The sequence below is a fragment of the Lynx rufus genome, unplaced genomic scaffold (genome assembly GCF_022079265.1).
Source record: "Lynx rufus isolate CCGP_SWC_20201006 ecotype Redwood Valley unplaced genomic scaffold, mLynRuf1.p SCAF_10, whole genome shotgun sequence".
NCBI classification, from domain to species: Eukaryota; Metazoa; Chordata; class Mammalia; order Carnivora; family Felidae; genus Lynx; species Lynx rufus.
In genome coordinates this window covers 64,570,679-64,642,767 of record NW_025814824.1, presented here as the reverse complement: position 1 = coordinate 64,642,767, position 72,089 = coordinate 64,570,679, and the positions used below count along the sequence as shown (strand labels likewise).

General features: G+C 35.0%; 1 protein-coding gene across 1 annotated transcript; it reads right to left on the bottom strand.

Annotated features, from left to right (window-relative positions):
* Positions 1-14,919: 14,919 nt before the first annotated feature.
* On the bottom strand, positions 14,920-65,065 carry CYLC2 (cylicin 2). Its single transcript, XM_047096720.1, has 5 exons — positions 64,884-65,065; positions 19,163-19,203; positions 17,671-17,792; positions 15,708-16,263; positions 14,920-15,626 (listed from the first exon to the last, which is right to left on the bottom strand). Exons 1-5 carry the CDS (start codon positions 65,063-65,065, stop codon positions 14,920-14,922), a joined length of 1,608 nt encoding a protein of 535 aa, XP_046952676.1.
* Positions 65,066-72,089: the final 7,024 nt, after the last annotated feature.

Here is a 72,089-nt window from a genome sequence, read left to right as displayed (position 1 = left end):
ATATTGAATATATACAGAAGAAATAGTTTATTTTATTCTCAAATGTAGTCTTTTGATAATTTAATACTTACATTAGTATATGATATATAATAGTATAATAATGTGAGAAATAGAAATATTAAAATATAGAATAATAATTAGAGTCTAAATAAATAATTTCTTTTTCTTTATGTGACTTATGTCTAACCAAAAAGCACAAATAAAGTTTAATACTTGGATGGATGGAAGTCATGCACTTTTTTTTTTTTTTTTTTAGGAAATGTAGTTATATATACAATTCAAGAATGGCTCAAAGTTGAGTCAATCCCCTTTCATTAGTGGAACAAAATTCTTACAATTGCCTCGTAATAAAATCTAGATTTACTAATATCTTTGCTACCTCTAGTTTCTCTAGAGTATACAGCAAGATATTTATGGGGAAAATGATGTGACCATCTCCTACTCTACGTAGTTATATGAATTAATTGCAAACAAAATGGAAAATCTATTAATTCCATGCAAATAATTTACTATTTTAAGTTATTTTCTATGATACCAATAATAAGAAATGTTTCCAAATCTAGAAAACTGAAGTGATAATAATTTAAAGACATTTTAACTCATTGCAAAAACTAATGCATTGTACACAGAGGTTGGACAGAGAATATTTTGATGAATTTGGATGACGAGCAGACAAGGTTTATGTATGACCTAAATGATGGTTTCTTGTATACCATCCTGCGCTTAAACATTATGTAAATCAGCAAAATTAAAACTGAGTATATATCATAGACCTTAAATAATAAAACCATGAAAAATCTTCACCAAGTTTCCCTTATACTTCCAGAAAGACCTTTATAAGTGTTCTTTTTCTACATATCTTTCCTTAGTTCTTCCATGCTCATGTTTGCAGTTATCGCTATGCTGTTTAGCATCTTCTTGTCTTATAATATTCTCTAAATGATAGAACATTACAAAGAATTAATGATTGCCTCTGGGGATGAGTTTAATGGAATAAAAATTTACACCACTCAAACAACTACACCAATATTTCTAAATTTAGAACTTGATGTACCTCTCGGGTGCTATTACTTCACTCTTCTTATACAATGTCTACTGCAAATGTTTTCTTTCATAGCAGTGTCTATGCAATACAAAAATCATATGAATTATGTGAAAAGAAAATAAGTTATTGACTATAGAACTTAGGAATTCAAGTGTTTTATTCCATTCTATATGGTGATAGTATGTATATGTATATATATAGAAAATTCCTAGATGTACATGGACCAATAGCCATGCTTTTTATTTTTTTTTAATTAAGGGCTTTGTCATAGGATATCCATGAATGGTGAATATTTTATAGATATTGTAAAAATTCACAAAAATGGTGAAGAAAGAGGTAATTTGATTACTCACACACATACATATACATGAACACTAGATATATCTGTTAGGTGTGTGTGTGTGTGTGTGTGCGCGCGCGCGCGCGTGCGAGAGAGAGAGAGAGAGAGAGAGAGAGAGAGAGAGAGAAAGGGATAGTACTTAATTTCGTCAAGATTTTTTTCAGATACAAAGAATATAATGTTTTAATAGTGATTATGCCTAAGTCAGAGCATTTTACTTTTCAGTAGTTTGTTTTTAACTTTTTATTTTGTCATAATTTCAGTCTTCAGAAAAGTTGCAGTAATAGAGCTTAATTTTTCTTCTTTGGTAGCAGATAATCATTATCAAACCTAATGTAAAACATTTTATCTTAAAATTAAAAATTTTTATAGCAAGTAACAAGACAGTGTATCATTCATCCAAATTTGTTGCAAGAATGTCTGTTTCTCTTGAAATTTGGAGATTAATCTATAATTAAAATTGTTTAAATGATTTGAGTTTATACATTTTGTTTACAAAGTACTTGAAAAAATCCCAACTCTATCTCTAAGTACATTTCCCAGAATTTATATATTTAGGACTAAAAATTAGTTCTATATGAAGCAAAAAAAAATAGTAAGGTCAGTTTTCTTGGACATTTAATCCATATTACTGATGAAATAAAAAAAAAACATTGTTACTAGGAAATGCTGTATTTTACCTGTCAAATATATTTTCCTGAGGATTAAAATATGTATATTTCTATGGTTTTGATTAGAACGTTAATTTATTTTCTATTCTTCAATAAAGCCTGAAAATATCAATTCCTTTTTCTTTTTGAATAGAGCTACCAAAGAAAACTTAGATTAGAGATGATGTGAGAACGGAGAATAAAGACACATTTAATAATCAAACGTTTTCCTTAGTAGGCATAAACAGAACCAGTGGAATGGGAATTTGAATATCAGCATCCTCATCCAAATTATGTCACTGAGAGACTATAAAAACTGGTATATTACTGAATCTCATTTGACCTCAGTCTCTTCAATAGGTAGCATTAGAAAAATTCTCTCAGATTTCACCTGTTAAAATATCTACATAGTTTAGAAAATCCAAGGCTAGAAAATGTGATATATCTAAAAGGGGTATTATCAGATTGGAAAACCAAGAAAAGTACTTTTCCGTGAAAAAGGTACAATTAGAGATTCGCTAGTAGATTAGGTAGCACTTTCAAGGTTAGCTATCTAATCCTAGATACTCATTTTTTTTTCATTATGGTAAAAACACTTAACATGAAATCTATCTTAATTTTTTTATAGGTGTGTGGTACAGTATTGTTAATACATGATGTACAGCAGATCTCTATAATGTATACATGTTGTATAACTGAAACTTAATACCTGTTGAGGAACAGCTCCCCTTATCTCCCTCCTTCCATCCCCTCGAAATTACTATTCTACTCCGTTTCTATGAGCTTGACTATTTTGGATGTCTCATGTAAGTGGAATCATGCAGTATTTGTCCTGTAACATATTTATTTCACTTAGCATGATGTTCTCCGGATTCAGTCATGTAATTGCATATAACAGCATTTCCTTCTGTTTTAAAGTCAAATATTGTATGCATATGTCACATTTTCTTCATTCATTCACTGATGGACATTTAGGTTGTTTTCATATTTTGGCTTTTTGAATACCATAGTGAGGATGAGAGTGCAGCCATCTCTTTGAGATCCGGTTATCAATTATTTTGGATATATACCCAGGAGTGGGATTGCTAGATCATTTGGTAGTTTTATTTTTAATTTTTTGAGGAACCTCTGTACTGATTTCCATAGTGACAGCATTATCTTATATTTGTATCAACAATGTACATGGGTTCTAATTTCCCCATGTTCTCACCCACACTTGTTATCTTTGTTTTTCTGGGAGGAAATTAGGGATGCCAAGCATATTTTCCTGTGTCTGTTGGCGATTTTATGTTCTCTTTGGAGAAATTCCTCTTCAAGTCCTTGCACCATTTCTTAAGTTCGTTACTTGATTTTTTGTTGCTGAGTTGTAGGATTTTTGTAGTCTATTTTTTGCTTTTGTTGACTGCATGTTGATGATAAATCTAAGAAATTACTGTCAAGACCAATGTCATGAAGTTTTCCTATGTTTTCTTTTGGGAGTTTCACACTTTCAGATCCTATATCCATTTTGAGCTCATTTTTGTATATGATATATTTATCATATATTTTGTATATGATATAAGCTATAACATTCTTTTGAATGTGGATATTCAGTTTCTTAAACATCATTTTTGGGAATCTATCATTTCTCCATGTGTACTCTTGGTACCTTTGTTAAAAAATCAATTAACTGTATATGTATGGGTTTATTCACAAATGTGTGGAAATATAACAACACACTCTTGAACAATGAGTGGGTCAAAGAAGAAATCAAAAGGGAAATAAGAAAATAACTCAAGATAAACAAAAACACAGGGTACCAAGAGCACCTGGATGGCTCAGTCATTTGAGTGTCTGACTCCAGCTTAGGTCATGATCTCATGGTTTGTGAGTTCAAGCCCCACATCAGGCTTGCTGCTGTCAGTGCAGAGCCTGCTTTGGATCCTCTGTGCCCCATTAATAAACATTAAATGGGGCACCTGGGTGGCTCAGTCGGTTGAGCATCCAACTTCGGCTCAGGTCATGATCTCACAGTTTGTGAGTTTGAGCCCCGCATTGGGCTCTGTGCTGACAGCTCAGAGCCTGGAGCCTGCTTAGGATTCTGTGTCTCCCTCTCTCTCTGCTCCTCCCCCACTCATGCTCTGTCTCTCTCTATCAAAAATAAATAAACATTAAAAAAATTTTTTAAATACATATTAAAAAAAATACAAAATACCAAAACATATGGGATGGAGCCAAATCAGTAGGAAGAAGAAAGCTGGTAACAGTAACATATACATTAAAAAAGAAGAGATATCTTAACCTGACTTTACAACTCAAGTAACTAAGAAAAGAACAACCTAAGCCCAAAGCCAGTGGAAGAAAGAAATAATAAAGCAGAAATAAATGAAATATAGTACAAAAATACAATAGAAAAAAATTAAAACTGACTTGGCTTTTGAAAAAATAAACAGACTTGAAAAACCTTTTACTACACTAAGAAAGCAAGCAAGGTAAAACACAAAACAATAGAAGAGACATTTACAAGGGATGCTTCAAAAATAAAGAGAATCATAAGGGACTGCTATGAACAGTTATACACCAACATATTAGATAACCCCAAAGAATGGATAAATTCCTGGAAACATACAGCCTACCAATATTGAATCATGAAGAAATAAAAAATCTGAACAGATCAATAATGAGTAAAGAGATTGACTGAATAAACAACAACAACAACAACAACAACAACAACAACAAAACTCCCAGGAAAAAAAAGTCCAGGACCACATGGCTTGTCTGGTGAATTAAAACAAACATTTAAAGAAGAATTAATAACAATTCTTCTCAAACTCTTCCAGAAAAAATAGAAAAGCAGAGAATACTTGCAAACTCATTTTGTGAGGCCATTACTCTGATACTAAAACTGGATAAAAACATTATAAGAAAAAATTACATGCCAATATCCCTGATTAATATAGATGAAAACTTCCTCAGCAAAATGCTAATAAACTGAATTCAACAACACATTATTAGAAGGCTCATACACCATGATCAAGTGGTTTTATCCCTGGGAATGCAAGGATAGTTTAAAATACACAAGTAATGTGATACACAACACCAATGAATGACAAAAATCAATGATCATCTCAATAGCTGCAGGAAAATCATCTCCCAACATTCAACGTGTTTTCATGATAAAAAAATCTTTAAAAAAACGAAATATAGAATTTACCTCAACATAATAAAAGCCATATATGAAAAGCCAATGACTAACATCTTACTCATCCTTGCCACCCAAAGCTTTTCCGCTAAGATCTGTAACAAGACCAGGATGCCCACTCCAGCAACTTATATTCAACATTTTAATAGAAGTCTTAGAGAAGTCAGGCATGAAAAATAAATAAAAGGCATTTAATACAGAAAGAAAGAGTTATCTTTGTAGATGACATGAACATATAAGTAGAAAATTCAAAAGACTCCACAAAAAATTAGTGGAACTAATGAACAAAGTAGTTAACTCACTGACTTACAGATATTAAAAGTAAACTGTAAAAAGAGTCCTAACCTTAGATCCATGCTGGTGTAGAAAGAGTGACTTAACCAAAGATCACACAGTCTGTAGTATTAGAACCCAAAAAAGATGTCAGTGAGTTGACTTCTTTGTGGGGCAGCAGCAATTGTAGTAGTAATAGCAATGGTAATGATAATGGCAAGCCTTCTGTTGTGTGCCAGGCACTGTTTATGTTTTACACACATTGACTATCACAACAACCCTGTGCCATAGATTCTATTATCATGTTAATTTCACAGATGGGGAAACTTAAGTACAGAGAGGTTATTTAAGCAGATAACAGAGTTGGTAGTTTGCAGGTTTAAAATGTAGGTACTCTGGTTCTCAGAGTGCATACTGGTTTCTTAAAAAGTAAAAAAAAAATTTTTTTAAGTTTTTCTAATATCACAAACATAAATCTTTTTCAAACTCATAAAATAATTTCAGAGACACAACTAATACATTTTGGGTCAGCTTGATTATTAGCAAAGATAATGCAGTGTGTACATATAGTTGACCCTTGAACCATGCAGGAATTTGGGGTGCTGACCCATCCCTTGCATAGTCAAAAATCTGCGTATAACTTTTGACACCCCCGCCCCTGCAAAATTTAGTAGTAAGCTACTGTTGACTGGAAACCTTGCCCATAACATAAGTGGTCAATTATCATATATTTTTCTATGTTATTTGTGTTACATACTGTATTGTTATAATAAAGTAAGCTAGAGAAAAAAATATTATGAAAAACATAAGGAAGAGAAAGTATATTTACTGAACTGTGCTGTAAAAAATTTGCGTATAAGTGGACCACACAGTTCAAACTGTGTTTCACGGGTCAACTACATTCATCCTTAAAAGCCACTTTTAATTATAAAGAAAATAGGTAATTGCTGCCTTCTTTTCCTTGTAGTAGCCCTTAAGCCAAGCTCTTTTGACACTGTAGAAAACAACAAAGGGCCAATAGGCAGAAATCTGAAATTGGATATTTCTCAATAAAAAGAGATAATTGTCCTAAGAGTGAAAACAAAACAAATCCCCCTTTCCCTATATGAGAGTGAGGCACAGGTGGTGGTTTGTTGATAAATGTTTAACAACTGTCTCTCTCAGAAAAAATGTATGTGTTTTATACATAAGGTTATTATACACTTTATATATAGGGTATATACCACACAATTTACAAATAATAATAAATACACTATACCCTTATTGTGAACTCAAAAAATAAATAAATAAAACTAGTGGACAAATTCAATAATTCCTGAGATGTGAAATCAACATACAAAAATCAGTTGTGTTACTTTGTTTCTTTGCTTCTTAGTTCATTTGTTTTTTTAGATTCCGATGTAGGTGAAATTTATATGAAATAGTTGTATCACATAGACATTGTTGGATACAGAGAACAAACTATGGTTGCCCAAGAGAAGGTTGGTAGGAAGATGAGTAAAATACATAAAGAGAATGATACAACTTGCAGTTATAAAATAAGTGGTTATGAAGATGAAAAGTACAGGATAGAGGGTTTGGTCTATAATATTATAATGTTTGGTGACAGATAGTAACTACACTTATGGTGAGCACTGAGTAGTGTATAGAATTATTGAATCAATATGTTGTACAACTGAAACTTACATAACATTGTATGTCCATTATACTTTAATTAAAAAAATTAGTTGTGTTTCTGTAATAAACTATCTGAAAAAGGAAATTAAGAAAATGATTCTATTTACAATAGCATCAAAAATAAAATACTTAAAAATAAACTTAACCAAGGAGGTAAAAGATTGTGTGTACTGAAACTATAAAACATTGATGAAAGAAATTAGAAACAAATAGAAATCATTCTATGTTTATGGATTGGAAGACTTAATATTGTTAAAATGTCTATACTGCACAGTGCATTTTCTAGATTCAGTGCAATCCCTATCAAAATCTCAATAGCATTGTTTACTATAACAGAAAAAACAATTATATATATGCAACCATAAAATACCCCAAATAGCCAAAACCATTTTGATAAAGAAAAACAAAGCTGAAGGAATCAACATTCTGATGTCAAAATTTATTACAAAGCTACAGTAATTAAAATAGTATGGTACTTACATAAAAACAGACATATAGACAAGAATAGAGAGCCCAGAAATAAATCCACACAAAATGGTCAACTGAGCTTTGACAAGGATGCCAAGAGTACAATGGGGAAAGATGGTCCCTTCAACAAAGGGTGTTAGGAAAACAACATTTACATGCAAAAGAATGAAAGTGGGCAATTACCTTATCTTACACTGTATGGAAGTATCAACTTAAAATGAATTAAAATCTAAAAAATGCAGAATCTAAAACCTAGAAGAAAATCCAGGGGAAAATCTTTATGGCTTTGGTGTAGACAATGATTGTATGACAACAAAGGCACAGGCAATAAAAGCAAAAAATAGACAAGTGGCACTACTTCAAAGGATATCTTCACAGCAAGGAAAACAATCAACAGAGTGAAAGGCAATTTGTGGAATGGGAGAAAATGTTTTTAATTCAATTAGTTTTACAGCAACATTTCTTAAGGAGATAATATATATACTGCAGTGCAGATATCATTGAGGACATGGAAGGATAAAGTGTGACCCTTTGAAAGAAGCTCATGAATACTAGCAACTGAAAGGAGATAATGAATGGCATGGAGAAGTCATGTTAATCTCCAGATGTCTACTTCGTGCTGGAGTGTGGATTGTAATACAGGTATAACTAGGTTGTTTTTCATTTGGAGTAGCATCTTAGAAGTCTAGGACAAGGCTTGAACTATTTCCATCTATAAAACAGATAAGTGGTGCTTTGAGTTATGTGAAACACAGGCAGAAAATACTGTTTTGAGTGCAAAATCAATTGTTATTGATGTTAGTACTTATTTCCTATTTATATGTTTAAAATTATTGTTGATAGTTTTATTAGAATTAAAGAAAATTGATAATATCTAAATTTTCCTACAGTTTTAGAAAATTGGACATAATGTGATATTTGTTCCCCCTACATAAAACAGAGTTCTCAAATCCATCAGTCATTTCATCTTTCATGACATTCACTTTTAACAGATTTTCTTACTTGTTCTGTGTTATTGACAATATTACATAGACACACACAGACATACACATACAGAGGAGAAAAAGAATTCGAAAGCACCTTGCAAATAACCATACCACTGCAGTTGATAAGTCATGATGTGGAATATTTATAGAATTCTATAAAATCAGACATGACTAATTAATGATCTATTATACTACTTTATTTTTTCACATAAGGAGGCCAGAAGATTGACATATTTCTTTCAGGACATACACGTTTCTAAAGATTTGTTTTTGTTTTATGATATTTCTTTTTTTTTTATGATATTCTGTCGTTTTAGTCACATTTGAAATTCTTTAGCCACCACTCCAAGCCTTTGCAGTGAATTAATCATATATTAACAAGCATACAAAGCTAGCAATTCTTTCACATCTGTATTTCACTTTTACAGCTCTCAGTTTTACTCGAGGGAAAATGAATCAGTAAAAGAGGAAAAAATATCTTATACATTCAAACTGTGTGATTAAAAGGCTAAATTGAGAAGTGAAAGATATGGCAGGATTATTGAGTAGGAGGTTGTCCTTTACGTGGATTTTTGCCTTTGAATTGATCTGCTAACTTGTTTCACCTCCACTTTTGGCTTTGGTACTAAGGAGACAAGGTAAAGAGGGTTAGAAAAACACCCTATAATTGACAACTAATTGTCTCTGCTGCTCGTTGTTATGTGTGAAGAAAAGTTAGCAAATAACTAAAAGTTAGAAAACTAGATACTTCTTAGAGACATGTATAATTGTCATCGATAGGATATTTATATTGCTGTATTATATTTTTATTTTAATGGCCAAAACCGTACATTTCATATGAGTGGCAATATAATTTTTTCTTTAATCATTTCCATATATTTCTAACAACTCATAACCTACATTTGGGAAATAGAACACAGCTTTGGAGAAAAGCTAATATCCTCTGCCATAGGTCAAGGTATAAGCTGATGAATAAAGTCATTTAGAGGTTATCCTAGTAGTCCTTATGGAAGAATTAAGTAACTTAGTTCAGAAATCAGAGCTACATATAAAGACTCAAAAAAAAAAAAAAAACAAACCAAAAAACTATGTGTACTTTCCCCCTGGATTGTAGAGGGGATAAAATCTTAATTTCTCTTATGGAGTGGGAATGGGAAATTAAAATAAAAGTCTACTAATACCAGTCTATAAATAGGAAGGAGGGTACTAAGCTAGGTAACACAACTTCCAAGTTGAGCTAACCATTAGAAATGGAGTAAAGTGGGGCACCTGGGTGGCTCAGTCAGTTAAGTGTCTGACTTCCATTCAGATCATAATCTCACAGTTGGTGAGTTAGAGCCCCACATCAGGCTCCACACTGCCAGTGCAGAGCCTGCTTGGGATTCTGTTTCTTTCTGTCTCTCTCTGCCCCTCTCCAACTTGTGTGCTCTCTGTCTCTCTCTCTCTCAAAATAATAATAAATAAACTTAAAAAAAACAATGCCCTTTGAAATGGAGTAGAGTTACATTAGAGGAGCCTTGTCAAATGAGATTGGGCCATATCCATATCCTTTTGAGCTAAATAAATAACAGAATTAGAATTATATATATATATATATATATATATATATATATATATATATATACATATATGAGACACCCAAAAAGCTTTGCAAGTTTAATGTGTACAACTTGATGACTTGATGATTTTGGAGATACGTATACACCTATGAAACCATCACCACACTCTGTATCATAAGCATTATCCATAACCTCCAAAAGTTTCCTCCTACCTTTTTTATATATTATTATCATCATCTATATGATAAGAAAACATAAGATCCCCTCTTAGCAATTTTTTTTTAAATTTTTTTTTCAATGTTTATTTATTTTTGGGACAGAGAGAGACAGAGCATGAACGGGCGAGGGGCAGAGAGAGAGGGAGACACAGAATTGGAAACAGGCTCCAGACTCACGGACCGCAAGATCGTGACCTGGCTGAAGTCGGACGCTTAACCGACTGCGCCACCCAGGCGCCCCCCTTAGCAATTTTTTAAGCATACATTACTTCTGAAAAAACTAAACATATCCTTATCATACAATCCAGCAATTGCACTCCATAGTATTTTCTCAAATAGGATGAAAAGATATGTACATGCAAAAATGCACATGAATGTTTATAGCATCTTTGTTCAGTATTGCTAAAACTTAGAGTCAAACAAGATGTCTTTTGGTAGGTGAATAGATAAATAATCTGTGGTACATCTAGACAATGTAATATTACTCAATGCTAAAAAGAAATGAGCTTTCAAGCCATGAAAAGACATGGGAGAATATTAAATGCATGTAGATAAATAAGAGAAGCCAGCCTGAAAAAGTTACCTATTCTATAATTTCAGCTATATGACTATGGAGATGGTGAAAAGATCGGCAGTTGCCAGATGTAAAAGGGAAAGATGAGATGAAACAGTAGAGTGCGTAGATTTTTAGGGGCAGTGAAATTACTCTGTATGATACTGTTGGTTGATATATGTCACTATGCATTAAAAACCCATAGAATGTACACCACCTAGAGTGAACCCTAATGGAAATTATGTGTTTTGAGTGATAATGATATGTCAATGTAGGCTTATCAGTTGTAATAAATATACTACCTGGGTGGTGGATGTTGATAAATGGAGGAAGCTATGCATGTATATGTGGATATATAGGAAAAATCTGCCCCTTATCATCAATATTTCTGTGAACCTAAAAATACAATATATTTTAAATGTTTGGAAAGGTAAAATTTAAGCTAAGTATAAATAATTAGGAGTCAGCAGTGTAAAGTTCTAGAAGAATTGTGTTATAGGCAGAGGAAACAGTGTGAAGCCTTGAAAGTGTAATGATCTATATAGTTAAATACAGAAAGAAATCCAGTGTGACAAGAGCATGGTAGACAATTTTGCTACCACATGAAGGCAGATAAGTAGTCAGAAGCCAGATAATTAAAGGCTATATAAGCTAGAGCGAAAAAAAAGAAAAAGAAAGCAAGCAAGCTTATGCTAAATGTGACATCAATACACTAGAAGACTTAGAGTAATGGAGGAACATGATTTCTGTGTTGAGAAGGGGTGTTGGGTGGTTACGAGAGTTGAAGTAGGCCGTTTTACCTGCATTTAGGGGGCTTTGGGATTTCCAAGTGAAATATAATGGCTGATTGGACTTCTAATGTAAAAGTGGTATAAATGGAGTGAACAATTTAAATATTGGTGGTAGCCAGGCAGGACTTAATAATAGATAAGCATGGAGAAACAAAATAATTGTGAATGACCCACCAATTTTTGATTGAGTCAGCAGTCATCATTTACTGAGTTGGTGAATATCTGGGGAAAACAGGTTTGGGTGGAGAGGTATTGAGTTCTCTTTGAGACTTGTTAATTTTGAGATGTCTAGAAGACAGTCAAGTATATGCTTTAACTTAATATTTAGACACATGATTTTGGATCTAAATGGAAAGGTCAGTACTAGATTTAAAATACAGGATTCAGGGCACCTGGGTGGTTCAGTGGGTTTAAGCATCTGACTCTTAGTTTCGTCTCAGGTCATGATCTCACAGTTCATGCATTCAAGCCCTGCATCAGGTTCTGTGCTGACGGTGCAGAGCATGCTTGGGATTCTCTTTCTCCCTGTCTCTCTGCCCCTCCTCCGTTCACTGTCTCTGTCTCTGTCTCTCTCTCTCAAAAATAAACTTAAAAAAAAAATAAAACGAAGGATTCAGCAGAATAAGAATGATGTATAAAGCCATGGGAATAGATGGAATAAATATAGAGAAATACATAGATAGAAAAGAGGGGCTACGATAAAAAGACATTGCAACTGGAACTCCAAGAGGTTCTCGGGGGACCTTCATGCATTTCAGTAGAATGGTAAAGACAGGAGCTCAGTTATTATTGTACTATACATTAAATTTTAACCTAAAAGTTGACTTTTGAATGCTATGTTAGACAATAATCTAAGGGCTTTTTTTTAAAGGAATAGGGGATTTTAAAAATGTTTTAGTGTTTATTTTTGAGAGAGAGAGAGAGAGAGAGAGAAAGGAAGAGAGACAAGCATGAGTGGGGGAGGGTTGGCAGACAGAGAGGGAGACACAGAATCCGAAGCAGGCTCCAGGCTCTAGGCTCTGAGCTGTCAGCACAGAGCCCGATGTGGAGCTCTAACTCTCGAACCATGAGATCATGACCTGAGCCAAAGCTGGAAACTTAACTGAGCTACCCAGGCTCCCCTAGGGGATTTTAAATGATTCCCTAAATCCTCGGAGAGATGCTAACATTTTCAGAAAATTTTGAAAATCTGAATATAGTATTTTACTCTAAAGCAAAGGGAGAAAAAGAATGATTTTCCTGGAAGAGGGAGAGAATAGTGGGACAGGATTTGACTCTATGTCATCACAGCTGAGTCAGATCTGCAAGGTAGGGCAGACTGGAAGACCATAAATTACAATAGCCATGAATCCTTGAGTAGTTGATGTAGGGGAACAGGGCCAATGTTTAAAGACCAGGCAACATAATTATACTTCTGTTCACAGAAAGCTAGCTCTTGAAAGTATGTGGAATAGGAGTATCAAGGAGAAGCTTTATTTTGTATTCAGAATTTATATTGGGATGCCTAAAAGTGAGAGAAAGTCACTTAGCAAGTTCTGCAACAATATTGAGTTTATCTGAGAGAGAATGTTAAAGAAATTTAATTTCCACTAATTGGGCATTCAGAGAGTTTTGCGTTGTGCTTTATATTGCTTTTTTTTTTTATTTTTTGTCACATTAATAGGACTTATGGATCATGAGAGAGTTTAACATAGTTATAAAAATACAAAGTTAATTGTTTTCATATATAAAAAATATGTAAATGCTTTCACTCTGTTAGACCCTGTTGAATTCTGGATAATTTGGTTTTGTATATGTATTAGCAATTTATCAGGTGTCTCTTTAATATGACTTGTTTAAATTTACTTACGGTGCGGGGCACCTGGGGTGGGTCAGTCGGTTGAGCATCTGACTCTTTATTTCAGCTCAGGTCATTACCTCACGGTTGTGGGGTTGAGCCCCATGTTGGTCTCTGTGCTGAGCATGGGGCCTGCTTGGGATTCTTTCTCTCTCTCTCTCTCTCTCTCTCTCTCTCTCTCTCTCTCTCTCCCCCCCTCCCCCTCCCCCTCCCCCTTCCCCTCCCCCTCCCCCTCCCCATCTCCCTCTCCCTCCCTTTTCTCCTTCCCCGCACACCCCCAAAAATAAAATAAATAAAATAAAAAATAAATTTACTTACCTTGATAATTTGGAAAAGTTTGATTTTCCTGTCTTAAATGGAGAGAAGTTGGCTACTATATTCTGTTTAAAGAAAAAAACAACAACAAACTCTTGATAAATTGTTAGTTTCCATGTATCAAAACTCAGTCTCCTCTCTCATGGTAAGTAATTCTAATTAACCTTTTTGTTGATACTTTTAAAGTCTTCATTCTTGTGTTATTGTTACCAAATTCATCAGTAATTTCTATAATGAGAAAGCCGTAAGTAAATTCTACTCAATTCTACCAAATTCCAGCAAAACATACTCGGCAGATGACACAGATTTTTATAAGAATTGTATATTTCAATTCAAACCTTAAATTGACTCAATTATTGTTTAATCCAGTTTCGCTTAAAAAACAAAACTAACTTACCAAGTGTGTTTGTCTTGGCTTGGATGTGGAATTTAATTTCCATCAACCTGGTGTGGCTGTTTACGCTTCAGGGATGACGGTATAGGTTCACAAGGAAGCAATTATTTTCTTCCTTCCTTCCTTCTGTATTTTTTTTGAAGAATGCTACTTTTAATTTGTATTTATTTGAAAGACTTTCTGAAATTTTTTTGACTTCCTCTGATACACCTATAGTTCTTTATTTAAATCTGTGGATGCAGCTTCACAGTTTGATTATATAGATTAAATGTCTACCTCCTTGGATTTTTTTGATGTCTTGATATATTTTTTTTTTTGCTATCCACAGATCCAGTGTCATTAACTTCTACATCCTGATTTGAATATTCTTCTTTGAACATTTCTAGGGATTGTTCATTGAATCCTTCATATCCCCAAAGTTAGCATATGTATCCTCCAAGTCCTTCATTGAATCATCTCTTAATTTTTCTTTTCTTCTTTATATTTTTATGATTTTATGAGTCTTTCTTTGTATTCTTCTTTGCTCCATTTTAAAAATTATTTGATTCTTTGAGGCCCCCTGTCACTCATAGATTTGGTATCAGATTGCTAAAATTGTTTTATCGAACATGCTTTTGAATTTTATCCAAGGCCTACTTGTCTTTCTTTGCCTTTGCATCCTTCTTTGCATCCTTCTTTGCATCCTTTGTATCCTTCTTTGCATCCTTCTTTGCATCCTTTGTATCCTTCTTTGCATCCTTCTTTGCATCAGGAGATTCTGTGTCAGTATCTTTCTTGGCATCTTTCTTGGCATCTTTCTTGGCATTCTTCTTGGCATCTTTCTTGGCATCATCTTTTGATTCAATATCTGTCCCACTGGGCTTTTCATCTTTCTTCTCTTTTTTACTCACCTTTCTCTTTGCATCTTTCTTGGATTCTTTCTTGTCTTTTGACTCATCATCTTTTTCTCCCAGTTTCTTTGAATCTTTTTTCCCATCCTTATCCTTCTTGGCACCCTTCTTTTCATCTTCAGATTCTATACTTGATTCTTTGCTCTTCTTTGAATCTTTCTTATCTTTCTTGGCATCTTTCTTTGAATTCTTTTTTTCACCTTCAGATTCTGTACCTGACTCCTTGCCCTTTTTTGAATCTTTCTTTTCTTTCTTGGCATCTTTCTTTTCACCTTCAGATTCTGTACCTGACTCTTTGTCCTTTGAGTCTTTCTTATCTTTCTTGGCACCTTTTGTGGCCCCTTTCTTTTCACCTTCAGATTCTATACCTATCTCCTTGTCCTTTGAATCTTTCTTATCTTTCTTGGCACCTTTCATGGCCCCTTTCTTTTCGCCTTCAGATTCTGTACCTGACTCCTTGTCCTTTGAATCTTTCTTTTCATTATTGACATCTTTCTTGGCATCTTTCTTCTCACCTTCAGATTCTATACCTGACTCCTTGTCCTTTGAATCTTTCTTTTCTTTCTTGGCACCTTTCTTGGCATCTTTCTTTTCACCTTCAGATTCTGTACCTGACTCCTTACCCTTCTTTGAATCTTTTCTTTCTTTTTTGGTATCTTTTTTTGCACCTTTTTGTTCCTCTTCAGATTCTGTAGCTGACTCCTTACCCTTCTTTGTATGTTTCTTCTCTTTTTTGACATCTGTTTTTGCAACATCTTTTTCACCTTTAGTTCCTGTTTCTATATCTTTCTTTGACTCCTTCCTAGTTATTAGTGGCCCCTTTGAAACTGTGGATTCTGATTCTGATTCTGATTTGTCTTTCTTGTCTGCTTTCTTGTGTTCTTTATCTTTCTTACCTCTTGCTGGAGATACAGGTTTGTGTACATCTGCTACTTTAGCAACCTCCTTGGGGTGATGGGTTGGTTTATGTTGGGGCCATATCCTGGCAGCTAAATAATCAGATGGTCTTTCAGAAATTCTCATTAAAGAACTGTGCATCCATAACGGTCGTTTAGGACCTTCTCTTAATTTCTCTTCATCATATTTCTGAAATATTGGTTAGAATAATGATGAACAACTTGTGTGCAAGTTACACAGCCTTTATTACCAGATATCAAATACATTTTAACTTCAACCATTAAAAGATTTTAGATTTTGATAAGTGGATACATTGTAGATCTCATAGTTTATTTTGCTTTTCCAATTTCATTCTTTTTGTGACTAATTGATATTCATGTATTATTGTGGGCCTTATTTCAATTTAGAGGATCTTCATAATTCCCTCAAGATATTATGTTAAAATTGGTAGAGACCTCCACTGACTAATGACATATCAGAATTTCTGATTTCACAATCAGGGAGGCTTTTTTTTCCTCAGTGTTCGGGAGAATTCTTAAAATATTCTGCCCACTCTCCATTACTAGGCTAACTCAGAAACTATTCTCTAATAGTTTCATGTTCAGGCATATCCTGTTCTCTATTATCACATTCAAGGTCTCTGGAATTTGGATTGCTACATGTGGTTAAAAGTACAAGCCTAAAACTGCTACTGTTTGGCAAGGTATAAATTGATATCTTTCAATAGGAAACTACAATGATAAAATCTGTAACATTCAGTGCAAGTAAATTTGTGCAGAATGGTACATTTTATTTTCAACTCCTAACCAAGTATTTGTAAAATCTTAATTGCAAAAAAAGCAAACTTTGCAAGTAATGATAACAAATAATGGAAAAATAAATTGAATAAAGAAAGAAAGGAAAAGCAAAGAGTGTGAGATTACAGAATAAGCTAGGATCACTACTGATTAGAAACACTCCCTAAAACAAACAAGAGTTGATACATTTATCTTGTGAAAGTTTTTTTTTTAACATTTCATATCCCATGATGACTCCACACACATTAAGAAATATTTATCTTCAAGTATTCAGAATACTGAATTCTACATTGAAGAAGTATTAAAACTTCATCAGGGTATAATATAACCCCACAGCTTTAATGAGGGAGTTTCTCTAGCTGGAGAACATTTTCTGAAAGTTCTTATTAACTGCAGTATTAGGATCCTCAGATTTTTGTGCTTCTTGAACACACATTTTTATAGTGTGGTGTTACTAAAGAAATAATATGAAATAAGAGGCCAATTTTTATACAGTGAAATGAAAATAAAATATATCTACTTTTGTCAAGTAGTAGAGTTTGAATTACCTTTAACTGTGCTGTCCAATATGGTATATAAGCCTCAAGAGAAATGAATTGAATTGAGATGTAAAATTCAATTCCTCAGTTGGACTAGCCTCTCAAAATGAATGTTCAATAGCTAAATTGGAATGCAAAGACATAAATATTTCCATCATCACAGAAATCCCATTGGTCAGCACTGATCTGTAAAACACACAACTATACATGATTTCACAAGTTTATCACTAGTAAGATTATATGATCTTTTCAATACTCACAGGAGCTGTATTGTCTCGTAGTTGAGATGGTTTTGATCTCCTTTTTTTTCCTGGCCGTGGTGGTTTGGGAAATACCAGGGCAAAGTGTTGCTGATTCCATGATTTTTTGCTTAATTCACTGACTAAAATAAGAAAATATTTAACAAACATTTTAGAGTAAGTAGAATTTCATCAGAACTAAAACGGCAGTAAGATAATAGACTTCATGAATAAACAAATGATACGAATTATGGCTTCATTTATTTTATTAATGTTTGGAATTCTCTGCTGTCAGTACATGAAAATAAAGATTTATTTTTCTATTTTGATCAGTTTTACAGATAACTAGTCATTGTAAAACTAATATAGTCTGTGATATAAATGCAAAGAAACATCTTTACTGCTTTCTTATAATCTTTCTGTCTCTCCAGGTCTGGATTCTTGCTATAGATTCTTTAGGTTAGAATAAATTCTATTGAGATCAGAAAATATGGTAACTACTTCTGTAGCCTCCAAAGTACTTAGCACAGTACTTGTTATAAAATATTTCGTAAATATATGATTGAATCTAAATGCTACTGCTTAAGATTCCTTTAGTTAGTAATTTTCCAAGTTACAAGAGTAAATGTTGTGCGCTTAATAACAGCATTGTTGTTATTGGGTGATGGGTATTAAGGAGGGCATTTGTTTTGACGAGCACGGGGTATTATAAATAAGTGATGAACCACTTAATTCTACTCCTGAAACCAATATTACACTATATGGTAACCAACTAGAATTTAAATAAAAATTTGAAAAAAATGTAAGTGGCATATTAATGAAAAATCTAACAAATTAAGAGTACCTATAGAATTGTGACTGTGAGGGTAAAGTTACCTGGAAACTATAAAAGAATGGTTTAGAGACATTTAGGGTACAAATGAAACTAGTGAGAGATTTTCACTGCATTTAAACACGTGCAGTAGTAGTACTTTGTGTAAGAGAAAATATACTTTTCCCATGAGTCTCCTGAAAACAGGATCGATGAGAAAATATACAGAATGAAAGAGATATTTAAGCTCACACTATGAGGGAAAATCATTTGATATATGAAGGCCTTCAACATCAGATTGTTGGGGTTTTGGCCTATTATCAGGGGGATATAGTCTAGCAGGAATGTAGTACAAGTCATTGTGGATATTGGTGAGTTGTTTATCCAGTTTCTAGACTACTTTTCAACTGTAAGATTATCTGATTTTTTATTTCTAACATGTATGATTTCTAACATAACACCTTTATGTTGCTGAACCTATTTGCTTAAACTTTGTTTGATTTAAAATCAAAATATCTTAGAAAGTGTTTGCTGAGTCCATGAGTAAGGTGCCTTATAAGTAAAAGGGTTTATTTTTAATAATATTCTGTAAGAGCTCTTGCTTTATCCCTTTGAACAGAGGATAATAATCACTTATCCTTAAAATAATCATAATCCTAAAATTAATCATGTTTCAAAAGTAAATATTAAATTCTTTCTTACCTGGAATGTAATTATCATATGTTCCAAAGTTTATTTTTTGGCTATTAAAATAAGAGGGAAAGTTTTTAATTAATTTATATATAATCACTCTAATGATCACTATTATGTGTAAGCACTTGCCATCACCAATTAGAGAAATATTTTGCATTCTCAGATCTCTACTATTATGTAAGATTACTTCACTCTAGAAGAAACAGAAATGAGTACATGTGTGTCTTTTGCACAAACTTTAACATAACTAAAACAAAGTAGATAAAAAACAGTTTAGAAAGTTACCAAATTGCCATATCTGAAATATAAACTTTAAAAAAGAATTGTGACATCATAGTTGAATTATTTTTCTCTGTCTCATGCTCCAGATTCACTTGCAATTGAATTTTAGCAAATATGTCACTTTAAAAGCATTACTTAAGCAAAATCAGATCCTCAAAATATTCTCAGAACTTAAGCAAATCTGAACCATTCAATGACATATGTGTGTGAATGTGTATGTGTGTCAGTGTGCACCATAAGTATCGATACGGATTTTTATTTGTTTTAATTTTTGTTCTTCAGGAATATCTGAGAAATAAAAACTGTTTTGCAAAGTATTTTTCATTTAAAAGTTTCCATTTGTTTCAGTACTATATGAGCATGTTTGCTCCCACAAAGGGGAATTTTATTATCTAATATTTGCATTGGAGGCATACATTAATATTTCATATAAAAAGATTATTTTAGACATTTTTTAAATGTTTGTTTAGTTTTGAGAGTGAGAGAGACAGAATTGGAGTAGGGGAGAAGAGAGAGAGAGAGAGAGATACAGACTCCAAAGCAGTCTTCAGGGTCTGAGCTGTCACCATAAAGCCTGATGTGGGGCTCGAAGTCACAAACAGTGAGATCATGACCTGAGCCCAAGTCAGATGCCCAACCCACTGAGCCACCCAGGTACCCCTAAAAAATGTTATTTTACAGCATCTCATTGCATTACAAAAATAAAGCCATTGTTGATCGTGTGTGAGTTGGGGGCTTACAGACATGCATAAACACACACACACACACACACACACACACACACAAACACACATACACAGGATCTTACTTATTTTGACATTATATAAATATTAAGAATTAAGTACATAGTAAAATTAAAAAAAAATGGTGAGTAAACAAAAAGCAGAACCAGATCCATAAACAGAAATAACTAATGGTTTGTGGGGGAAAGCAAAATGGGTGAAGGGGAGTGGGAATACAGGCTTCCAGTTGTGGAATGACTAAGTCACTAGAATAAAAGAGAATAAAAGGCACAGTATAGGGAATATAGGCAATGATACTGTAATAATGTTTTATGGTGACAAATGGTAGCTACACTTGGGATGAACACAGCATAATGAATAGAGAAGTCTAATGTACACCTTAAATTAGTGTAACATTGCATGTCAACTGTACTCAAAAAAATTGAAAAATAAAGTACATTAAAGTAAGTATCTTGATATTTTTATTTAGGCTCTATTTCCTAGCACAAAACTTGGCACATTTTTGTCACTCTATAAAAATTTAAATGATTTTAATTGAATAAAATTTAGGATGTATTAACCAATAAGTTATCTGGTTTAGTTTTTTTTTTAAGCTTTTACTTAAATTCCAGTTAACATACAGTGTAATATTAGTTTCATGGTTACAATATAGTGCTATCACACTTCCATACATCACTCAGTGCTCATCACAACAACTGCACTCCTTAATTCCGATCACCTATTTAACCTACTTCACCACCCATCTCCCCCTGGTAACCATCAGTTTGTTCTCTGTAGTTAAGAGTCTGTTTCTTGGTTTACCTCTCTTTTTCTTTAACCTTTGCTCATTTGTTTCTTAATTTCACATATGAGTGAAATCATATGGTATTCGTTTTTCTCCGACTCATTTCACTTAACATAATACTCTGTAGCTCCATCCACACAGTTGGGTTTTGTTGCTGGTGATGGTTTTTCTTTTTAACTGAGGACATGCATTAAAATCACTTGTCCTGTTGTATCTGAATCTCTAAGTCTGGATCTGGCCAATCTGAATCTCTAAGATTGGATCTAGCCAATGTATGTTAATATATTGCTGAAGAAATTTTGATGTTCAGCTATGGTTATGAACATCTCTGTTTTAAATAATCTGAAAGAGGAAATATTTCAGATTCATGAAACAATATTAAATTTGTGATTTAAAATGTACATAGGCATGATCCATTTATTCCTTGTATAATTTCTATAGTTGTTCTTTAATCAACAAGTAATTGAATTAGAAATCAAAGTCACTATATAGAAAATATACAATTTTTTAAAAAAATCGTTCTTCTAAATAACCTATCATCAAATCACAGTGCACATTTACGAAAAGAAACAACAATAACATAGTATCAAAAATTGTGGACTACAGTTCACAAAGGAGAATTTATAATTTTAATGACTGGTATTAGAAAAAAGTTTAAAACAGTGTTTTAAATCCCTGCTTTAATATTAGGAAAATATGAAAAATAAATGAATAAAATTAGGAAAATATCAAACTAAGTTCAAAGTTAGAGGGAGTAAATAATAAAGCTATAAGCCAGAAACAAAGTGAACACAAAATTAAAGAAAATTTAAAAATCCAAAATTTTTTTTTTTTAATTATTAAAATTGATTAACTCTTAGACTGATAAAGAGAAAATACAAATTACCAATATCAGGATTGATGCAAGTTTTTTAACTACGTAGATTTTAAAGGATAATGGGAAATATTATTTATAATTTTATGGCAAAAAGTTCAGCTTAAATGATATAGATGAGCTCCTTGTAAAACTAATTTAGCAAAACACATGATTAAATAATAAATATGTGAATGGGCTCCATAATAAGTAAATTGAATCCATTATCAAAAACCTTCCAAGAAAGGAAAGCACAGACCTAAACTCGGATCTTAAAAAAAATTTAGGAAAAATACTAACTCTACACAAGGTTTTGAGAAACAAGAGGTAGGGGAAAGAAGTTTCAACTCATTTTTGACACGAATATAAATAATTCTGACACTAAAACTTCTCAAAGAAGTTTTGAGAAGTTATGAGAAATGAGTATATAGACTAATATCTTGCACTAACACAGACACAAAACTTCCTTAGCAATTTGTTAACCAGTTACTGAACAATATATAAAATGGCAAATACATCATGGTCATTGAAATTTACTTTCTGGAATATAAGTTTGGTTTAACATGTATAAATCAACCCAGGCAGTCACTCCAAATAACAAATAAGAAAATTCATCTAATAATTTCAAGATATATAGAAGATTTTTTTTTAATATTTACTTTTGAGAGAGAGAGAGTACAAGTGGGGTAGGGGCAGAGAGAGAGAGCACAGCCGGGTAGGGGCACAGAGAGAGAGAGAGTTCTCTGTAACTCGGATGCTTAACCAATTGAGCCACCCAGGCGTCCCGCAAAAGAATTTTTGAAAAAAATTATATCAATTCATAATTTAAAACTCTGAGAAAAATAGAAATAGAAGACACCTTCCTCAAATGGATAAAATGTCTCCGGACAATACTCATTTCTAAAATCAGTTGTGGATGTTGACTATCCTTCCTCTAGAAACCAGAAATAAGGCAAAGATGCTCACTCTTTCTAATCAACCTTGCAATCCAGACTATTTTGTTCCATAAGACAATGAAACATTAAGATTGGAAAGGAAGAAGTAAAATTGTCTTTGTTCACAGAAGACGTGCTTGAATGGACTATCCAGTAACATCTACAAAAAGAATGATTTAGGGAGGGGCACCTGGGTGACTCAGTCAAACATCCCACTTTTGGTTGATTCTTGGTTTCCACTCAGGTCATGATTTCACAGTTCCTGAGTTCAAGCCCTGTGTTGAGCTCGATGCTGACAAGGCAGAGCTTGCTTGGGATTCTCTGTCTCTCTCTCTCTCTCTCTCTGCCCTTCCCCTGTTTGTGCTCTCTTTCTCTCTCTCAAAATAAATAAATTGGGGCACGTGGGTGGCTCAGTTGGTTAAGCATCTGACTTCGGCCCAGATCATGACCTCATGGTTCTGGAGTTCGAGCCTTGCATCAGGTTTTGTGCTGAAGGCTCAGAGCCTGGAGCCTGCTTCAGATTCTGTGTCTCTCTCTCTGCCCCTCCCCTGCTCACCCTCTGTCTTTCAAAAATGAAGAAACATTTAAAGAAATTTTTTAAATAATATAAATAAATAAAAATAAATAAACTTAAAAAATTATTTATAGCTGTTAAGTGAATGTAATAAGATTGTATGATATAGGCTCTAATTACATAAGTTACGAAATCTTGCCATTTGTAACAACGTGGATGGAGCTAGAATGTATTATGCTAAGCAAAGAAAGTCAGAGAAAGTCAAATACCATATGATTTCACTCATATGGAATTTAAGAAACAAAACAGATGAACATGGGGAAAGGAAGGAAAAATAAGAAGAAAAAAAACAAAGAGGCAAACCATAAGAGACTCTTAAATTCAGAGAACAAACTGAAGGTTGCTGGAGGGGTTGTTGGGTGGGGGGATCGCCAAGATGGATGATGGGCATCAAGGAGGGCACTTGTTGGGATGAGCACTGGGTGTTACATGTAAATGATGAGTCACTAAATTATTCTCCTGAAGCCGTTAATACACTATATGTTAACTAACTTGGATTTAAATAAAAATTTTTTAAAAATTACATATTTTTAAATATAACTGGAAAAATTTAAAAATATAAATTTAAGAACACAGTATAATTTGCAATACCATAAAAAACTACTTAGAGGTAAATTTATTGAAATATGTTCAAGAAAATTAAAGGGCGTTTGGGTAGCTCAGTCAGTTAAGTGTCCGACTTTGGCTCAGGTCATGATCTCATAGTTTACAAGTTCAAGTCTTGGATCAGGCTCTTTGCTGTCAGCATATAGCCCGCTCGAGATCCTCTGTCCCCCTTTCTGTCTGCCCCTCCCCTGCTCATGCTTGCTCTTGGTCGCTTGCTCTTTGTCTCAAAAATAAACATTAAAAGGGGTGCCTCAGTGGCTCAGTTCGTTAAGTGTCTAACTTTGGCTCAGGTCATGATCTCACAGTCTCTGTGTGAGACTGTGTGATCACACAGGCTCTGTGTGAATTTTTGAGGAAAATTGTGTGTGTGTGTGTATATATATATATGTGTGTGTGTGTGTGTGTGTGTATATATATGTACACACACACACACACGCATATGTATAAACCTATATTTTTATTCATATACATAATATATATTTTCTGATTCACAGACATCCTTTGTACTTTATACCTACCAAAACAACTAAAATTAAAGGCTAATGACATAACAGCAAAGGTGTAGAGTATCTGACATGTTCAGCATTGGTGGTAGGTGTAAAATAGTACAGTCACTTTGGAAAACCACTTGATGTTTGTAAAATAAAGTTAAACATATGTGCTGTATGTATGATTCAGCATTTCCACTGTACCTTACCCAGGAGAAGTTCACAAAAAGACTTGGACAAAATGTGTATAGCAGCTTTATTCATAATAACCCAAAACTAAAGTAACTCAAATGTCTATCAGCAGAATGGAAAAACTAAGTGTGGTATATTCATGTAATGGAATACTGCTCTGCAATGTAAAGGAATGTACTGTTGATATATGCAACATGAATGAATCAAAAAGAAATTATACTGAAAGAAAAAATCCAGAAACACAAAAGTATATACTGTATGATCTAATTTGTATGCATTTCAAGCATAGGCAGGGCTCTCTATGGTAATTTAACAGCTTGTTGTGGGGGAGGGGCAGAGTGGTTGATTAGAAAGTGACACAATGTAACTTAATGATGTTGAAAATTCTTAATGTTTCTTAAGGTTGGTTAGGTTAGGGTTAGTGACAAATCAGTTTAATTCTCTTTCATTTTCACTGGGAAGATTTTATAGGACCCCAAAATAGCCATGATCTTAATACTCTAGTTCTCACTTCCTATGTAAATTTACATATGCCATAAGCAATTCAATAAATTTAACCTGTTGGGAATAGATAGCATTTTTCTACTTTTTTGCCTAAATCTGGTCCTGCTGGTAATAGCATCTCTCCCTTTACCTCTCTGGGACATCAAGAAATTTTCTAGACCAGGATGCAGTTAGATTCCATTTTTAAAGTTTTTATTAAACCACACACACACACACACACACACACACACACAGTCAACATTTTTTTTTATATTTTCTATTTTGAAACAATTGGTTAATTCATAAAAAATGCAACAAGTCAAAAAGGTTGTTCTGTCTTGATATACCTAGTTTTTGAATTTAGATCTCTGGCTATATATATATATATATATATATATGGAAACATAATAACTAGTACTTCATCTTAACCATGGTGCAATGGAAAACAGGTGCCACAAAAACCTGCCTTCACTTCAGGTGTAGTGCACACATTTAATCATTTCAAAATCAGTCTCAGTGTCTCTGAGCTTTTTTTTTTCCTTAATCTCAAGATTCCTTTTAATTTTTTTTGAGTATAGTTGGCACACAGTGTTACACTAATTTCAGGTGTGTAGCATAGTGATTGGACGAGTTTATATGTTATGCTTTGCTCACAGCAAGTGTAGCTGCCATCTGTCACCATACAACACTATTACAGTGTCATTGACTGTATTCCATATGCTGTGCCTTTTATTCTATGACTTATTTCTTCCATTACTTGAAACCTGTATGTCCCCTTCTCCTTCATGCATTTTGCCCATCCCCACAATCCTCCTCCCCTCTGACAACCATCACTTTGTTCTCTGTATTTATAGGTCTGATTCTTCATTTTGTGTTAGATCCCACATATGTGTGAGCTTTAAGTAAAGAAGGTGCCCATTGTTAGCATTGTGGAATGTCATGCATTCATGAGTTAGAAAGGGAAACTGGGTTTGGGTTTTCCTAAATAAAAAATTGAGATCCCAAAGTAGGAGACATGGGGATCTTTATTTTTTATGACAAAAATCTATTTTTATATTACCACTGGAAATAAGTTGTTTTTTTCCTTTTAAAGGAGTAAACGTGTAACTGTATTTGTAGGACTTTTTTTTCTTAGTCTTAAAATTTTTAATCTTTGTATACAATAAACCTGCCCTTACTCTTACCTTTAACTGTATCTCTGGTATATCTTTGAAATGTATAATAAATTCGAAGAATAAGGGCTCTCAATAATGTTATACCTACTTTATTTTGATTTGAAATGGCTACAGACAATCATTATATGTGAGTTTCATAACATATCCTGCTGGCTGACTTTGGATTTTTGTATTCTGCATCAGATATATGACAAATAAAGCCATAAAGTACTTGGCAGAAAGTTTTCCAGGGACAGACTGGGTCTGAGTTACTCTTGTATTTGCTCTAGAGGTCTCTTTTTTAAGGCAAAACTCAACTGTCACATGGTTATTGTCTTGGTGAAAGATGACTCTAGGTATAGTATGGTGAAATTCGCTGTCTTTTTTTAACATTTTCTAGAGTAGTGTTTCTCAACCTGGGTTTATTATTAATGCCTTGCCTGCAGTGGACATTTGCAACATCTGAGATATTTTTATCACAATTGTGTGTATCTTTTGGTTTGGGGGGGGGGTGTACACACAGTGCTGATAGTGGCATCTAGTGGGTAGAGACCAGGGATGCTGCTAGCTACTTACACTGCAGAGTACCTCCCTGCCCCCTGCCCAGTCCTCCAATAAGTAGTTATCCTTCCTAATAAGTCAATAGTGTTAAGATTCTTATACCTTGTTCTATATCAAGGTGAATTCCTAGGCAAGATGGTAGGAGAGGACCTTATTAATGCAACTCGAGGGATGAAAAAAAGGTATAGTCAATATAGGATCCAAAAGTTAATACTGGAAGTTTAAGAAGTTCACATTTTAGATAGCCCCATTCTTTGTGAAAACCTCTCTTACTTCCTTCAGTAACCTTAGGTCTATTCAGTATTAGAAATGGAAGGATTGGGTTGACTGATACAACCTCAGTTGGAGGAAAAGGCAGGAAGAGGAGAAACATTTGAATGGTGCTGTTGAGGTTTTGATGAAAAAGGGTATTAAAGAGGAATCAGTGGGGAGGGGGAAAACTGAACTGAAAGGAGAAAATTTCTTCTATCAACTATAAGTTGATAGCCATGACACAGAAATGTAAGTCCAGAATTAAGGTCCTGTCATAGAATTCAGAGGAAAAAGCACAAAATTATTTTCTGCATCTCAAATTCTCTTGTAACTGAATTGAAAGTTGCCATTTGAACCCAAAGAAATACAAGATTTTGTTATTAAGGACTTGTATGTGTGCTTCATTAGCTAACAATGAGGCCATTTGATTATGAATTGAACCACACGTTCCTTCTATGATGCATGAGAGCTTTAGGATTATACCAGAAAACAACATAAAGAAATAGTCATAGAACCAAAAATAAGTTTTTAACTCTTTGTGTGAAGTTCTCTGAAAGTCATGCAGTGCTCATGATAATAGTAATGCCATCAATATTTTATTGTGCTTCAACATTTTAAAGTAATTATTATACAGTGTAATTCTGTCATGTTACATGCCACAGTACAGATTGCTTTGTAATCATCAGCAAGTCCCTCACCCTTTAATTATTACACATACGTTGAACCCTTTTACTGATGGTAGTCCTTTATGATTGCATTATAAGGGAGTAGGCACTAGGGACTTTTAAAGCCCATTTTGTTTATCTTCAAGAGTTGTATTTTATTTTTCTTCAAAAGTACTGTCCAAAATAAAAACCAGTTACATTCTTTCTATTTCATAGTTCATACTTTCACCTTTGTTCCAAGTCTACATAGTTAAAAGGCTTACATAATTGAAGGTCTTCTTTCCCTACCTCATTATAACACAACATAAATTAAGCGTAAGGAAGCTACTATCGTCAAACTTCCCATGTCTGCATAATCTGCTTTTCATTGCAAAGTATTTTTGCCTACTCAGTATTTCTCAAGGGGAATACAGTTAGTATTTAATTGATCTTCTTTCTATTGGGATGCCCCACTTATTACCAAAGGTTTAGCATCCTTGATACACGCCCTCTAAAAGTCAGTAGACTCCTCAGTCACTGTGACATTAAAAAAACAAACAAACAAACAAACAAAAAAAACAAGGGGCGCCTGGGTGGCTCAATCGGTTGAGTGTCTGACTCTTGATTTCTGCTCCAGTCACGATCTCACAGTTCATGAGTTTGAGCCCCACATCGAGCTCTGTGCTGACAGTGAGGAGCCTGCTTGGGAGTCTCTCTCTTCCTCTCTCAGTGCCACTCTCTCTCTCAAAAATAAAGTTTAAAACAAAACAGAAAACAAAAACAAAACAAAAAAAACATTCCCAGAGATTTCCAAATAGGCTCCAAGAGGTGAAAGTTCCCTGAATGAGAACCATGAAACATTTTATTCTGTATGTTATAAAATGCATTATGATAAAAAAAAATGAAGTAAGAATCACATTCAAAAAGATTTATCCAAAACTATGCATATATTTCACTGAAATGAATGAATTAGTTAAGTCTTGGATCAAAACAGCCTATGATGTTGCTTGAGAATGTATGTGCTAAACACATACTCTCGTTTATAATGAATAATAATGGACATCTCTTTATACTAAAGAGAATAAATATAAAGCTAACTAGAGCATTTCAGTTATTTTAAAATATAAAATTTGACAAGAGGACTTACAATCTTGGTACAGACATTTCCACCACCTATGATTTGCCAGGACTTAAGTAAGCACTGTAAGTTCAAATTAATGATGTTGAGAGGTGACATCATAAAGAGGCCAAGAGCACTGGGAGTTAAAGGGGAAAACAAAAGCAATCACTTTAACTTGTATTTTATGTTTTCTAATATTCAGTCTAAGATTTGTGTTTTCTTTCACTCATTATTACTGACAGACTACAACTGATGGTTTAAAAATAACCAATTGGTTTTACATCTTATAAAATTCTTGTTTCAGTTTTTCATGTAATTTTAATTTATTGACTAATAAGACAAAAAGATGAATCTGAGTATCTATTAAAATAAATTGTAATCCTAACTTCCTTGATATTCATGTGTCTTTTGTTAAATTCTTTGTATCACTTTGTGCCTTTTACCTTTTCCCATCTTAAACACACGGGTTGCTCATAGATACAAGATTTTAAAGAAGGCTAGGTGCTTACTAAAATTTGAATTTAGGAGCACGTCAGTAGCTCAGTCGGTTTAGCATCTGGCTCTTGATTTCAACTCATGTCATGATCTCAGTTCATGACCATTGGACTCTGCTCTGGTAGTGCAGAGCCTGCTTGGGATTCTCTCTCTGTCTCTCTACCCCTTCCCTCCTCTTTCTCTCTCTCTCTCTCTCTCTCAAAATAAATAAACTTAATTTTTTTTTAATTATCAAGTTACTGATAGATCTCAGGTCATTTTTACTATACCCACCCTCCACCCCACTAACAGATGAATGCAAATACAAGTAGTATTTGAACATGCTGCCATTATCTTGCTCCTTTTAGGGAAATTCAGCTGATTTTTTTTTCCCCTTAAGGAATAGTTTGATTAAACTTCAGCTACTGTAGGAGATCAGTTACAAAAATCTCAGTGGTTTTAACTCAGTGAAACTTACTATCTTATGTCTCAGACCATGGTAAGCTCTAGGGTGGTTGAGGTAGGAGGTTTCCATAACAAGATTTAAATTTTTTTTAATGTTTATTTTTGAGAGAGAGAGAGTGAGCACACAAGGGAGGGGCAGAGAGAAAGGGAGACACAGAATCCAAAGCAGGCTCCAGGCTCCGAGCTGTCAGCACAAAGCCCGATGCGGGGCTCAAACCCACGAACTGCAAGATCATGACCTGAGCTGAAGTCCGGCGCTTAACTGACTGAGCCACCCGGGTGCTCCTCCAAAACAATGTTTAGTAATTCAGGTTTCTCTGATTTAATGGCTTCATTATCCACTAACTTAACACTATTAATGCTGTTGGTTTTTTTGCAAAGTGATGATTAGCAAAGTATGATTTCTGAATCCACAGTATTTTGTTAAGACTTTACAATAAATACCTGGTTTATGAAAGTAGGTATACCCAGTGCATTTCTTCTGTCAGCATATAGTAAGGTCCAGATCATTACTGGGCAGCCAACAATACTTGCCTTCTGCACCATGACCTCTTGAATTAATCTCTCAGTCATTTTAACTGTATGTAATCTTTTAAGATCTCAGAGAGCTAATGATCTTTTTATTCTAAGTTTGTATTAATTTTCTATTGCTGTATAACAAATTATCACAAACTTAGTGTTATAATAGAAAACATAATCTCATAATTCTGGGGGCATCTGGGTGGCCCATTTGACTAAGCTTCTGACTTCAGCTCAGTTCATGATCTCGTGGTTCGTGAGTTTGAACTGTCAGCTCAGAGCCTGGAGCCTGCTTCAGATTCTGTGTCTCCCTCTCTCTCTCTGCTCCTCCCCTGCTCCTGCTCGCTCTCTCTCACTCTCTCAAAAAATAAACATTAAAAAAATTTTATAATCTCATATTCTGTAGTTCACAAATCTCAGGTTCAGTTGGTTCCTCTGCTCAGTGTCTCATAGGCTGAAGTCAATTTGTTGACTAGTCTCTTATCTGGAGGCTCTGAGAAACAATCTATTTCCAAGCAACATTCCACTTGCAGAATTCAGTTCCTTGTGGCTGGTTCTGATGTCTGTGTTTGCTTGTGTGTTATCACTGTCTGCTACTTTTTGCTCCTAGAAGGTGCCTACATTCCTTCTCAGATAACCCCCTCCCTCTTCAAACCAGCAACGTTTCAAATCCTTCTCCTAGTTCATATCTGTGTTCTTTTTCTCCCTTCGTCCACTGTTACCAGATGAGGAAAATTTTGTTTTCTAAACAGCTCATTGGGTACATTAGGCCCCTGTAGATATCTCTCTGAAGGTCACCTGTCCCTCATAGCAGATCATAACCATGGGGATAATATCTCTTCATAGTCACAAGTCCCACCTATGCTCAAAATGAAAGGTCATTGGGGGTCATTCTTCACATTCTGCCTATGGCTTCACAGAAAGCCAAAATTAGACTAAAGTCTTACTTTATTTGAGGCTTATGAGAAATATATCAGCCTGATATATGTTATTTTTATGTCCTAAGATTTTGCCAATATCTATCCAGCAGCACTATGATTATATACAAGCATTTTGTTGTTTTTTAAAAGGCCATTCAGCTTAGTATGTCTTCAAATATAAATATTGTATTTAAAAACTATGTGTAAAATAAAAATATAAAAGTATAAATAGATAATATATTTTAAGTGTTTTATAGGTTATAAAATAATTTGTGTATATTAACTCATTTTTTCTTATAATAATACAGTATGAAGTGGGTACAGTTGGTCCTTGATATTTACAGCTATTTCCTAACATTTTATAATAGATTACCAATTTAAAAGTATGGTTATATAATTTTTCCCATAAAAGATAGATCATTAGATAGATAGATAGATTGATTATTCAAGCTTGTGCTGGTTTCAAAGTTCACAGAATTATGTATACAATATATATATGTGATTATTAACTTATTTATGTATCCATGTATCATCAACTTATTTATTTCTCTCTGTGTTGCTTAAAAGATTTAAGACACCTAATAAGGGTATTATAAATGTAGAAATAAAATTATTAAATATAATTTAAGCTATTTGTATTGTATAGTAGTTTGTATCATTATTGTAAAGATTAACCACAAAATTATATAAATATCTAAAGTTTTTTTTATTTTTAAATGTAACTAAAATGTTAAGTGATCAGCATGATAAAATATTGTAAAATGAACAAAGTTTTTAACAATGATCTCAGTTACAAATGGATTATTACTGGTAGCCTATGATCTATTCAAATTGTTAACCTTATGCCCTCCCCGAAAGTGACCACAATTATCATAACTATTATACTATTAATTTGTCTGTTTTTGAAATCCTATAATAGTATGTAATATGTATTTTCTTTAATGTGGTTTCTTTCAATATACACTTTTATATTCATCCATCTAGTTGCATATGTTTGCAGTTTGTTCATAATTTTTCTGTATGTGTAATTATTTGTGTATTATAGCATTATATTTATATAACATTGTTTATATATTCTTAAATTGATGAATTTATTTTACATCTAATTTTTAACTATTTTGAATTATTTTATTATGGCCAATTTTTCATATGTATTTTGGCAGACATGATCATATGTGTATGTTGATATATAACATTTATAAAAGTATTTGATGGTGGGGTTTAATGATGCTCAACTTTAGACAATGCCAAATAATTTTCCAAAGTATCTGTATCACTGGTGGTGTATGAGAGAGATCTCTTGTTCATCCCTGTCCTCTCAACAGTGGTTTTTATGAATTATTTTAATTTTAGCTAGTTTGAAGTTATGTGATTGTGTATCACTGTTATTTTAAATTACATTTTCCTGATTATTAATGATTAGGAACACTGGTGAAAGAGCAGGTATAGGGAAAACAACAACAACAACACATAACCTACCAAAGGAGAAAAAGAAGAATTATAGCAAACTTTTCATAAAAAAATTACATAAGCCATAGATGTATTAAAAGCAAAAGAGAAATTCACATAACATATTGAAATAATAATTAGAATGTTTGCCTGGGTGGTTCAGTCGATTAAGCCTCTTGATTTTGGTTCAGGTCATGACCTCACCGTTTGCAGGATCAAACCCCACATCAGCACAGAACCTGCTTGGGATTCTCTCTCTCAACATCTCTTTCTGCCCCTCCCCTGCTGCTGCTCACCCTCTCTCTAAAAAAAAAATAAACATTAAAAAAATTAAGAAGAAGAAATAACAACTAGAAGCTGGAATGACTGTATTAACTTTGTACAAAGTAGGTATCAGACCAAGAAATATAACCAAGGATTATATTTCCTAGAATATTGCATAGGGGCACCTGAGTGGCACAGTCAGTTAAGCATCTTTTTTATGGCTAAGTAATATTCCTCTCTCTCTGTGTGTGTGTGTGTGTGTGTGTGTGTGTGTGTGTGTGTGTGTCCCCTAAATCTTTTTTTTTTTTTTTCTTTGCTTTACACCTTCTTTTTTTTTTTTTTTTTTTTTTTTTATGAAGTTTATTGACAAATTGGTTTCCATACAACACCCAGTGCTCATCCCAAAAGGTGCCCTCCTCAATACCCATCACCCACCCGCCCCTCCCTCCCACCCCCCATCAACCCTCAGTTTGTTCTCAGTTTTTAACAGTCTCTTATGCTTTGGCTCTCTCCCACTCTAACTTTTTTTTTTCTCCCTTCCCCTCCCCCATGGGTTCCTGTTGAGTTTCTCAGGATCCACATAAGAGTGAAACCATATGGTATCTGTCTTTCTCTGTATGGCTTATTTCACTTAGCATCACACTCTCCAGTTCCATCCACGTTGCTACAAAAGGCCATATTTCATTTTTTCTCATTGCCACGTAGTATTCCATTGTGTATATAAACCACAATTTCTTTATCCATTCATCAGTTGATGGACATTTAGGCTCTTTCCATAATTTGGCTATTGTTGAGAGTGCTGCTATGAACATTGGGGTACAAGTGCCCCTATGCATCAGTACTCCTGTATCCCTTGGGTGGATTCCTAGCAGTGCTATTGCTGGGTCATAGGGTAGGTCTATTTTTAATTTTCTGAGGAACCTCCACACTGCTTTCCAGAGCGGCTGCACCAATTTGCATTCCCACCAACAGTGCAAGAGGGTTCCCGTTTCTCCACATCCTCTCCAGCATCTATAGTCTCCTGATTTGTTCATTTTGGCCACTCTGACTGGCGTGAGGTGATACCTGAGTGTGGTTTTGATTTGTATTTCCCTGATAAGGAGCGACGCTGAACATCTTTTCATGTGCCTGTTGGCCATCTGGATGTCTTCTTTAGAGAAGTGTCTATTCATGTTTTCTGCCCATTTCTTCACTGGGTTATTTGTTTTTCGGGTGTGGAGTTTGGTGAGCTCTTTATATATTTTAGATACTAGCCCTTTGTCCGATATGTCATTTGCAAATATCTTTTCCCATTCCGTTGGTTGTCTTTTAGTTTTGTTGGTTGTTTCCTTTGCTGTGCAGAAGCTTTTTATCTTCATAAGGTCCCAGTAATTCACTTTTGCTTTTAATTCCCTTGCCTTTGGGGATGTGTCGAGTAAGAGATTGCTACGGCTGAGGTCAGAGAGGTCTTTTCCTGCTTTCTCCTCTAAGGTTCTGATGGTTTCCTGTCTCACATTTAGGTCCTTTATCCATTTTGAGTTTATTTTTGTAAATGGTGTGAGAAAGTGGTCTAGTTTCAACCTTCTGCATGTTGCTGTCCAGTTCTCCCAGCACCATTTGTTAAAGAGGCTGTCTTTTTTCCATTGGATGTTCTTTCCTGCTTTGTCAAAGATGAGTTGGCCATATGTTTGTGGGTCTAGTTCTGGGGTTTCTATTCTATTCCATTGGTCTGTGTGTCTGTTTTTGTGCCAATACCATGCTGTCTTGATGATGACAGCTTTGTAGTAGAGGCTGAAGTCTGGGATTGTGATGCCTCCTGCTTTGGTCTTCTTCTTCAAAATTCCTTTGGCTATTCGGGGCCTTTTGTGGTTCCATATGAATTTTAGGATTGCTTGTTCTAGTTTCGAGAAGAATGCTGGTGCAATTTTGATTGGGATTGCATTGAATGTGTAGATAGCTTTGGGTAGTATTGACATTTTGACAATATTTATTTTTCCAATCCATGAGCAGGGAATGTCTTTCCATTTCTTTAAATCTTCTTCAATTACCTTCATACGCTTTCTATAGTTTTCAGCATACAGATCCTTTACATCTTTGGTTAGATTTATTCCTAGGTATTTTATGCTTTTTGGTGCAATTGTGAATGGGATCAGTTTCTTTATTTGTCTTTCTGTTGCTTCATTGTTAGTGTATAAGAATGCAACTGATTTCTGTACATTGATTTTGTATCCTGCAACTTTGCTGAATTCATGTATCAGTTCTAGCAGACTTTTGGTGGAGTCTATCGGATTTTCCATGTATAATATCATGTCATCTGCAAAAAGCGAAAGCTTGACTTCATCTTTGCCAATTTTGATGCCTTTGATTTCCTTTTGTTGTCTGATTGCTGATGCTAGAACTTCCAGCACTATGTTAAACAACAACGGTGAGAGTGGGCATCCCTGTCGTGTTCCTGATCTCAGGGAAAAAGCTCTCAGTTTTTCCCCGTTGAGGATGATGTTAGCTGTGGGCTTTTCATAAATGGCTTTTATGATCTTTAAGTATGTTCCTTCTATCCCGACTTTCTCAAGGGTTTTTATTAAGAAAGGGTGCTGGATTTTATCAAAGGCCTTTTCTGCATCGATTGACAGGATCATATGGTTCTTCTCTTTTTTTTTGTTAATGTGATGTATCACGTTGATTGATTTGCGAATGTTGAACCAGCCCTGCATCCCAGGAATGAATCCCACTTGATCATGGTGAATAATTCTTTTTATATGCTGTTGAATTCGATTTGCTAGTATCTTATTGAGAATTTTGGCATCCATATTCATCAGGGATATTGGCCTGTAGTTCTCTTTTTTTACTGGGTCTCTGTCTGGTTTAGGAATCAAAGTAATACTGGCTTCATAGAGTGAGTCTGGAAGTTTTCCTTCCCTTTCTATTTCTTGGAATAGCTTGAGAAGGATAGGTATTATCTCTGCTTTAAACGTCTGGTAGAACTCCCCTGGGAAGCCATCTGGTCCTGGACTCTTATTTGTTGGGAGATTTTTGATAACCGATTCAATTTCTTCGCTGGTTATGGGTCTGTTCAAGCTTTCTATTTCCTCCTGATTGAGTTTTGGAAGAGTGTGGGTGTTCAGGAATTTGTCCATTTCTTCCAGGTTGTCCAATTTGTTGGCATATAATTTTTCATAGTATTCCCTGATAATTGTTTGTATCTCTGAGGGATTGGTTGTAATCATTCCATTTTCATTCATGATTTTATCTATTTGGGTCATCTCCCTTTTCTTTTTGAGAAGCCTGGCTAGAGGTTTGTCAATTTTGTTTATTTTTTCAAAAAACCAACTCTTGGTTTCGTTGATCTGCTCTACAGTTTTTTTAGATTCTATATTGTTTATTTCTGCTCTGATCTTTATTATTTCTCTTCTTCTGCTGGGTTTAGGCTGCCTTTGCTGTTCTGCTTCTATTTCCTTTAGGTGTGCTGTTAGATTTTGTATTTGGGATTTTTCTTGTTTCTTGAGATAGGCCTGGATTGCGATGTATTTTCCTCTCAGGACTGCCTTCGCTGCGTCCCAAAGCGTTTGGATTGTTGTATTTTCATTTTCGTTTGTTTCCATATATTTTTTGATTTCTTCTCTAATTGCCTGGTTGACCCACTCATTCGTGAGTAGGGTGTTCTTTAACCTCCATGCTTTTGGAGGTTTTCCAGACTTTTTCCTGTGGTTGACTTCAAGCTTCATAGCATTGTGGTCTGAAAGTATGCATGGTATAATTTCAATTCTTGTAAACTTATGAAGGGCTGATTTGTGACCCAGTATATGATCTATCTTGGAGAATGTTCCATGTGCACTCGAGAAGAAAGTATATTCTGTTGCTTTGGGATGCAGAGTTCTAAATATATCTGTCAAGTCCATCTGATCCAGTGTCTCATTCAGGGCCCTTGTTTCTTTATTGACCGTGTGTCTAGATGATCTATCCATTTCTGTAAGTGGGGTGTTAAAGTCCCCAGCAATTACCACATTCTTATCAATAAGGTTGCTTCTGTTTATGAGTAATTGTTTTATATATTTGGGGGCTCCGGTATTCGGCGCATAGACATTTATAATTGTTAGCTCTTCCTGATGGATAGACCCTGTAACTATTATATAATGTCCTTCTTCATCTCTTGTTACAGCCTTTAATTTAAAGTCTAGTTTGTCTGATATAAGTATGGCTACTCCAGCTTTCTTCTGGCTTCCAGTAGCATGATAAATAGTTCTCCATCCCCTCACTCTGAATCTAAAGGTGTCCTCAGGTCTAAAATGAGTCTCTTGTAGACAGCAAATAGATGGGTCTTGTTTTTTTATCCATTCTGATACCCTATGTCTTTTGGTTGGCGCATTTAATCCATTTACATTCAGTGTTATTATAGAAAGATACGGGTTTAGAGTCATTGTGATGTCTGTATGTTTTATGCTTGTAGTGATGTCTCTGGTACTTTGTCTCACAGGGTCCCCCTTAGGATCTCTTGTAGGGCTGGTTTAGTGGTGACAAATTCCTTCAGTTTTTGTTTGTTTGGGAAGACCTTTATCTCTCCTTCTATTCTAAATGACAGACTTGCTGGATAAAGGATTCTTGGCTGCATATTTTTGCTGTCTAGCACCCTGAAAATCTCGTGCCAATTCTTTCTGGCCTGCCAAGTTTCAAAAGAGAGATCAGTCACGAGTCTTATAGGTCTCCCTTTATATGTGAGGGCACGTTTACCCCTTGCTGCTTTCAGAATTTTCTCTTTATCCTTGTATTTTGCCAGTTTCACTATGATATGTCGTGCAGAAGATCGATTCAAGTTACGTCTGAAGGGAGTTCTCTGTGCCTCTTGGATTTCAATGCCTTTTTCCTTCCCCAGTTCAGGGAAGTTCTCAGCTATGATTTCTTCAAGTACCCCTTCAGCACCTTTCCCTCTCTCTTCCTCCTCTGGGATACCAATTATGCGTAAATTATTTCTTTTTAGTGTATCACTTAGTTCTCTAATTTTCCCCTCATACTCCTGGATTTTTTTATCTCTCTTTTTCTCAGCTTCCTCTTTTTCCATAACTTTATCTTCTAGTTCACCTATTCTCTCCTCTGCCTCTTCCATCCGAGCCGTGGTGGTTTGCATGTTGTTTTCCATTTCCTTTAAAGCGTTTTTCAGCTCCTCGTGCCTGTTCATTAGTCCCCTGATGTCTGTAGCAAGAGATTCTCTGCTGTCCTGTATGCTGTTTTCCAGCCCAGCGATTAATTTTATGACTATTATTCTAAATTCACTTTCTGTTATATTATTTAAATCCTTTTTGATCAGCTCATTAGCTGTTGTTATTTCCTGGAGATTCTTCTGAGGGGAATTCTTCCGCTTGGTCATTTTGGATAGTCCCTGGTGTGGTGAGGGCCTGCAGGGCACTTCCCCTGTGCTGTGGTGTATAACTGGAGTTGGTGGGCGGGGCCGCAGTCCGACCTGATGTCTGCCCCCAGCCCACCGCTGGGGCCACAGTCAGACTGGTGTGTGCCTTCTCTTCCCCTCTCCTAGGGGCGGGATTCACTGTGGGGTGGCATGGCCCGTCTGGGCTACTTGCACACTGCCAGGCTTGTGATGCTGGGGATCTGGCGTGTTAGCTGGGGTGGGAAGGCAAGGTGCACGGCGGCAGGGGGGGCAGGCTTAGCTCGCTTCTCCTTAGGTGATCCACTTCAGGAGGGGCCCTGTGCAGCCGGAGGGAGTCAGATCTCTGCCGGAGGTTTGGCTCCGCAGAAGCACAGAGTTGGGTGTTCGCGCGGAGCGAGCAATTTCCCTGGCCGGAGCCGGTTCCCTTTGGGATTTTGGCTGGGGGATGGGCGGGGGAGATGGCGCTGGAGAGCGCCTTTGTTCCCCGCCAAACTGAGCTCTGTCGTCCGGGGGCTCCGCAGCTCACCCTCCCTTTGTCCTCCAGCCTTCCCGCTTTCTGAGCAGAGCTGTTAACTTATGACCTCCCAGACGCTAAGTCGCGCTTGCTGTCGGAACACAGTCCGTCAGGCCCCTCCGCTTTTGCAAGCCGGACTCGGGGGCTCTGCTTGGCCGGCGAGCCGCCCCTCCGCCCCGGCTCCCTCCCGCCAGTCCGTGGAGCGCGCACCGCCTCGCCGCCCTTCCTACCCTCTTCCGTGGGCCTCTCGTCTGCACTTGGGTCCGGTGACTCTGTTCTGCTAATCCTCTGGCGGTTTTCTGGGTTATTTAGGCAGGTGTAGGTGGAATCTAAGTGATCAGCAGGACGCGCGGTGAGCCCAGCGTCCTCCTACGCCGCCATCTTCCTAGTCCAGTCCCCCTAAATCTTTTTTATCCATTCATCTATTGATGGACACTTGGATTGCTTTCATACCTTGGCTATTGTAAATAATTCGTTAATAAACATGGATGCATATATCTTTTGGAATTAGTGTTTTTCATTTTCATTGAGTAAATACCCTGCATTGGAATTACTGGATCATATAATAATTCTATTTTTACACTGTTATCCGCAGTGGAGGCACCAGTTTGCATTGCTACTAACTGTGCATGACTATTCCTTTTCCTCTACATCCTTACCAACACTTGTTGTTTCTTGTGTTTTTGATTTTAGCCATTCTGACTGGTGTGAGGCGATAGCTCATTGTGGCTTTGATTTGCATTTCTCTGATGAGAGGTGATATTGAGCATGTTTTCCTGTTTGATAACCATCTGTATGTCTTCTCTGGAGACATGCCTGTTCATATCTTCTGCCCAGTTTTTAAAATGGGATTATTTGCTTTTGGTGTTGAGTTGCAAAAAATTCTCCATATACTTTGGATACTAACCCTTTATCAGATATATCATTTTCAAATATCTTGTCCCATTTAGTAGCTTGTCTTTTTATTTTGTTGATTTTTTATTTTGCTGTGCAGAAACTTAATTTTGATGTAGTTGCATTCTTTTATTCTTACTTTTATATCCCTTGCCTCAGGAGACCTATGTAGAAAAGTGTTGCTGTTGCCAAAATACTACTTATGCTCTCTTCTAGGACTTTTATGATTTCAGGTCTCACATTTAGGTCTTTAATCCTTTTTGAGTTTATTTTTGTATATGCAGAAAGTGGTCCAGTTTCATTCTTTTGCATGTACCTGTCCAGTGTTCCCAGCATCATTTATTGAAGAGACTCTTTTTCCCATTGGATATTCTTGCAACCTTTGTCAAAGATTAATTGACCATGTATGGTGGATTTATTTCTGGACTCTATTCTGTTCCATGATTTATATTTTCCTTGTGCCAGTACCATACTGTTTTGGTTACGGCAGCTTTGTAGTATATATTCAAATCTGGGATTGTGATATGTCCAGCTTAGTACTTCTTTTTCAAGACTGTGTTGGCTATTCAGAGTCTTCTATAGTTTCATACACGTTTAAGAATTTTCTAGTTCTGTGAAAAATGCTGTGGACATTTTGATAGGGATTGCATTATATCTGTATATTACTTTGGGTAGTATGGACATTATAACATTTGTTCTTCTAATCCAGGAGCATGGAATACCATCCCATTTGTGTCATCTTCAGTTTCTTTCATCACTGTTTTATAGTTTTCAGAATACAGATCTTTTACCTCCTTGGTTATGCTTATTCCTAGGTATTTTATTATTTTTGGTGCATTTGCAAATGGGGTTGTTTTATTGATTTCTGTTTCTGTTGTTTCATTATTAAGTGTATAGGAATGCATTAGATTTCTGTATATTGATTTTGTATCCTGTGACCCTACTGAATTCATTGATGAGTTCTAGTAGTTTTTTGGTGGAGTCGTTAGGTTTTTTTATATTTAGTGTTATGTCATCCACAAATAGTGATTGTTTTACTTCTTCCTTACCAATTTGAATGCCTTTTATTTCTTTTCATTATCTGATTGCTGTGGCTAGGACTTCTAGTACTATGTTGAATAAAAATGGTAAGAGTTGACATTCTTGTCTTATTCCTGACACAAGAGGAAAAGCTCGCAGTATTTCACCATTAAGTATGATGTTAACTATGGGTTTTTTGTTTGTTTTATTTTAATATTTACTTATTTATTTTGGAGAGAGAGAGCACACACATGAGTGGGGGAGGGACAGAAAGAGGAAGAGAGAAACCCAAACAGCTCTGCACTGTCAGCACAGGGACCTAGATGGGGCTTGATCTCCTGAACCATAAGACCTGAGCCAAAATATTCAGTCCAATATGAGGTGCTTTGAGGGCTTAGTCAGCTAAGCGTCCTATTCCTGATTTTAGCTCAGGTAATGATCTCATGGTTTGTGAGATCCAGCCCTGCATTGGACTCTGTGCTGACAGTGCAGAGCCTGCTTGGGATTCTCTCTCTCTCTGCCCCTCTTCCACTCATGAGAGCTCTCTGTCTCTCAAAATAAATAAATAAGCCTTTAAAATATTCAATCCAAACAATAGGAGAATATTTATTCAGGTTTTTAGGTAAGTGTATGCAGCTTTCTCCAAAATAAAGCATATCATCAACCATAAAAAGATCTTGAAAATATACATCATGCAAAGTATGTTCATGGGCCATAATGGAATTAAACTAGAAAATAATAAGAAAATATCCAGAAAGTCACCAGCTATTTAGAGATTAAACAAAATTCTTCTAGGGGCACCTTGGGTGGCTCAGTCCATTAAGCATCCAACTCTTGATTTCAGCTCAGGTCATGATGTCAAGGTTTGTGAGTTTGAGCCCTGCGTCGGGCTCTGTACTGATAGTATGGGGCCTGCTTGGGATTCTTTCCCCTCTCTCACTCTCTTTCTCTGTCTCTCAAATAAATAAATAAACATTAAAAAAAAAAACACAAAATTCTTCAAATAGCACAGGTATCAAGAAAACTCAAGTGAATATATAAGTTTGCTTAACTTTTTATTTTAACTCATTTTTGAATTGCCAATAAATTGTAAAATAATATATTGTCACATTTATCCAAATCCCCCTGATGTTAACAACTTGTATCCTAACTAAAACTTACATTAACATCATTCACAGCGAGCAAAACTATGAAATTAGGCTCATCAATATTTTTTCTTTCTCTGGCTCTAAAATCAAATACTTCTCTAAGCCCTGGTCCCTTATATAAAAACCAAGATATTAACAGATATTTACTGCCAGCTGTTGGTTTTGCATATCTGTTTTTTTGAAGATGTTCCACAGATATGTCAAATTCAAGAAGTTAAAACAGAAGAAAAAAGTCTTCCCCTTATCCAGAAAGTATTACTTCTTTTCAGGTTAAAATATTCTTTCTCATGGGGCACCTGGGTGGCTCAGTCAGTTGAGCATCCAACTTCGGCTCAGGTCATGATCTTGTGGTCTGTGAGTTTGAGCCCCGCTTTGGGCTCTGTGCTGACAACTCAAAGCCTAGAGCCTGCTTCAGATTCTGTGTATCCTCCTCTCTCTGCGCTTCCCCTGCTCACACTGTGTCTCTATCTCTCTCAAAAACAAACATTAAAAAAATTAAAAAATAAAGAATAAAATACTCTTTCTCAACATCAAATTAAAACTTATGTTAGAAAGCAATTTAAAAATACAAAAATACACATAATAGAATTTGTTCTTTTAACTCACTTCACAGAGATAACAGCTTTGAAATCACAATATAGTGTTTATCCCACAAAAGAAGTGTAAAATTATAATCAATAGATTTTAAATGATGGAATATCATTTATTCCACACAAATACTTATTAATTTGAGATGGTATTATGAATACAGATTTATATATTTTCTGGACTTATCATTATCTTGAAACCCATTTATGATTAAAATAAAATGAAAATTGAATTGCTCAATAAAAATGGTGGGAATAGGTTGAAAACACATAGGAGCCAAGCTGAAAGATCTTCCAACAGCAAAATCTGGAACAATTTGAAAACAAAATAATATGTGTGTTGGACTGTAATCCATGAAATAGTGTAAATATACATGAGTTCATAAATAGTTGTATAAATAAATTAAGGGAGAGAAAAGAGACAACTCATCCTTAGAGAATAAATCCAGTAATAAACGCAGAAGCATTGAAGGACCTAGAAAATGTCATTAGAATATGACATGAATAATTAAGTCTGAATTTGAAACACTGAATAGAAAAATCACCACTATAGAAATGTAGTTGTTATATTGCATACAAACAAGTGACTCAGTCAGATTGCAAATTAGAATGGCAAATGTTAAACCATTTTGATACAACAGCTTTTCAAGTGTGATACTTTAATCATTTATCTGCCTATATTTTAGACCTCTATATTCTTGTGTATATTTGTGAAATCATCTTAAATCCTGTATATGTATATTCAATATTTTGTTGTTACAAAACTGTTCACATTTTTGTTTTTGATTCTCAAAAGAAATCAATGAATTTAGAAGACTCTGGGTCACAAACAGAAATACAAAATTTTCTATATATTTTTTTTCAATTTGGTCTTGTAAGAGTGTTTTGAAAGGTCAGTGACAATTTGATCAAACTAAACTCATGGGAGAGAGATCTTAAACCAAACTTGCCGTTAGGCCAGAGGTTCAGGGCTGATGGAGCTCCAGCATATATGTGTGTGGGTGTGGGTGTATGTCTGTGTGCCTGTATGCATATGTGTGTGTGAGTGTACGTGCATGTATGTACACACATAGTTCTCCAAAGAGCTTGCAGGAATAGGGCGAGAGGGGTAGGGATGAGAAAAATCAGAGTCAGCTCTTGGATAAGAAAAAGTCTAGAGCAACTTGGCCCTGGGCAGGAATGCTTGCTGGGCCAACTCCTTAACTTGATATACAAGTTATAGATTAATTTATATGGCATGTGGGCTTACAGCTGTATTCTTGTCGTAGCCCCAGCAGATGTTAGAGGAGAGTATAATCTGAATCACAATTTTTGCAACTTTAGTCAGATCTTTTTTCACACTAACTTTTGTTATTATATAGTCTTTTTCTTATCTATTGCATTATGTCATGCCTTGATCTACTATGAACCTATAAACTATGTGCAGTAGCAGAGTAAGAGAATAATAATGTCCAACAGTAATTATATCAATGTAGATAAAGGTATCAACTTGCCATAGTTCACCAGAGTTCACAGAAAAGAGTTAAAAAATTAAGAATATAAATAGAGAATATCTGTAAAGACACATGAAAACTATGTTTGCATTATACATGTATGTAAAGGATCTTAACATTTAGTGTGAAAGGATTAGACGTAAACAACTCTATGTATTGATACTGTTGTGCATAGATGTTTTCAGTTAATATTCATCACATATTCCCATGTGTAATTCATTAGCAACTATTCATATCTCTTTAGTCATTAGACATTTGAAATTATTTTTCTCCTGCCCACTGTTGACAAATCAGGTAAACAGTTTCTCTTATTTAATGATACTCTATAAATTTATAGCAACCCACATTCTTCAATTTACAGTGAGGGAATTAGAAAGAAAAAGAGATGATTTTGCAAATGCTATCTAAACCACTTTTTCAGAGCTATGCTCACCAGTGTCATATCCTGGGATCTCATGGTTCCTGCATATATATCAACTAATCAACACTGGAAAGTTTCTTTAAGATAAAAAAAGGTCTCTTGGTACCAGGACTTCAGTTTTCCTCTTAAACTCCAAACTCCCAGATAAACTCAAATATTAAATGTAGATTCTAGCAACATATATGTAAATATATCTAATAAAGGTGATTATAAAACTGCAAAAAACATAAAAGGCAGACTACAGGATAGGAAAAGATATTTGCAAATGAAATATCTGATGAAGGGTTAGTATCCAAAATATATAAAGAACTTATGAAACAACACCCCAAAAACAAATAATCCAATTAAAAAATGGGCAGAAGGCATGAATAGACATTTTTCCAAAGAAGATGTAGAGATAGCCAACAGATGTATGAAACGTTGCTCAATATCACTCATCATCAGGGAAATACAAATGAAAACTACAATGAGATATCACCTTACACCAGTCAGAATGGCTAAAATCAACACAAGAAACAATAGGTATTGGTGAGTATGTAGTAAAAGGGGAGCCACACTGTTGGTGGGAATGCAAACTGGTGCAGTCATTCTGTGAAACAGGATGGAGGTTCCTCAAAAAAGTTCAAAATACAACTACCCAGCAATTGCACTAGGTATTTACCCAAAGGATACAAAAACACTAATTCAGAGGGATACATGCACCCTGATGTTTATAGCAGCGTTATCTACAATAACCAAATTGTGGAAACAGCCCAAGTGTCCATCGACTGATGAATGAGTAAAGAAGAAGTAGCATATATACAAAATGGAATATTAGTGATGACAAAGAATGAAATCTTGCAATTTGCGATGACATGGGTGGAACTAGAAAGTATTAAGCTGAGTGAGTCAGAGAAGGACAAATACCATATGATTTGTCTCATGTGGAATTTAAGAAACAAAACAAATGAACAAAAGGGAAAAAAGGAAGAATGAGAAAGGCAAACCAGGAAACAGGCTTTTAACTCTAGAGAACAAACTAATGGTTACCAACAGGGAGATGGGTGGGAGAATGAGTGAAATAGGTGATGGGGATTAAAGTGCCCTTGTTGTGATGAGCACCAGGTGTGGTACGAAAGTGTTGAATCACTATATTGTACACCTGAAACTAATATTACACTATGTTAACCAACTGAAAGTTAAAAACTTAAAGCTGAAAAGACAAATGTAATGAGAATACCACAAAAAATGCAGAATTTACCTAGGGATAAAATTACTTCCCAGAGAAAGTGGAGATGCATTACAGATTAAAGTAAGATTGAATTGTCTACTGATTAATGATGTCTCTTAACATAAACCAAAATTGTGAGTGCAAAAAAATTAGATCTTTCTAATACTATTATTGGTTTACAAAATATCTTATCCAAATAGATCTATATGGTGGCTGTTATTTTCCTTATTTTTTTCCCTTGAGTTTAGGGCTTCTTTTTCAAATTACTAGAATCTTGACGCACATCTGTCTAGGTCCTGTGAGACAGAACTCCCAATAATTTCTTATAAAGCTATCTAGGCTTCTATCGGAAATCTGTATATTTCTATTTATAAAGCTTTCTTTTGGTAAAAATATCTATTTCTGGGTTATAAAAAGTTTCTTTGGTGTCAAGCACAACTATGTGTTCATTTAAATATATTTAATATATCTATGTATTGAGAAGTTATTAGAGATTTTTTTGTCATGTGCTCAGTTTACTGCCTGCCATGGTTTGTGCATTTCTGAAGGTGTCTGTGGATTTGAAGGCAGACCTTTACTTAACTATTGAAGTAACGTCTGAATTTCCACATCAAATATGAACATGTAAATATGGGGGGGTTATCAGTGAGTTGAAACTGAAGTATTCTTCTGTTTCCTATAATGACTGATGCAAAACAAACTTCATAGCTTTTTATATATTTGTGAATCATCAGTAGCTCTATCTTTAAAATATGAAGATACCTCAGATCCATTTAGAAACTACCTGACATTGGTCTATAGGGACTATGGAAATTTAACAAGTGGCCTCTCTGTGACCCTCAAGAATTTCCTTTCTTTAAGCTGATGTCACCCATTCAGGAAGCATCAGGAGCGGTCTGCCTCTTACCTGCTGCCTGGAAGAAAATAAATGATGAAAAATATTTTTTGAATAAGTTAATAATTAGAAATCAAATAAACTATTGAATAAGAGATAAAGTAAATAAGTGCCACAGTCTTTACCATTGTCTTTCTTGGAAACACAACTTAGAATTTGAAAGAGGCAGTTTGGGCTTTTCACCCCCTTGTCCAAATGTCTGCAAAGTTAAGTGTCAAAGTAGTCTCATAAAACATATGTGTATTAATAAAGTTAGATCGAGTGTTTTCAGGCCTGATGAATTTTGACATATGGAAGAAATCAAGTTATTGCCATAGAAAAAGTGGTTTCCAAAATACTGATTAACTTGTATCGGTATATAAAAGATCTAACCATTCTTATTCTCAAAATTTTATCAGTAAATGTAGACAAAATTATTGATAAACTTTAAGAACTCTTTTTGTTGAAGTATAGTTGAAATATGATGATGCATAGTGATCCAACAATTTCATACTATCTCTAAGAACCTTAGATGTTTAAACCAGTGATTTAGTGTGCTCCATTAAACTCGACAATTAACATACATCTACTCTCCTCCATTTAATGCTGGTTATCAGTATGCATCTTTCTATGTGGGAATATTTCTTTAGCACATGTTGGAATCACCTTGAGAACCTATTAAATACTAATTGTTAGGACCCAACTCCAGAGTTTCTGATTTAATGATTCTTTAGTAGGCTTGTGAATTTGCATTTCTGACAAGTTCCCAGGTGGATATAATGCTTCTTTCTGGTCAGGGGACCATGTTGAAAACTCTTGTGTTATGCTATGACTTGATAAATTTGTAAATGATTATTTAATTTTGTTATAGGGGATAGTTAGAATGAGTCATTATTACCATATGTAAACATCTATTAGTAATGATATCACATTGTCTTTTTTGGGGAAAAATGAAAATATCTTTCTTTTCCTGTATTAAAATAAAAATCTACATATAAAATGTATTCATCATTTGGGGATACTTTTCATAAGGAATAATCTAGGAAAAAATATAGATAAGAATTCTTAGTTCATCTTTTAATACATTTTATACTATATTTCATGTTGCTGTTAAAACCAAGAGAATGCAAATGCTATTGGATAAATAGTTTGTCATCAATGACATTTATCCATAAATCATTTTTGGCTTGGAAAATTACCTAAACTACATAGTTAGAAGATTGCTTTCCTTCCTTTGTGCTTAGCTGCAAATTTATTAGCTTCAGAATCTTCTTCCTCTGACAAATGTATTTTTTTGGGGGGGTTACCTAAGTGACAGTAATTAAACGGTTAGTGAAAGGGATGTTTAAACATGCAAGATATAACGTGCAAATTTTGGTTTTGCTGCTATGCCAAGTACAGAAAAACTTATACAAGTGACAACCATAGAACAAAATACATTGCCTTGAAGAGAACTGATTTTGATCACAAAATCTTCTTTTTACACACTTCCATTTCACTTTGATGTTAAAGTACATCTATTTTATTTGTTTGGGGATATTCTCCAAATGCAGGCATCTGTCAAACCCAAGCATCTTTTGTATTGTGAATGTCAAAACACAGTATTTCTTAACATGGGATTCTAGAGAAACTGCTTTGGCTAAATCAGTTGTTACAGGATTACAGATATGCAGCTTTTCACTCATACAACAGGTATTTATTAAATTTCTATGGCATATCAGAGGTTGTATTATTTATGATATGCAAATGCATGAATTTTGTTTCTTTAAATATATTAAAATAGAGAAATATGGGAGCAAATAATTTCAAACAAATTTAAGAAGTGTTATAAAAGTAAAAGTAAACAATTATCAAAAATTTACTTTACATTTTGTTATAATTCAATTAACAGAACAGGTTCCATTGTTATTATTATCCTGATTCCTAAGGGTAACATTTGATTAAATTGCAGATTGAGGGGTTGTACCTAGGTAATATGACTCTGGAATCAGTTTTTTTTAAAACCACTATGCATATAAATCATAATTTTTCTATTTGCAGAAGCAAGTCTGAGAGATTATGTAATCACAGAGAACCATTCCTGCCCAGAGAATTCAGAGAGTAATGTGTTATAGAAAGTTAATATTTAATCTGCTTGTCAAGGGACAAGAAGTATATGAACATCTATAAAGCCATAGAGGTCTAAACAAAGCAAGGAGCAAAAGAAAGCAGTTGTATGTGGAACACCTGGAAGAAAAGGTGTTGAATGATTAAGTTGGGATTTAGATAGGGGTAAATTTGGGATAATGTCTGTGCAAAGAAAAATTAAGGTGATGGTAGAGGAGGGGGCAAATGCACAGTTTAGAAACATAAGACAAAATAGTGATCTTTGTGAAAAATGTGAATAATATGTTGCCATGGAATTCAAGGAGTTATATACAGTTCCCCACCTATTTAGTGTCTCTGTCACCCTGCATGAGAAATAGACAAGGCACTAATCTTGGTTTCAGTATTCCCATGTGTAAAAGAAAAGAAAGGAACTTGATGTTCTTTTCAGTTCCATTTCTACTGAATCAACACTATTATTAAAGCAAAAATTAATGGATGGAAGTGCTTTTCCTTTTAGATCATTAAGTGTGTGAATGAGTAAATAACTGTAACTTGAGCAGTGAATGGGTTAAATCCCTTATAATCTATCAGTGTTATTAATAACTTTAAATGACATTTTCTGCTTCAATTGATATTGTTAGTGATGAACAAATTATGGAAACCAATGTAACATAAAGATAGCAGGAGAAATTTCTTTTTTTTTAATATTTTTTAATGTTTATTTTTGAGAGGGAGAGAGAGAGAGAGAGAGAGAGAGAGAGAGAGAGAGAGAGAGACAGAGAGTGAGGAAAGGAAAGAGAAAGAGGGAGACACAGAATCTGAAGCAGGCTCCAGGCTCTGTGCTGTCAACACAGAGCCTGACGCGGGGCTCAAACTCACAAACTGTGAGATCATGACCTGAGCTGAAGTCAGATGCTTAACTGACTGAGCCACCCAGGCACCCCAGCAGGAGAGATTTCGTATGGAATCCTCCAATAACTGAGAGTCATGGGAAGATTTTTTTAAAAAAATTAATGTTTATTTATTTTTGAGAGAGAAAGAGTGTGAGCAGGGGAGGGTCAGAGGGAGGCACAGAATCTGAAGCAGGCTCCAGGCTTCGAATTGTCAGCACAGAGCCCGATGTGGGGCTCAAACTCATGTACCATGAGATCATGACCTGTGCTGAAGTCAGATGCTTAACTGACTGAGCCACCCAGGCACCCTGTGTCATGGGAAGATTTTAAGCGGTGTGATCATTTGATTTATAAAAGTTCATTCTTGCTAGAGTCCAGTGTAGGGCCTTCAAAACTACTCTGCCTTGAGGATATTCTGTGAGGAGAATAGAGGGAGTGACCATTTAAAAGCTTTCTACTCATCTGAGTGTATTTAGGTTCAGTATTAGACTTCTTTAATATTTGGCACTGTAAAGTTAATATTTTTGTAATTTGGAAACGTGATTTACACGGTTATGGTATGGATTAAACTGAGATTATGCAGGACAAGACACAAACTACAAACAATAGCATAATAGTATATAAGGATAATAGTTTTTCTTCCCACTTCTTGTCTAATGTTCTTCAAAATGCCCAAGACACAATAATAGGGAGTAGTAGCTTCATGCGAGTAAAGGCTGAGTAAAGTAAAATAAAAGAAGCCCATTAATTTGAGCATAAATTTTGGCATAATATTACCTTACAAACAATGGAAGTATCTTTTTAAGTCTTCATCTATCCAATAAGCACTGAGAACTACTTCTTGGGGATTAACCTTGAATAAGAAGCTGACTGTAGAATTCTGGTCAAGTAAATGAACATTCATGTTGAATAAGAATTTTCCTGTAGTCATTTTAAAAAAGTTACCTATAGGGGCGCCTGGGTGGCGCAGTCGGTTAAGCGTCCGACTTCAGCCAGGTCACGATCTCGCGGTCCGTGAGTTCGAGCCCCGCGTCAGGCTCTGGGCTGATGGCTCAGAGCCTGGAGCCTGTTTCCGATTCTGTGTCTCCCTCTCTCTCTGCCCCTCCCCCGTTCATGCTCTGTCTCTCTCTGTCCCAAAAATAAAATAAAACGTTGAAAAAAAAAGTTACCTATAAAAATATAATATGGTATTAAAATTAGTATATTAAAGCTTTAATAAAAAGGAATGGTGTTATTCTTATAAAAGGTAAACATGCTCATTTTAAAAACTGGAATAGTCAAAAAAAACTACATTTTTCAAGAGTTAAATTTTAAGAGTTGTCTTCTGCCCATTTCTTCACTGGATTATTTGTTTTTTGGGTGTTGAGTTTGGTAAGTTCTTTATAGATCTTGGATACTAACCTTGTATCAACTCCAGAGACAACAGATGTTGGCTAGGATGCAAAGAAAAGGGAACCCTTTCACTGTGTTGGTAGGAATGCAAACTGGTGCAGCCACTTGGGAAAACAGTGTGGAGGTTCCTTGAAAAGTTAAAAGTAGAATTACCCTACTGCCCAGCAATTGCACTACTAGTATTTATCCAAAGGATACAAAAATGCTGATTCGAAGGGGTGCATGCACCCCAGTGTTCATAGCAGAGCTATCAACAATAGCCAAATTATGGAAAGAGCCCAAGTGTCCATCGACTGATGAATGGATTAAGAAGATGTGGTATATATATACAATGGAATACTACTTGGCGATGAATGAAATCTTGCCATTTGCAACAATGTGGATGGAACTAGATGGTATTAGGCTAAGTGAAATACTTCAGTCAGAGAAAGACAAATATATGATTTCACTCTTATGTGGAATTTGAGAAACTCAACAGATGAACATAAGGGAAGGGAAGGAAACATAAGATAAAAACAGAGAAGGAGGCAAACCAGAAGAGACTCTTAAAAACAGAGAACAAACTAAGAATTGCTGGAGGGGAGTTGTTGGGGGCATGGGTTAAATGGGTGATGGGCATTAAGAAAGGCACTTTGCAGAATGAGCACTGGGTATCATATGTAAGAGATGAATCACTGAGTCCTACTCCTGGAAGCCAAGACTAAACTGCATGTTAACTAACTTGAATTTAAATTAAAAAAAAATTTAAAAATAAAAATGTGTATTATACTTTGCAAAAAATAAAATAAAACTAAAAAATTGATCCTTTGTAACAACAACAAAATTTAAGTTTCCCTGCACTCAAAGAATACCTGAGGTTTTCTCAAACATTTTGCTCATTTTCAAAGATGCCAAAACAAATTTACAGCAATTATGAAAGAAGAACAATAAAAGTTCAACCAATTAAAAATGACCGAAAAGATATGTTTTTTGCCTTCTGGAAGATGATAGTCTATACACGAAAATAAACATATAAATATATTTGTAATTAAAGTGTAAGACATAGTCGGGGTGCCTAGGTAACTCAGTTGGTTAAGCATCAGACTCTTGATCTCAGCTCAGGTCGTGATCTCATGGTTCGTGGGACTGAGTCCCACATTGGGCTCTGCGCACAGAGCTTTCTAGGGATTGCCTCCTTCTTCCCCATTCATGCTCACTCTCAATAAATAAATAAACTTAAAAAGTGTAAGAAATAGTATTACACAGAAGAGAAGGGTTGATATGGATAAAGTGTTGGTATGCATATGTGTTTAGCATATCTTTATTCAAAGATGAAAAAGTAGTTTGAATATAGGTAAATGATAGTTGTTTATTTTTATAAAATATCAGTGATTCACTTACATTGTTCTCAAGTGCAAACGTTAGCATCCGTTATGCTAAAACTGTAATAGAATTCAGTAAAATGCTAAAATAATTACACATGATGAATTGTGTTATATCCAATATGTAAACTTTTGCAGTTAACTTTTTAAAAGGAATGTAATGAGAAAACAGATAGTGCAACAGATGTTTTATTGTTCTAAAGTTGTTTTTTCTAGTTCATATGTGTAAAATTAATTTATTTTTGCAGAAATACCAGATTTTTCATTCTGTACATAAAATATTAAAATACTGTGTGAAGAGAATAGACATGACAAATTTATGTAGCATGAGAATATTTTCTGGAAGTTGAGAACTAATTTTTAATTTTTTCCTTACTGACTAGAGCATATATAAATTATTTTAATCCTCCATAAGACTTCTCAAACATTCTGTTAATATACAGACCTGCAGACAAAAAATATACTCATTACAATTAAGATTATTTAAATTTTTCAATAATACCATCAAAATGCTCTTACACCCTGAGGGAAGATTTGAATGTTATGTGTAAAATAAAAATGGTAGTTTTAGTGTATCAAACATTTTTCATCATTTTCTTACCTTTGTGTTAGGTGTTTGCAAACAGGCTCCAAGCTATGTTTTCCTGTATTTCTTATTAACATTACCAAACTAATTTAAAATTCTCTGGTCCATAGTACTGTTTCCATAATTCCATAAATCCATACTACTGTTTCCATTTTACTATAATCTGTATGCCTGCCTTGTCAGCATTCAACTACAATATCATCTTACACACAACTTTTCTCCATAGATCCCACTAGAACACAAGATCCACAGAGGGGAATTTTCATTTCTTTTTTTCATTGTTGTATCACTAGTTACTAATTCTTATGTTATTACTGTATACTGTATGCCTAATATATAGGTATTTAAATAATAACGGTTATTAGTCTCTCAACATTGGCCCCGAATTTATAACCTTCTCAGTACACATCTCCTGATCTATTATTTCTTCAACTCAGCTACATTTTTATCACCACTCAAATTAAGTCAACTTAAGCCCATTTCAGCTGAAATTCATGGTTTTTCCTTATTTTCATTATAATTAATAGATTTTATCTGACACCTGTCTCCTACTTAGGCCATTTGATAACTTCAAAAATACCATTAGTAGAATATTTAAAGCTAGAAAAGCAATTAGGACACATATATTCTATTGTGATTTGACCTACATTTCTGTGTTCAACAAGGGATTAATCCATGGAGGACCTCTGGCAAATCATAATTAATTGGTATGGAAATATATATGCATAAATTTCATCTGATTCTGAAAGGAATCTTTGTCTTCACAAAACCAGTGATTTGGAAAATTTTGGCCATGACCCACAACAATATACTTTTTGTTTATTTTGACCAGTATACTCAAATATATATGAATACAAAAATCACTGTGTATTATAAAAAAATTATCCTCATTATGCATGAACCATACTTTCATTTTCTTTTCTATTATTTTAGTACATTCTAAGATTATCACTTAAAATACTGGTCAGAGATTATTAAACAAACTCTGTAACCTAGAGGCAGGTCATATATTGCAGTCTTAAAAACACTGACCCTCTGGGGTCCCTGGGTGGCTCAGTTGGTAAGTGTCTGACTCTTGATTTCAGCTCCAGTCATAATCTCACAGTCATGAATTGAGCCCCACATCAGGTTCCACGCTGACCATGGAGCCTGCTTAGGATTCTGTCTCTCTCTCTCTCTCTCTCTCTCTCTCTCTCTCTGCTCCTCCCTCACTCATGCTCACTTGCTTTTTCTCTCTCTCAAAATAAATAAATAAATAAATAAATATATATATATATATATATGTATATATATATTTGTTAAAAAAAACACTGATCCGCCATAACATCTTCATCTTAAATATAAGGAAATACACACAATTGAATTTGATTCATTAATAGTGATGGCTCTCAAATTCCTAAGCTAAAACTGATCTTAAATTTCGTTGTAAGGGAAAGATACTCAGCCTCACAAATGGTTATTATAACACAGGTAAATGGATATAGATTTACTCTGTAATGGCTTTATGAAAAATCATTATATCTTAATAATTCCCATAACAATGTTAAGTACCATTCACACCTTCTTGCAAGATTTTGAATGATAGGAATAAGCTGTTCAATTTCTAAATATATATGTAAATAAGTATTTGCATACTTTTATTTCTTCCAAAAACATGGTCATAAAGCCTTTGTCATTAATTTGTCATGTAATTGCCTACAAAATGGATGGATGTGCTCCTTTTATAAAACTTCAGCAATACAAAATGAGTAATTTATAAATGAAATGCAGGCTTTTATAGAGATAGAGTACATATGGATATAGATTTCTATAGCTGCTATTCTGAGTGTTTCTTAATTCTTGAGGGAATAAAATTCATACTTATGATGTACCCAATTGCTGATGTTTACAGTAGATCTACATTTTTTTCTACATATGTGTGAAAGTATATGAAGCCAGAAATATGTTTATAACAAGTTTCATAGTGGGAATGTATCTATATGAGTTATTTTTGCATAGCTATAGAATTTAAAACGTTATTACACCTGTGATCTTAACTTTAAACAGTTGTTAATTATAACTTCTTCTTATGGTTGTTGTGAGAATTAAATACAATTTTATATAAAGAGTGTCCCTAGCTAGTGTTTGGTATGTAACAAATGCTCAAGGATTATTTTGTTGGGCATTTTGGAAGTAAAGTGTTAAACATGGTAAATAAGAATTGTTTTTTTCCCCAATGGGTATAAAGGTTCTATTATGCTAAATGAATAAGTTCTAGAGATCTGCTGTACAACACAGTACCTGTAATTGACAATACCTATTGTGAACTTAAAATATGTTAAGAGGGTAGGTCTGATGTTGAATCACAAACAAACAACAACAGCAACAATAAGAAAAAGACACACTCATACAAAAGAACACAAGGGGAAAAAAATCCAAAGATCACCTTGTCCAAAGAAGATCACCTGAGAAAATACTAAAAATGTTCATCTATATGTAAACTTCTTAGGTTTAAACACAGAGTGAACCATTCCTAGAATGACTGGACAGATTCTTGACAGAAACTTAATTATGATATGAAAAGGAGAAAAACAGGAAAATAAATTTATCACACCAATATAGATATATTACACTATTATTTAATGACCACAGTTTGGGTATTAGTGTCTTGCCGATGTCTGCAGATACAAGAGAGGATGAAATGTTATCCCTGCCCTCCATAGCTTAGTCTGGTGGTGTTGGGAGTGATGTATAAGAGAATGGACAATGACAATAGATTTTCAGTCCTTTTTAAAAAAAAGTTTATTGAGGGCGCCTGGGTGGCTCAGCCGGTTGAGCCATAATATGTTCATCTCTGCTTGCTTTTTGTAAGACTTGAATTTCTCATGGTTCGGTGGATTTGTTGATTAGAACTCCCTCAGTTTGTATATAAGCAAAGTTAGCTTTGTGTAAGAAACATTTCTGAGGTTAGACTTGTTCTAAATGGAATCAATATCATCAAAACAGATGAGTTCCTATTACTGCATAAACATGAACAGAAATTGCTGGAAAATCTGAACAAATCTTTGCTGCAAGTCCTGAGTCACCTGCAAAAGGAGATGGTTTTAAGAGTCATAGTACACAAGTCCTATGCCATGCAGTTTCCCCAGAGATCATGTATAAGTTACAAAAGAGAAGGATGGAAAGCATGAGGTGTCTGCCTGGTATTCTTTTAATGTATTAACTTTTATCTTGAGAAATACTGCATTTGTATTACTTTGTTATATACACATGTATGTATATAGAGTTTGTATGCACACATTGTAATACACACTCCATCTATCTATGAGAGTTGGAGAGAGAAAAAAGAGAATCTCAACAATTTACTTACTCTAAGAAGAAAGCTGTAATTTTCAATGTCAGTCATTCTACCGTAAGCAAGATAATTGAATCACCTTGGTCCTTAGAAGCAAAGGACAGGTATGTCTTCAGAGCTTCACAATGGATGAGCCTCTCTTTATCAGCCATTCCTAAGTCAGAGGCAAAAAAAAGAAAAAGAAAAAAAAAACACTTCAGTGACTAATGGTTAAGAAAAAGTGATGCGAGTTTCTATTACTTAGATAAATAAAACTTAATAACTTAAAATAACCCCTTTCAATGGATGACAGTCTCTTAAAGATCTAAATGTTATACTCACATAAAAGCTGAAAGAGCTAATAACCATAGGTGTGCAAGGAAATGGTTATCTTTTGATAACTTTGTTTACCAATTCCTAAAATAGAAGCATGAAGGATAAATTATAATGGTAAATCTAACAGTGCTTTAGAATGAAGCATATCTAAATTTTTTAAAAAAGGAAAATACAAATCTATCAAAAGGAGAACAAATAGAACTAGGATAGTAAGAAAACTAATATTTGGTGTTACATCAGCTGGTTGCAGTGTATTATAATGGGAAAGAAATGTTTCCTTTTCATGTCATAACATAGAGTGATATTAAGAGCCAGAAATATGGGCCTAACAATGATACAAAAGAAAAAATTAACTCAAATTGTATTGAAGACCTAATTACAATATCTGAAAGTATAAAATTCCAAAGAGAAAATATAGGGGAAAAGTTTTGTGACATTGGATTTAGCAATGATTTCTTGAGTATGGCACCAAAGTAACAGGCAACAAAAGCAAAAATAAACACATGGGCCTATATAAAAATAAAATTTCTGCATAGCAAAGGAAACAATAAACAGTAAAAATGCTACCTATGGAAAGGGAGAAGATATTTGAAAACCATATGTAAGGGGTAAATATCTAAAATTTTAAAATTCCTACAACCCCAAAACAACAACGACAACAACAACAAACTAAATGTCTGATTTAAAAGAAAATTGGCCCCAGGATTTGAGTAGACATTTTTCCAACAAAGATATAAAAATGACCAAAAAATATATGAAAAGATACTCCACATCATTAATCAGGGAAATACAAATCAAAACCACAGTGAGATTTCTCTTCACAACTTTTACCACAGTCACTATCAAAACAAACAAACAAAGAAAAAACTTAAAATAACAAATGCTGGAGAGGATGCTGAGAAATTGGAAGCCTTATACACTGTTGATGGGAATATAAAATGATGCAGCCTTTATGAAAAATTTTAAAAGAAGTTCCTAAAAAATTAATAATATAATTACCATATAATCCAGCAACCCCACTACTGGGGTTTGTTTCAAAGGAAACAAAATCACTATTCCTAAGACATTTTTGTTCTCTCATGTTCATTGCAGCATTATTCATAATAGCCAGGAGGTGGAAGTAACCTTAAATGGAAGAATGGGTGAATGGATAAATAAAATGTGGTATATACTTAGAATGGAATATTATTCTGCTTCTTAAAACTTTTTGTAATTAAAAAAACGTTTTGTTTAAAAAATATCTAAAAGTTTATTAACAAATTCTGAAGTACACATACAATAATATCTTTTTGACTTCCCATATTTTTTCTAACTTGACCTTACCTATTTCATGTGCCCATTTTTTTTTAAATCCAAGGTAGTTAACATAGAGTGTAATATGATTTCAGGAGTAGAATTTAGTGATATATCACTTATATACAACACCCAATGCTCTTCACAAGTGACCTCCCTAATGCCCATCATCCATTTAGCCCATCGCCCCACCCAACACTCCACCAGCAACCCTCTATTTGTTCTCTGTATTCTCTGTCTCTTATAGTTTCCTTCCCTCTCTGTTTTTATCTTATTTTTGCTTCCCTTCCCCTATGTTCATCTGTTTTGTTTCTTAAATTCCACATATGAGTGAAATCATATAATTGTCTTTCTCTGAGTTATTTTGCTTAGCATAATACATTCTGGTTCCATGCATGTTGTTGCAAATGTTAAGATTTCATTATTTTTCATTGTCGAGTAGTATTCCATTGCGTGTGTGTGTGCGTGTATGTGTTTTCCATTTGTTAGTTGATGGACATTTGGGCTCTTTCCATAATTTGGCTATTGTTGATAGTGCTGCTGTAAGCATTGGGGTGCATGTGCCCCTGCGGATCAGCATTTTTGTATCCTTTCGATTAATACTAGTTGTGCAATTGCTGGGTGATAGGGTAGTTCTGTTTTTAATTTTTTTAGGAACCTCCATACTGTTTTCCAGAGTGGCTGCACCAGTTTGCATTCCCACCTGCAGTGCAAAAGTGTTCTGCTTTATCCACATCCTCGCCAACATCTGTTTTTTCGTGAGTTTTAATTTTAGCCATTCTGATGGGTATGAGGTGGTATCTCATTGTGGTTTTGATTTGTATTTCCCTGATGGGGAGTGATGTTGAGCATCTTTTCATTTATCTGTTAGGCATCTGGATATCTTCTCTGGAAAAGTGTCTATTCATGTCTTTTGCCGATTTCTTCACTGGATTATTTGCTTTTGTGTGTAGAGTTTAATAAATTCTTTATAGATTTTAGATACTAACCCTTTATCTGATATGTCATTTGCAAATATCCTCTCCCATTACATCAGTTGCCTTTTAGTTTTTGTAGGTTGTGTCCTTCTCTGTGCAGAAGCTTTTTATCTTGATGAGGTCCCAAAAGTTCACTTTTGTTTTGTCTCCCTTGCCTCCAGAGACATGTCAAGTAAGAAGTTGCTGCAGCTGAGGTCAAAGAGGCTATTGCCTGTTTTCTCCTCTAGGATTTTGATGGTTTCATGTTTTACATTTAGGTCTTTCATCCATTTTGAGTTTATTTTTGTGTATGGTGGAAGAAAGTGGTCTAGGTTTACTCTTCTGGATGTTGCTGTCCAGCTTTCCCAACACCATTTCCTGAATAGACTATATTTTTTTATTGGATATTCTCTCCTACTTTGACAAAGATTGGTTGGCCATATGGCTTTGGGTCTGTTTCTGGATTTTTCTATTCTGTTCCATTGATCTGTGTGTCTCTTTTTGTGCAAGTACCATTCTGTCTTGATGATTACAACTTTGTAATACATCTTGAAGTCCAGAATTGTGATGCTTCAAGCTTTGGTTTTCTTCTTCAACATTACTTTGGCTATTCAGATACTTTTATGGTTCCATACATATTTTAGAATTGTTCATTCTAGGTCTGTAAAAAATGCTGATGTTATTTTGCATTCTTTTTTTTAACATGTTTTATTTTTTATTTTTTAAAAATTTACATCCAAATTAGCATATAGTGCAACAATGATTTCAGGAGTAGATTCCTTAGTGCCCCTTACCCATTTAGCCCACCCCCCCTCCCACAACCTCTACAGTAACCCTCAGTTTGTTCTTCATATTTATGAGTCTCTTCTGTTTTGTCTCCCTCCCTATTTTTATATTATTTTTGTTTCCCTTCCCTTATGTTCATCTGTTTTGTCTCTTAAAGTCCTCATATGAGTGAAGTCATATGATATTTGTCTTTCTCTGACTGATTTCACTTAGCATAATACCCTCCAGTTCCATCCACGTAGTTGCAAATGGCAAGATTTCATTCTTTTTGATGACCGAATACTCCATTGTATGTATGTGTGTGTGTGTGTACACACACACACACACACACACACACATATACACATATACATACATACCACATCTTCTTTATCCATTCATCCATTGATGGACATTTTGGCTCTTTCCATACTTTGCATTCTGATAGGGATTGCATTGAATGTGTAGATTGCTTGGGGTAGTATCAGCATTTTAATAGTGTTCTTCCAATCTATGAGCATGAGATGTTTTCCCATTTCTTTGTGTCCTCTCATAAACTTTCTATAGTTTTCAGAATATAGATATTTTACCTCTTTGGTTAGATTTACTCCTAGGTATTTTATGGTTTCCGGGGCAGTTGTAAATGGGATCCTTCCTTGATTTCTCTTTCTGTTGCTTAATTATTGATGCATAGAAATGCAACCAATTTCCATATGTTGATTTTATAACCTGTGACTTTGCTGAATTCATGTATCAATTCTAGCAGTTTTTTGGTGGAGTCTTTTGTTTTTTACATGTGGACTATCCTCTACGAACAGTGAAAGTTTGACTTCCTGCTTGCCAATCTGTATGCCTTTTTTTTCTTTTTGTTGTCACATTTCTGAGGGCAGGACTTCCAACACTATGTTGAACAACAGTGTTGAGAGTAGACATTCCTGTCATGTTCCTTACCTTAGGGGGAATGCTCTCAGTTTTTCCCCATTGGGGAGGATATTAGTTATATTTCTTTTGTATATGGCCTCTATGCTGTTGAGATGTGTTCCTTCTATTCCTACTTTCTTGAGGGTTTTTTACCAAGAAATGATGCTGTATTTTGTCAAATGCTTTTTCTGCCTCTATTTAGAAGATCATATGGTTCTTTTCCTTTGTTTTATTAATATCACATTGATTGATTTGCAGATATTGAACCAGCCCTGCATCCCAGGTATAAATACCATTTGATTGTGGTGAATAATTCTTTAATGTATTGTTGGATCCTGTTTGCTAGTATCTTGTTGAGAATTTTTGCATCCATGTTCATCAGGGAAATTGATCTCTTGTTCTTTTTAGTAGGGTCTTGTCTGGTTTTGGAATCAAGGTAATGCTGCCCTCATAAAAGGAGTTTTGAAGTTTTCCTTCTGTTTCTGTTTTTTAGAACAGTTTGAGAAGAATTGGTATTAGTCGTCCTTAAATGTTAGCCTCTGGATAACCATCAATTCTGGACGCTTCTTGTGGGGAGATTTTTTATTACTGCTTCAGTTTTGTCACTGGTTATGGGTCTGTTCAACTTTTCTATTCCTGTTTAAGTTTTGATAGTTTATATGTTTCTAGGAATTTGTCCATTTCTTCCAGATTGTTCAATTTCTTGGCATATAATTGCTCATAATATTCTCTTATTGGTCATATTTCTGCAGTGGTAGTTGTGATTGTTCTACTTTAATTCATGATTTTATTTATTTGGGTCCTTTTTATTTTTGATCAGTCAGGCTAGAGGCTTATTAATTTTGTTAATTCTTTCAAAGAACCAAGTCCTGGTTGTGTTGATTTATTCTAGTTTTTTTTTTTTTTAATTTCAGTATCATTGATTTCTGCTCTCATCTTTATCATCTCCCTTCTTCTGTTGGCTTTGAGCTTTATTTGTTGTTCTTTTTCCAGCTTCTCTAGGTGTAAGGTTAACTTGTGTATTTGAGACCTTTCTTCCTTCATTAGGAAGGCCTGGATTGGTATAAATTCCCTCTTGTAACCACCTTTGCTGTGCCCTAGAAGTGTTGGACTGTCGTGTTTTCATTTTCTTTAACTTCTATGTAATTTTTAATTTACTCTTTAATTTTGTGGTTAACTCATTCGTGTGTTAGTAGGATTTTTTTTAAATTTTTTAAGTGCTTATTTGAGAGAGAGAGAGAGAGAGAGAGCGCGCGCGCGCGCGCGCATGAGTGGGGGAGGGGCAGAGAGAGAAGGAGACACAGAATCCGAAGCAGGCTCTAGGCTCTGAGCTGTCAGCACAGAGCCTGATGCAGGGTCTGAACCCATGAATCATGAGATCATGACCTGAGCCGAAGTCCAGTGCTTAACTGACTAAGCCACCCAGGTGCCCGGATGTTTTTAAATCTCCAATTATTTATGGTCTTCCAAATTTTTTTCTTTCTTGTGGTTGATTTCAAGTTTCATAGCATTGTGATCTGAAAGTATGCATGGTATGATATCAGTCTTTTTGTACTTGTTGAGGGCTGATTTGTGACCCAGTATGTGATCTTTTCTGGAGAATGCTCCATGTACACTTGACAAGAATATGTATTCTGCTGTTTTCAGATGAAATGTTCTGAATACCTATGTTAAGTCCATCTGGTCTAGTGTGTCGTTCAGAGCCATTGTTTCCTTATTGATTTTCTGCTTATGTGATCTGTCCATTGTAGTAAGTGGGGTGTTGAAGTCCCCTACTAGTATGGTATTATCATCAGTGAGTTTCTTTTGTTTGTGATTAATTGATTTATACATTTGGACTCTTTCAAGTTGGGGGCATTAATATTTACAATTGTAGATCTTCTTGATATTTAGCCCCCTTTAATTATCATATAACACCCTTCTTCATCTCTTGTTATAGTCTTTGGTTTAAAATCTAGTTTGTCTAAGTATGGCTACTCTGGCTTTCTTTTGATGTCCGTTAGCATGATAGGTGGTTTTACATATCCCTGCTTTCAATCTGTAGGTGCATTTAGGTCTAAAATGAGTCTCTTGTAGGTAGAATATAGATGGGTCTTGTTTTCTTTTAAATTTTTTTAACATTTATTTATTTTTGAGAGAGAGACAGAGCATGAATGGGGGAGGGTCAGAGAGAGAGGGAGACACAGAATCTGAAGCAGGCTCCAGGCTCTGAGCTGTCAGCACAGAGCCCGACACGGGGCTCGAACTCACGGACCACGAGATCATGACTTGAGCCGATATTGGATGCTTAACCGACTGAGCCACCCAGGCACCCCAGATGGGGCTTGTTTTCTTATCCATTCTGATACCATATCTTTTGACTGGGGAACTTAGTCCATTTACATTTAGAGTGATTATTGAAAGAGATTAATTTTGTGCCATTGTGTTGTCTGTAGAGTTGGTGTTTCTGATGACATTCACTATTCCTTTCTAGTCTTTCTTGCTTTGGTCTTTGTTTTGTTTTGTTTTGTCTTTTCTCCACTCAGAGATCCCCCTTAAAATTTCTTACAGGGCTGGATTAGTGGTCACGAACTCCTTTAGTTTTGGCTGTTTTTTTTGGGGGGGGGGTGGATTCTTTAAATCTCCTTCTATTCTGAATGATAGCCTTGTTGGATAAAGAATTCTTGGCTGCATATTTTTCCCATTCTGTACGTTGAGTATACCCTATCACTCCTTTCTGGCCTGCCGAGTTTCTGTGGACTGATCTGCTGTGAACCTGATCTGTCTTCCTTTGTTGGTTAAGGACTTTTTTCCCTTGTTGCTTTCATAATTCTTTCCTTGTCTGGGCATTTTGTGAATTTGATTATGATATGCCATGGTGATGGTCAGTTTTTGTTTATTCTAATAGGAGTTCTCTCTGCTTCTTGGATTTTGATGTCTGTGTCCTTCCCCAGATAGGAAAGGAAAGTTTTCTGCTATAATTTGCTCACATAAATCTTCTACCCCCTTTTCTTTCTCTTCATCTTCTGGGTCTCTTATTGTACAAATGTTATTCTTCTTTAGTAAGTCACTGAGTTCTCTAAGTCCTGTATTGTGATCTTTTGCCTTTCTTTCCCTTTTTTTCTGCTTCATTATTCTCCATAATTTTATCTTCTATATCACCAATTTGCTGTTTTCCCTCTCCATCCTTGCTGTTATGACATCCATTCAAGCTGCATCTCGGTTATAGCATTTTTAATTTTGGCCTGACTAGATTTTAGTCTTTTTTATATATGGAGAAAGGGATTCTATGATGTCTTCTATGCATTTTTCAATCCCAGCAAATATTATTATCATAGCATTAAATCCTAGTTCCGACATCTTACTTATATCTATGTTGATTAAATCCCTGGACATCATTTCTTCCTGTTCTTTCTTTTGGGGGTGAATTTCTTAGTCTTGTCCTTTTGGAGGAAGAAAACAATTAAAGTAAAAATTTAAAACAAAACAAAAAAAATCAAAAGAAGCTTGATCCTAGGTGTGTTTTGATCTGCTTGTTGAAAGAAGCTTTGTAGAATAGAGAAAAAAGGAAAGGAAAGGATAAAAATAAAATAAAAGTTTAAAAATACAAAAAATACAAATAAATAAAATAAAATTAAGAATAGAATAAAAATTTTAAAAAAATTAAAAAATTAAAAATATTTTCTCTTTCTGTAGACAAGAAAGAAAAAAAAAAAAGAAAACAATTTAAGCAACAACAGAGGCAAAGAAAATGAATAAAGAACCAGCAAACAGAATGAAACTTGAATGAGGTTACATCCACTTCCCCTAGAGCTGAAACCTTGAAGCACTCTTCAGTCCACTTACTAAACAGGTGGAGGGATTTGTGCTGTACTTCTAGGGAATGTGCCTGGAGGGCACAACTAGGCAGGGCCTGGTGTAAGGACTCTGTTCTCCACTAGGTGGCGTTGCTGAGCATACTGTGGTGGATAGGTACGTGAGTGCGTGTGCGTGTGAATGATAGATGTGAAAATGCCTTCACCCATCTCCCTAGTCTCTTACAGGAACTTCATGATCACCTACCTGTGATCAAGCATCTCTCCTTTGTCTCAGGGCTCTGTCGACTTCTATCCTTGTCCAAGCTGTTTGCCTTCCAGGTAGCACTTCCCTCTAAAGTTTTACCTCAGATGGGGTTGTTTTTCAAAACCCCACACTTTAGGGGCACCTGAGTGGCTCAGTGGCATCCAACTTTGGCATGATCTCACGGTTCATAAGTTCAAGCCCCACATCAGGCTCTGATGACAACTCAGAGCTTGGAGCCTGCTTCCCTCTCTCTCTGCCCTCCCCCACTTGTACTCTGTCTCTCTCTCAAAATAAATAAAAACATGCAAAAAACTAATAAAAAAATAAAACCTCACACTTCAGAGACCAACCCCCTCAGGTTGGACCCACCCTGACTCTCTAGGGGAGTGGCTTGCTGCATAATGGCTGGGTGCCAGTTTGCCCCAGAAAACATTTGCACCATCATGCAATAGCAGAGGTTCAGAGATTATGGCAAATTACAACACACAGCTGTCTCCAGGTTTCACCACACTCTGGCATCTTTGTCCAATACCAGCAAACCTGGCTTCTCTCTGGGGTCCACTGGGACCCTTGCCCACAGGGAGGCCATATGGCCTCTACCAAATGCAGTCCAATCAGAGGAACAGCTTTTCCCTGTGTGGTACTTGGACCTCTCAGACTGTGCTGCCTGCTCTTGGGGATTCACCATACTTCCTCACCATTGCACCACCAGGCACTGAGCTCTGAAACCTTCGGACTTTGCGCTCCCCCATTCATAGAAACTGGCAGTATTGGAACCCTCTCCTTTCTCCCCATCAGTGGTTGTGGGGAACAGATTTCTTGTTCAGTCCCCTGTGAGCATTTTCTCTCTCTCTCTCTCTCTCTCTCTCTCTCTTTCCAGCTACTTTCAGGGAGAGTCCTTTTCTTGTGCAATCCTGATGTACTGTGCTCTCCCACTTTCTTTTTCTATTTCCTCTCCACAAAAATTGCTCCCTACCCTCTGTAGCTCTGCAGTTTATTTCTACCCCAATTCACCTCTCCGCACCACATACCTGGGAAGTTCTGTGGCTCAAGTTATGTAGATTGTTGTGTTAATCCTCAGATCAACTTCCTAGGTGTTCAAAATGGTTTGGTGCTAGTCTAACTGTGTTTCAGGGATGGGACAAGCTCAGGGTCCCCATACTGGTCTGCCATCTTAACTCCTTCCTCAAGTTCTTTCAAATTTTTATTATTTTTTGAGAGATTATTCAGCTTTAAAAAAGGAGGTCATCCTATTGTATGCTACAACATGAATGAATCTGGAGGCCATTATGATAAGTGAAATAAGACAGTAAAAAATAACATAAAAAACACAAATACTGCATGATTTCATTTCTATGAGATATTTCAAGTTGTCAAACTCTTAGAAACGGAAAGTAGAATGATGGTTGCCAAGGGCTGGAGGCAGGGGTAAAAAGGATGTTACTGTTCAATGGGTAGAGAATTTCCATTTTGCAAGATGAAAAACGTTACAGATCTCTTGCACAATAATATGCATATAGTTAATACTAGTGTACTGTGCTTTTAAAAAGGATTAAAGTGGTAAATTTTGTTATGTTTTTTACCACAATAAAAAAGAACGCATATTGCCCTTCCCTTTTATATAATATCTGTAAGAATTATAAATCAAAATGTGAAAATTCAAAAGGAGATTTTAAAGTGTATAGAATATATCTATAGAATATACCATCATTACTTGAAAGAAATAATTACATTGTGAGAGTATAAAAACTATACTATAGTAAAATGGAGATTGTCTTTTGATATATAGCTAGCTGGGTACTTGCTGATTTCTCCACTTCAAATCTAATGTATTTTTGTCCTCAAGCCTTGACTCCTAGGATGCTTCATGTGTCACTGGTCTCTCTCCTTTACCATATACAAGTCCAATTATTCAATAATACAAACCTACATTATCAAGAAGGGTCTCTTAAATTTATTATCCCTTCAACTGCATTTACCAAGTAGCTACATATAAAGTTGTCAAAGTCATTGCAAGGTAGAATAGAATAATGTATTCTACTTTTGTTGAATTGTATTTAGAGAGGATGACAAAATGAACTCATATCATGCGGAGTTTTATGGTTTGTACTCATAGCTCCTCTCCCATTTCTTTTTTTTTATTATTATTTTTTTTGCTCTTCTCCCATTTCTAAGGCTAATATGTGAGTTGCAAGAATTAAGCCAGAAGAAAATTATACTAATCATTTATCTCTCATCAGTCTTTCAGATATGATTAATTTAGCTTACTGTCAAGCTCTAAATACCTATTTGACAACATCAACTCTAAATAAATGAAATATAGTAAAATTCAACAAATATTCACTGATTACTTTATATTAACCTGGCATATTGTGCTATGGAGTTAAAAACATGGAGTAAATTTGGCCTCAAGGAAATTGGTGTAAATGGGAGATAATTCATCTATGTGGATATAAGAAGAGGAAAAGGGAGAAGGAGAGAGAGGGAGAGAAAATGTATTAGCACTGAGGAAAGATTCAAACAAAAAATTATTAGTTTACCCAGGACAACATGATATATGAAATATTACATAAATATTATACCAGAGAATTACGTGGTATGTTGTATAAGGACAGTATCAGACTCACATTGTGAGGTCATTCACTTACATAAATTTAAAATAAATAAAGTCAAATTGCTATTAGATATTTTTGACTGATTTATTTAATTAATAACGTGTGCTCTTCTGTCATTTCACTTTTATTAAAATATGTCCATCATGGTATTGAAATTGCTACATCTCAAAAGATCTTTTTCAGTACACTGTAAGTAAAAAATATCTACAATTGCAGGAAATGGTGGCGTTAAGTCACAATTTTAAAAGAGGACCTTTTAAAATATTACTGTTATAACTTCATAAAGTGTTTCAGTTCACAAGATGTCATATGGTCACTCATATCAGGAACTGGCATAAAACTATAGGCTGAGTCAAAAAGTAAGGCAGAAGTTGCATTAGAAAAAAGAATGCTGGGGCTCCTGGGTGGCTCATTCCGTTGAGCAACCGACTCAGCTCAGGTCATGATCTCACAGTTCGTGAGTTCCAGCCCCACGTAGGGCTGACAAGCTCAAGCTCAGAGCCTGGAGCCAGCTTCGGATTCTGTGTCTCCCTCTCTCTCTGCCCCTCCCCCACTCATGCTCTGTCTCTGTCTCAGAAATAAATAAACATTAAACAACAACAAAAAATTAAAAAGAAAAAAGAAAAAAGAATGAAAAACATAGCAAAAAAGAAAATGGTTTCTCACAGTCTCTGGCTGCCACTGAATTGCTAAGTGATGTTTGACTGGGCTCTCTGCAAACTGATCCTAAATGAATCTATAAGCAACTGTGTGTTTATATATATACAATATATTGTATAGCATGCCATACATATAATCATTTTAAAATATGTTTTTTGCCTTGAGAAAGTGTTTACTCAGAGCAGGAAAGGAGAGATTTTCTGGAGTAAGTTGTTTAGAATCATTGGAAAATATGTGATACAAGCTTGATACTTTGTCAAGTAGCCATGTGTTTTGGACATTTTTATGGGTTAGTGATGAATTTAATTCAACATTGTACTTTTCAGCATTCATATATTTTGAATGTTAAAAGTTTGGGAAAGAGTGTAAAACACAATTTTTAAATTGCCCAAAATTATCTTCAAGGAGTCTACACCACTTAATGGTTTAATAAAGAGTTTGAGTTATTTGCACATGTGCACACACATACACACAATTTAAGAACAGAAATTTAAAAAAAAATCAAAACTGGAGGAAACCTTTGTGCTTTCTCCATTTATTCAAAGTTCTTTTAGGTACTTTGTTAAAAATTTGAAGTTTCATCCTAAATGTGCAGTAGGTTTGTTATATTTATTTTGAATTATTTAAAAATTTTTGTCTTATCTGTGAACTTTTTTCCTTCATACTTCTTTTTTTTTAAGTTTTTATTTAAATTCTAGTTAGTTAACATATAGTGTAACATTGGTTTACATGTAATACCCAGTGCTTATCACAAGGGTCCTCCTTTTCCCCCTTCCCCAAAGGTTTTATTTATATTCAAGTTAGTTACCATATAATGTAGTAGCGGTTTCAGGATTAGAATTTAGTGATTCATCACTTACATATAACACCCAGTGCTCATCACAACAAGTGCCCTCCTTAATGTCCCTCAACCCATCCCCCAACCCACCTCCCCTCCAGCAACCCTCAGTTTGTTCTCCATAGTTAAGAGTTTCTTATGGTTTGCCTCCCTCTTCCCCCCAACTTCCCCTACATTTATTTGTTTTGTTTCTTAAGTTCCACATAAGAATGAAATCATATAGTATCTGTCTTTCTCTGATTGACTTGCTTCTGTCATGTCCCCGATTTCGAATCCGAGAGACCACCAAGGAGCTGATACCGATGCAAACACACGAGGGTTTATTTGCAAGCTTGAGCTTGGGCCCAAGTATACTCGACACAGCGGAGTAGGGACTTGGACCCCTAGGTTAAAAGGGGTAGCAGTTTTATAGAGGCCAGTGGCCAATGAGATTGTAACACACACAGAAAGTTGCATAGTCATGTCAGTCCACACACAGGTGGCCATTTGAATTACAATTTACCCTATAGTAACTGTTCGAACTAGCCTATCACTCTGGTCAGAATTGGCGTGCAAGTTTGGCGGGCAAAAGGAGGGTTTTAAGAATTGGTGTGCAAGTTTGGCGGGCAAAAGGCAGGGTTTACATTCTTTGGCAGTTAGGGGTTCCGCATTCCTATATGAGCTGGTTTCCAGTAAGGGTGTGCTCAGAGGCTTGACTAGGGTGGGGGAGTGTCTTAAGCAATAAGTAGGTCTTGTGGGGGTTATACATGAGATGGTGAGTGTAGCTCAAAATGGAGTTAGTCTTGCTCTGCTTATCCAGGGGTAGGGGATTTTTGTTAAATTCCTTGGGTCCCACACTTCACTTCGCATAACTCTAGCTCCATCTAAATCATTGCAAATGGCAAGATTTCATTCTTTTTGATGGCTAATATTCCATTGTATGTATATGTGTATGTGTGTGCGTGTGTGCGTGTGTATACACATGCGCATGCACACACACATGCACACACACACACACTACATCTTTATTTAGTCATCAGTCAATGGACATTTGGGGTCTTTCCATAATTTGGCTATTGTTGATAATGCTGTTATAAACATCAGTGTGATGTGCCCCTTCAAATCAGCAGTTTTGTATCCTTTGGGTAAATACCTAGTAGTGCAATTGTTGGATTGGAGGGTATTTCTATTTTTAACTTTTTGATGATCTTCCGTATTTTTTTCACAGTGGCTGTACCAGTTTGCATTCCCACCAGCAGTGTAAGAGGATTCCCCTTTCTCTGCACCCTCGCCAACATGTGTTGTTTCCTGTAACAATTTTAGCCATTCTGATAGGTGTGAGGGAGTATCCCATCATGGTTTTGATTTGTATTTCCCTGATGATGAGTGACGTTGAACATCTTTCCATGAGTCTGTTAGCCATATACATGTCTTCTTTTTTTCCTTTACACTTCTATGATTTGCTTAGAGAACAGTATAAGTTTCTCAATATGTAATTTTTAACTAATCACATTACGAAACTATTTCATTAGTTTTACTACAGATAGCTCCTTTTTTAAATGTGAAAATCATATGGCAAATATTACTGGTCTTCATCTGTAGAATACTTCTTATTTATTTTCTTGATTTCTTTTAACTTTTTTAACATAACTTTCAGAACAATTACAATATGATTTTTATTAGCAACCATCCTCACGTTGATCTTTTCACTATTAGTGTTAGGGCTAGGAAACATCCCATTATTTTAAAGTCATGGATTTAAAAATTTTAGGATTGAAGATGATTTGTCCAGCACATTTAAAGCATTTATAAATGTGTTAGTCTGCTCAGGCTACCATAAGTAGTCTTCATGGTTCTGGGAGGCAAGAATTCATGATGCAGATGCCACCAAATTTGAATTCTGGTGGGAGCTATCTTTCCAGCTTGTAGATGGATGCCTTCTATCTTTGTACTCATATGGCCCTTTTTCTACTTAGTTTTTAAAAATACAAGAACTATTAAAGGAATTAACATTTCATTTATCCTGTAGTATGAAACTGTTTCTCATATTTGTATTAATTTTAATGATTTTTTGGCATAAAGAGTTCTTAAATTCATTTCTATTCCTTTAAATATAAAAGGCTGCAAGTGGAATTACAAAGACATAATTATTACTGAATTCAATAACCATTTACTCTTTTTTGGTTTAAAATAGAGATCCCTCGGGGCGCCTGGGTGGCGCAGTCGGTTAAGCGTCCGACTTCAGCCAGGTCACGATCTCGCGGTCCGGGAGTTCAAGCCCCACGTCAGGCTCTGGGCTGATGGCTCAGAGCCTGGAGCCTGTTTCCGATTCTGTGTCTCCCTCTCTCTCTGCCCCTCCCCCGTTCATGCTCTGTCTCTCGCTGTCCCAAAAATAAATAAACGTTGAAAAAAAAAATTTTAAAATAGAGATCCCTCAGTAGATAGATAGATGATAGATAGATGATAAATAGATAGTATATATACAAAAACCACCATACAAGTATACTCATTTAAATTAATGATCAACCATATGAGTGTACTTATTTAAGTTAACTGAAATGACTGCTTTATATAAAGCAAGTGTTCATGTGTTTTATAGTCCCATGTTTCCTCATTTTTCTAATTTGTGAGACATATCTATTTAGTTATATCTATCCTTTGAAAATGAAATTTTTGTATCATAAATTAGTTTTAAGAGAAATCATTAATTCAGGTATATGAAATGTGAAAAAAATTAGTAGAATTAAGGAAAATGCATTTTGAAATACATTTGAAATAGATACGCATGTAGGAATCTAAATAAAGGGGTATCATGAAAAAAAAATAAGCAGAACAGTTTAGAGTGGAGTAGGATTGATGCTGAAACGAGTATTATTTGGTACTTTAAGGTACATAGTGTTTAAGCCTAATTAAAAACTTGGCATGTAGGGGGGCGCCTGGGTGGCGCAGTTGGTTAAGCGTCTGACTTCGGCCAGGTCACGATCTCACGGTCTGTGAGTTCGAGCCCCGCGTCAGGCTCTGGGCTGCTGGCTCGGAGCCTGGAGCCTGTTTCCGATTCTGTGTCTCCCTCTCTCTCTGCCCCTCCCCCGTTCATGCTCTGTCTCTGTCTGTCCCAAAAATAAATAAATGAAAACGTTGAAAAAAAAAATTAAAAAAAAAAAAAAAAAAAAACTTGGCATGTAGGAATTGAAAGAGTGGAACTCATTTCTAATGAGCAAAATGCAAATTAGCTCTTCAATAGGATATCATTTTATCATTTACCACTCATGATACAACTTTTTCAATCAGGGTTCAGGAGAGTGTTAAGATAGAATCCCTTAAGGCCTTGAACATTTGTAATGAATTAACTTCTCTCCAGTTCATTTAAAACGGCACTAGTTATATTCCATCCTTGGGAGAATTGAGAAGATTGTCACTCACTTCATTTTGTGTTCTGTGATTCAGATAAGAAACCCCAACTGAGAAAGGCTGTGAGAAGAATAATTTTAATAAATTGCTAATATACATTGAGGAAGATGTTATATGAGGTAAATTGGTAAAATGTTTTTATGAGAATTTGGCAATATTCAGTATAAATGAAGATGCACACATTCTTTGGGGTAGCAATTTACCCCCTAGGC

Coding starts and splice junctions, on each gene's coding strand:
- CYLC2 (XM_047096720.1), bottom strand. CDS start 65,065: ATGGTGAATCCCCAAGAGCAGGCAGCACAGTCTGAGAGGTCCAAGTAC. Junction 19,204..64,883: donor GACAAAGATGCCAGAGTGTG/GTGAAACCTGGA, acceptor TTATTTTAATAG/CCAAAAAATAAACTTTGGAA. Junction 15,627..15,707: donor TTCAAAGGACAAGGAGTCAG/GTATAGAATCTG, acceptor ACAAGGAGTCAG/GTACAGAATCTGAAGGCGAA.